This window comes from Nicotiana sylvestris, chromosome 10 (genome assembly GCF_000393655.2).
Source record: "Nicotiana sylvestris chromosome 10, ASM39365v2, whole genome shotgun sequence".
Lineage (NCBI taxonomy): Eukaryota > Viridiplantae > Streptophyta > Magnoliopsida > Solanales > Solanaceae > Nicotiana > Nicotiana sylvestris.
Window position 1 is genome coordinate 73,219,727 of NC_091066.1, and position 72,089 is coordinate 73,291,815.

Here is a 72,089-nt window from a genome sequence, read left to right on the forward strand (position 1 = left end):
CTGAACAAAGTGACTAGAAAATATCATTTCCCATTGCCTTTCCTTGACCAAATGCTTGATCGTCTTGCGGGCCGGGCTTTCTATTGTTTTTTGGTTGGTTACTCGGGGTACAATCAAATTCTCATTGACCCGGAGGACCAAGAGAAGACGACTTTCATATGTCCTTATGGCACATTCGCTTTCTCCAGAATGCCATTTGGATTATTTGATGCTCCGACGACCTTCCAACGTTGCATGATGGCTATTTTTACCGACATGGTGGAGGATATCTTGGATATCTTCATGGATGATTTTAGTGTGGTTGGGGATTATTTTGAGGAGTGCTTGGTAAACTTGGATAGAGTGTTGGCCCGGTGTGAAGATACCAACCTTGTTCTAAACTGGGAAAAGTGCCATTTTATGGTACAAGAGGGTATAGTGTTGGGTCACAAGATCTCGAAGCAAGGAATTGAAGTTCATAAGGCCAAGATCGAGGTTATTTCAAGGCTTCCTCCCCCTACTTTTGTCAAAGGAGTAAGGAGTTTTCTTGGACATGCGGGTTTCTACCGGAGGTTCATCAAAGATTTTTCTTAGGTAGTTAACCCATTCTGTAAATTGCTAGAGAAAGATGCCAAGTTTGTTTTTGATGAGAAATGCATGGAGGCTTTTGAGCTCCTTTAACAAAAGTTGACCACTACCCCCATCATCACCGCACCAAATTGGAGCTTACCATTCGAGCTCATGTGCGACGTGAGTGACGTTACGGTGGGGGCGGTTTTAGGCCAAAAGATGTTCCATCCAGTGTACTACTCAAGCAAGACCATGAATGAGGCTCAAAGGAACTACACAGTCACCGAAAAGGAGTTGTTTTTTGCTATGGAAAAGTTCCGTCCTTACCTTATGGGGGCTAAAGTTATTGTGCACACCGACCATGCCACCCTTAGGTATTTGATGACCAAGAAAGATTCAAAGGCAAGATTGATGAGATGGGTTCTTATCCTTCAAGAGTTTGATTTAGAAATTGTTGACCGAAAGGGTAGCGAGAATCAAGTGGCGGACCACTTGTCCCGTTTGGAGGAGGAGGGGAGGCCTTGTGACGGCCTTGAGATCAATGATACATTTCCTGACGAGCAACTCCTTGCGGTGTCAATGAGTGAAATACCGTGGTTCACCGATATTGCAAACTATCTGGTTACCGGAATCATCCCGTGTGAGCTCTCTTCTAACCAAAGGAAGAAGCTCAAATGGGATAGCTTGGATTATTATTGGGACGAGCCCTATTTGTTCAAGATTTGCACCGATGGTGTGATTCGACGATGTGTCCCGGAAGAGGAGCAATTGGGTATTTTGGAAGCTTGCCATTCCTCACCCTATGGTGGCCATCATGGCGGGGCGAGAACGGCTTCTAAAGTGCTTAGTTGTGGATTTTATTGGCCTACTTTGTTTAAAGATGCCGTGATGTGGTCAAAAGATGTGATGAATGCCAACGAGCTAGTGGAATTTCAAAAAGGGATGAAATGCCCCTCAATACAATTCTCGAGGTATACATTTTTGATGTTTGGGGCATCGACTTCATGGGTCTTTTCGTGAGCTCTTGTGGAAACACTCACATTCTGATGGCGGTAGATTATGTCTCCAAGTGGGTTGAAGCCGTGGCTTTGCCCAACAATGAAGCCCGGAGTGCTGTGGCATTTCTTAAAAAGAGTATCTTCACGAGGTTTGGCACTCCCCGTACTATCATTAGTGACGGGGAATCTCACTTTTGCAACAAAGCTTTTGATTCATTGCTAGCCAAGTATGGAGTTAATCACAAAGTAACCACCCCCTATCATCCTCAAGCTAGCGGTCAAGTGGAAGTCTCCAACCGAGAAATTAAGAGTATCTTGTCTAAAACTGTAAATGCAAATAGGACCGATTGGTCGAAAAAATTGGATGATGCTCTTTGGGCCTATCGGACAACTTACAAGACTCCGATTGGTATGTCCCCATACCGGTTGGTGTTTGGGAAAGCTTGCCATCTTCCGGTGGAATTGGAGCACAAGGCTATGTGGGCCTTGAGGAAGTTGAACTTAGAATGGGATGTTGCTACAAATCTGAGGGTTGAACAACTTAATGAGCTCGATGAGTTTAGATTTCATGCATACTCCAGCTCATCCTTGTATAAGGACAAAATGAAGTACCTTCATGACAAATATGCTCGGGGCAAGGAGTACAAAGTTGGGGATATGGTTCTCTTGTTTAATTCCCGGTTACGTATGTTTCCGGGTAAGCTCAAGTCAAAGTGGAGTGGGCCATTTGAAGTTGTGTTCGTGACCTCGTTTGGTGCTCTTAATCTTAAAAACAAAAATGGTGAAGTCTTCAGAGTTAATGGTCACCGGGTCAAGCATTATCTCGGAAAGTTCGATGGCAGCCACGTAGTGGCACTTCTTCATCTAAAGTGATGTGGTGGTAACATGCGTCATGCCACGACGTTAAATCAGGCGCTTATTGGGAGGTAACACATGTGTAGCTTAGGATTTTTGAGCTAACTGTTTATGAGATGTTGCAGGGATTGTGTTGAAATAGTGCAAAACAAAGTCAGAAAATGGCATAGTCTCTGAAGATTGCCAGCGCGGCCGCGGTGCATTTTGTGCGGTCCACGCTGGCATGAGTCAAAAGGGGGACTCTCTGAAGTTCTTCATCGCGTCCGCGGTCAAGTTAGTGCGGTCCGCGGTGGACTGACGCGGCTGCGGTGCATGTTTGTGCGGTCCGCGTAGGCTTCATCACGAGGGATTACACAAATAAACCAAGCGCGGTCCGCGGTCACTTTTGTGTGGCCGCGCTGGTAGGTGAGTACGGGTCCTACTGGGGCTCTATAAATAGAGACCAAGGGTCTCATTTTACCCTTTTTGCAAATTGGAAACCCAGAACCCTAATTCTACTATTCATCCCCGTCCAAAACTGAGATTCTTGCTTGTGTGGATATATTGCATTCATTCTTCATAATCCTAGTAACATTTCATGCATTTTTTATTATTACTCTTTTATTTTTATTTTTATCTTAATTGCTTGCCAGTAGTGTGTAACTTCTTTGCCTTTACAGTTGTCTTCGAATTGTTAGTCTAGGGTAGCTTCCATGTTAGTTTGAAATAACTAAGGATTGGGTACATGAGTAGGGACAAGTAGGGGTAAAAAGCTGAACAAAAATAGAACAAAAGCATGCAATCCCTAGTTTACTCACTGAACCTAACCCAGTGCGGCCCGCGGTTGCCTTAGCACGGTCCGCGGTGCCCTAACGTGGTCCGCGCTACGCTTCCACGTGGTTCGCGATGCTTGAATAACTGAGGAACAACTTGTGTCCAGCGCGGCCGCGACCCCATTTTGTGTGGACCGCAGTGTGAGATTCAGAGAAGACCCTTCCTGGGGTTTTGATCAGTGTGGCCCGTGGTCGCCTTAGCGCGGTCCGCGGTGCCTCCAACGCGGCCGCATTCCTAATGGCGCGGTCCGCGGTGCCTGGTTTTATAGCAGTGTCTGCAAATTTCATTTTGCTTCTGCAATTTTAATTCAGTCACATGTTTCACTGCTTGTGCTTCAACTAACAATGTTAGACGTGTTTGTTTGCAGACAATGGTAAAACAACGAGGAAGCGGTGCTAAACAACCCGACCGAGGTGACTCCTCCCGGGGAGGAAAAGGGAAACAAGTTAAACTCACTTCTCGACCTCAACTGAAAACAAGGAAGCAAATTGCTTTAGACGACCAATCGAGGAGTGAGTACGTACCATCCTAGGACCTCTCTTCTGATTCAGGGCCAGCTACTACAGTCCCGGCTTCACATACCACCCAAGCCCCACAACGTATACATTCTGAGTCGTCTGATGGCTCAGCAGCAGGCAGTGGTGAATACTCCACCTCCCCCACAACTTCAGTATCTGGGGAGAGTGCAGAAGGCGGGACTAATAGTGATAATGAGGTACCGAGCAGTGGGGTGCCCCAGGTTTGGGGAAATGAGAGAACTAGAAAACCTAAAGTTTGGGAAGATCGGTTTGTCAGCCAAGTGGCATTCCACAAATTTAGAGAATGGTGGCCGACACGAAAATTGATACTTGAGCGGAGCTTTATTGACAAAGACCTTCTACCCCTAAACCCCAATGTGCATAACAGTTCCAGGCTCGCGCGGGTTGGAAGTTCTTTAAAGACAATTGTTTGAAGGCAAATGAGCATATGGTCAAGGAGTTTTACAGCAATGTGGCTCATATCATGAAAGGCACTAAAGTGACGAAGTGAGAAACAAAAATGTGGTTTTCACCCGGAAGGCGTTGAATAAGTATTTGGGGTTCATTAACGAAGATGAGTTCCTGTACAATAAAAAGTTAGCAATAGGCGAGGAGGTTCGTCCGTGGTTAGCTTCGTACCTGGCAATCCCGGGTACGGTTCCAAGAATGGCTACAAGCAGGGACCAAAATACTTCGGAGAACTTTCAACTTCGAGGCTAGAGGGTGGTTGAACTTTGTATGCAGTCGGCTCGACCCAACCACTCATGATCAGACTATTCCACTTGCCCGGGCGGTTCTTATTGCTTCTATTATGGCAGGTTACCCTATCAATATGGGAAATGTGATGTCCCACACCATTTCTGCAGTCGGGGTTGAGCATGACCGAAACTACCCTTTTCCCAGCACCCTTACTATGTATTTCCGGGACTTGGAGGTAGAGAAGAGACTGTTTGACGTCAAGGTAAAACCTGTGGCTCCATTTTCCTGGTATAGTTTGAAGGGGCCAGATAACCCCAAAGACAAAGGTTACAAGCCGCCTTCCTCTACTCCAGCTGGCCAGTCTGAGGAGCCAGTGGCGGTAGTGTCTTCGGTTGAGCCCCCCACAGAGCCTTCCACCATGCCTACGGTCACCACTGATGATGATTTGCCTCCACGACCCTCCTTCTTTGTTGGCCCCAGTACTTCAGTTGACACGGGGGTCCCTTCTTCCCGGACTCATCCTTTCACGGCCCAGCAGTTGAGCCGGACACTAGCCAGTTTGAACAACTGGATGTTAGTTGCGACATCCAAGTTGTCTACATTGTCTGCTACAGTTGAGGCCCATTCAACACCTTCCACTACTCAGTTTCCTCAGTCCATTGAGGACACACTACAGAAGCTCCTAGAAAATCAGGAGAAGATTATGAGGACTCAGGACGCCTTGACTATGGCGGTAGATTCACATGGCAAGGCTTTGAGGGAGCTTGCCAAGGAGCACAAGAAGATGAGGACGTCAAGGGCGTCCAAGAAATCGGTGAGAGTGCTACGGACTGATGTGGACAAGCTATTGGTAGACCAGATGCCTTTAGACTTGTTATTCGGGGATCCAGCCCCAGCAACAACACCAGTGCCACAGCCACGGCAGAAGTAGGAGCAGGCACCCAGGCCCCCAAGGAAGAAAAGGAAGCTCCCCAGTTCAGTTGGTGCAGTTATTGAGCTACCAGACCCACAAGAGACCCCCTCCAGTGATGCACCTATCAGTCAGCTGGTTCAGGAGCAGGCCCCAGTCCCAGCAGCTGAGCAGTAGGAGATCGGGAACCAGTCTGAGTTTCCCATACATACAGAGGACTTGGGGACCACTGATGATCCCATACAGACGGACCAGGCCTAGGGAGATCCTATATCCTTTTTGTTGTTTTGATATTTATTTGATAGTTGGCATTGGGACAATGCCAGCTTTTACTCATGGGGGTGCGCCCTACTTTTTCTGGATGACTGTATATATATAGATTCTTAGTTTATTTTTATTGATTTTGTGTTTTTTTTACTTTGGGATGTATATAACTTTACATTTCTGTATATATTCATCCCCCGTTGTATATTCTACTCCCCTATAGTACATATTCATTCTATTTTCTATTTTTGCTAAATTTTCATTTTTAGCTTTGTAGTTAGGCTCGTAGCCGCTTGTTTTGATTTTGGCGTTTTCAATAAGCCCTTGGTTTTCTTAATGCCATGGTTCTTTCCAAGGGTGGAGTATTGTGCGAACCGGGTGGCTCTTCTCAATGATAGATGGCGTGACAACCTTCTTAAGGGTTTGAGTCTGTTTCTTTGATTTTTCTTTTGTTTTTGATAAGCGTAGTTAAAAGCACCTCAAGCAAGGTTTCACTTGGGCCTAACACATTTGCCTTTGATCCTATGGTCAAAGACATAATGTTGTGTTCAGGATGGTGAAAGTCGTGGCTTTGAGACTCTTGCGTTGACCAAACGATCATCGTGTGGTCTTTTTGGACCATTGTGTGTTTAAATCATAACTAAGGTCGTTGTGGGCCCTCGACTCGATGTCTTTAGCAAATCCCTAGCGTGTGTGGTGAGGAATTGAAATTTGAGTCCAAGTCCCGAGCCAATGGTCTAGAACTTGCCCTGAATGTCTGTTGAGGCGAAATCCTAGGTGAAATTTGACTTGAGAAATGATTATAGGCTCTCCTTGATCCAAATGCTAAGTTGAACAATTTCATAGCCTTCCAATGAAATAATCCCTAGTTAACCCTTTTGAGCCTTAAACCTGTTTCTTTCAAGAACCAATGCTACAAGCCTATACCCGTTCTAAACAATTACCCTCTCTTGGCACCCAAATCTTCCCTTGAGTAATGGCAAAAATCTAAGTTTGGGGGGAGAGACAAGAAAGGAAGCAAAGCAGTAAGGTACAAAAGAAAGAAAAGAAGGCAATGAAAAAGCAAGAAAAGAAAAAGGACAAAAAGAAAGTCCCATGTGAACAAGAATAAAAAGGATTCAAGGAAAACAAAAGTGAAAAAAAATGAAATGAGAGGTGTGGAGAAAGTATAAAAAGGAGAAATGTTTTGAATTGTATAAGAAAAAGTGATAATGTGTCTCTCTAACCCCTTGTGAAGAAGTGAAATCCTCAAAAAGAGCCAAGAAAGTTGTGCCGAAATGAATCAAAAGAAGTGTTTAAGGGAAGATTGAACCCACGTGAATAAAAATATGTCCTACCCTTGCCTAAAAGCCTTCAAAATGACTCCATAAAAGCCCTATTTGATCTCAAGTTGAAGGGAGCCTACATTAGTGGATACTTACATAAGGGTCAAGCATATGGTACTTAGAGCCGGACTTGTGACCTTCCTTTTTGAGAGAGATGAGTGAAATTTCATTTGCTTCGATTTGTGTGTCAATATTTAAAAGGTGAGGTTCGCTTAGGGAGAGTTGAGGATGTGAGAGTTTGGGTTCCACAATGACCAAAGTAAGTGAGAAAAGCTTTTTGATGAAATGTGTCAACTCTTGATGCTCTTGTGTCGCACTTGATCCATAGTTTTCAAAATTTTAAATGTGTTAATGATGCATTTGTATTGAGGGAAATTGTTAGTCCCAATTGATGCTTGCTGAGGTTATTTTAGGATAGCTGGAATCACTGGGATGTTCCTTTAAGGGGCGAGTCTTATTTTGTTTGCTTGAGGACAAGCAAAGGTTTAAGTTTGGGGGAGTTGATAAGTTAGGATTTTAAAGTGTTTATATCCCTACTTGCCTATGCTTTGAGTATAAATTGATACAAAAACAGTCCCAAAATGCTCACAAGTTGTGCTTGATTGCAGGATTGATTGACAAAGTGACGAGATGTCAAAAATCGGCTCAAAAAGGAGTAAAACCTGCTCAAGTATCAAAGACCAAGAGAAGTGAAGAAAAAAGGGGCCTAGTGCGGACCGCGTAATAATGACCGCGGTCGCGGTACGATTAACGCAGCCCGCGGAGAAGCTTCACGGCCGCACTCCTTCTCTGTGTGGTCCACGTTCATAGGGTTCAGCAAATGGGCATTTGTCCTCTTGCGGTCCGCGGTCACGTCTGCGCGGACCGCGCCAGTTGCCTTCGCGGCCGCGGTACACTCCCACGTGGTCCGCATCCCCCAGTTCAAGTCACCAAACAACTGAAACCCAAGAGCCAGTGCGGCCGCGGTCCGTTTTGTGCGGCCCGCACTGACCCCATAGGGGTATTTTTGTCCAGTTTTTCCAGCCTAGTATAAATAGCACATTTTACTATTTTTTTAGCGAGGAGGTCAGATCTGAGAACATGAGAATAGCTACGCTTCGTGTTGTAGCCATTTTTGGCATATTTACTTCCCATTAACAATAGATTATTATAGTTTCTTCTCAGTAATTAATTAATATGTGTAGTTATTCATCTATTTCTTCAGTTTCTTCTTTAATTATGTGTAGCTAAACCCATTAGCTAGGGTTGTGGCTCAACCTTAGTGTGGGTAATTGATGGGTGTTGTCATCTAGGGTTAGATTGACTATGGGTGTTTGTTATTTGGGTTGATTTTATGACTTAATTTAGAATTGGTGGTTGCAAACACTGATTCAAGCTTTGTGGGTTTAACTCTTCTTGAAAAAGAGAGTTTATGACCTCAAAATTGACCCAACAAGGAATTGGGATGGACTCATGAGAAATGATAGACCCAATTAATGGGTTAAAACTCGAGAGAGTAATCACCCTACTTGAACCCTAGTTGATTGGTCTAATTTGCCAACCTAATTGGTTTTGAGAGAGTCAATTGGGTAAAATCATTCTCTCTACTGAGAGGTGTGAGAGTGGGTAAAATTTGTGCAACGGTTATAACATAACTCCCAAACAAGTCAATCGAACCTAAGTAACATCTACCTGTCAATTAGCCACCAAGGTAATGCCACAACCCTAGTGCTCTTCCTTCCCATTAATTACAACTTAGCAATATTCTCCTAGCATAATCTAGCTTTAATCCGTAGTTTTATAATATTAGTTATAAATACAAAAACTCAAAAGATGATTGAAGTGACATTAGAAGCACAACCACAACTCTAGGCTAGACAGAAAATACAACTCCACTACTAGCTCCTTGTGGAAATTCGATCCCGGACCTCTATTCGGGTAAAAGCTATTGCGATCCGCTCTTCCTACTATAGTGTAGTGTCGAGTCGGCAGCGATCACAAGCCTATACCCGTTCTAAAAGATACCCTCTCTTGGCACCCGATCTTTCCTTGAGAACATGACAAAAGTATAAGTTTGGGGGGAGAGACGAGGGTGCAAACAAAATGGTAAAAGGCACAAAAATGAAGAAAAGGAAAGACAATGAAAAAGAAAGAAAAGCAAAAGACAAAAATAATGCTCAATGTGAAAAGAAATAAAAAGGGATTCAAGAAAAGCAAAAGAATGAAAGGTGTGGAAAGTTGAAAAAGGAGAAACGATTTGAATTGCATAAGAAAGAGTGACAACGTGTCCCTCTAACCCCTTAGAAAGAGGTGAGATGATTCAAAGAGTCAATAGAATATATGCCGAATGAATCAAAATAAGTGCTTAAGGGAAGATGGAACCCACTTAGATCAAAACATTCCCTGCCCTGAACCAAAAGCCTTCACAATGACTCCACAAAAGCCCTATATGATCTTGAGTTGAATGATGCTTACATTAGTGGATACTCACATGAGGGGCAAGCATATGGTACTTAGAGCCGGACTTGTGACCTTTTCTTGAGAGAGATGAATGAATTTCCATTAACCTCGATTTGTGTGCCAATATTCTAAAAGGTGAGGTTTGCTTAGGGAGAGTTGACGATATGTGAGTTTGGGTTCCACAATGATCAAAGTAATTGAGAGAGTTCTTTGATGTAATGAGTCAACTCTTGATGCTCCTGTGTTACACTTGATCCATGGTTATTCAAAGGTTAAATATTGTTAATGATTCAATTGTATTGAGGGCAATTGTTAGTCGCAATTGATGCTAGTTGAGGTTACTTTAGGATAGCTAAAAATTCTTGGATTTTCCCTTAAGGGGTGGGTCTTATTTTGTTTGCTTGAGGAAAAGCAAAAGCTTAAGTTTGGGGGAGTTGATAACTAGGGATTTTGACGTGTTTCATGCTCCTTCTTGCTTACATTTTGATTATAAATTCTTACAAAATATCCCAAAAGGCTCATAAGTTGTGCTTGATTACAGGTTTGATCAACAAAGTGACGAGACATCAAAGATCGGCTCAAAAGGAGTGAAACCTGCACAAGTACCAAAGACAAGACAACTCAGGACAAATAGGCCTAGTGCGGCCGCACTACACTTTGTGCGGTCCGCACTAGGGAGATTTAGAGAGCTGGATTTGAAGGCATCAAAGCAGTGCGGCCGCAATACATATTGTGCGGTCCACACTGAACACACCACGGCCGCACTACCATTTTATGCAGTCTGTGGAAGCAAACTTCAGAGAGATGTCAAATGCCAAGGTTCAAGCCTATGCGGTCCGCGGTTGTGTTTGTGCGGACCGTGCTAGACTCCTTCACGACCGCATTCCATTCTGTGTGGTACACAGAGCCTGGGTTCAGAGAGTTGATTTTTCAGAGTTAAGAGCCTAGTATGGCCGCACACCATTTTGTGCGGTCCGCACTAACCCCGCAAGAGCATTTTTGTCTAGTTTTTCTAGCTTAGTATAAATAGAACCTTTTTCCATTTTTAGGGTATCAGCTATTTTATGAACTGAGCTGTGCTCGTGAGAAGACCATCTGTAGCCATTTTGGGCAATTAACTTAGTTTTAACGATAGAATCTCTGTATTTACTTTAGTGTTTAATCAATATGCCTTTATCTTCATCTATTTCTCTGTTCTTCTCTTCAAGTATGAGTAGCTAAACCCATTAGCTAGGGTTGTGGCTCAACTCTAGTGTGGGTAATTGATGGGTATTATAATTTAGGGCTAGATTGACTATGGGTGTTTGTTATTTGTGTCAATTTTATGGCTTAATTTATGAATTGGTAGATGCAAACACTGGTTTGTGCTAAGTTGACTTGGCTCTTCTTGAGAAAGAGAGCCTAAGTCTCCAAAATTGACCCAACAAGGAATTAGGATGGACTCAAGAGAATTGATAGTCCCAATTAAAAGGTTAAACCTCGAGAGAGTAATTACCCGACTTGAACCCTAGCTGCTTGAGCAAATTTGCCTACCCATTTGGTCTTGAGAAAGTCAATTGGGCAAAAGCACTCTCTCTACCGAGAGGTGTGAGAGTGGGTAAAATCGTGCAGCGGTTATAGCATATTTCTCCAATCATGTCAATCGTGCCTTAGAAGCAATTACCCATCAATTAGCCACCTAGGTGAAAGTCACTACCCTAGTGCCTTTTTATCCATTAGATACAACTTTTAGCAATTCTCGTTTAGCATAATTAGTTGCATTTATAATTAGTAGTTGATAATAGTAGTTTGTTAAAGAAAAACCAAAAATGATTGGAAGTGATATTTGGAACAAATACACAATTCCACTCTAAATAGATACTCGACTTCATTCCTTGCTCCCTGTGGAATCGATCCCGACCCACAAATCAGGTAAAAGCTATTGTGACCCTCTCTTCCTACTTTTTAGTAGTGCGGAGTAGGCTGCGATCAATAGGTCATTCACCTCCTCTACCGGCTTATTCTGAGGAGGCCATAAGGGAAGCCCTGGCTCTATAAAAGCCTGACTTAAGCGGAATCCCCAGTGAAGAAGATCCTTTCCGGGATTGCTTTACTGGGGTCGATGATGTCGCCGATCTCAACGGCGCATCTACTCTCTTTGAAGAGACTCAACGTCTTTTCTCTCAAGTAAGTATTAATTCCTATCATTGAAATTTCTTCTTCTTCCCTTACCCTAACTGATATCTCTTTATTCTACGTAGGCCTTTACCAGGTTTAGGGCCGATCTGAGCCAATACGAGGCCGAGCTCCAGAAGACCTCGGATGAAGGGAAGGCCGTGAAGATCCTTTACAATCAAAAGGAGGAGGAGCTCAAGGACCTTCGGGCAGACTTGGCAAGGATCATAAAAATGAGGTCGAGCTAGACAAACAGGTAACTGTCATTTTGAAAGAGTATGGTCTACTCGACCCAACTGTGGAGGATAACACTTCAGTGTCTCAACTGTAGCAAAAGCTAGAGATGATCGGGCTGCTTCGATGGGAGGTCAATCAGGTTAAGGCCGACTACAACCGGTGGAAGGAAAATATGGACTGCCTTGCTACGGAGAAAAAGGCTGCTCTAGCCAAACTGGCATAGGCTGAGACCCAGCTCCGGGTGCTAAAGAGAAAAATTCGGCCCAGGCGAAAATGATTGACGAGCTCGAGGTCAAACTTGCTGAAGCCAGGGCTAAGATTGTGGAATCCAGGGTTGAGGTCAAGAAGACGAAGGTCATGGCCGATAAAACCATTATCGTATACTTGAGAGATACTGAGGCTGCTCAAATGGAGCTAAGGGAAGCCTCCGACCGAGAGCGGCGGAGTAACAATTTGGCCAAGTCCCAATCTCGGAGGGAGACCCTCGAGGAAATCTACACTCTAGGTTTCGACCTCACTTAAGAGATAGCCCAAGCAAAGGCGCTCGAAGCTGATGCCAGATTCTTCGTCTCCTCCTCCGACGATGATAATGATGAAGGTAGCCAAGGTGGGTCCGACAATGAAAAGGGTCCTAGAGAGGAAGCTTCTCCCGAGGGAGAAACTATCCCCGGGAATAACTAGGATTTTTCTTTTTCTTTTTGTAAGACCTCTTGTTGGTCTCTTGTACATATCTTTTTTCAGATATAAAAAAGAAAAATTTCCTTAAATGTGTTCTCAATTTTTGTGACCATGTTTCTTGCCTTGCAGAATTTTGCATAGTTTCATACTTTGAACATCGTGTTCGAGACTTTGTCTCGGACGACTTCCTTGAATTTGTCATGGTCTAGTTCTAATAAGATTTGAATTTTGGGGCATAGACCTTTAAGGGCTTGTGCCGGATAACGGTGAGTCCCCGAGCCATAATCAAGTTATGGTTTTATTTGGGCTCAGGATAATCGAACCCTTAGGTTCGGATCGGGTGAGAACAAGGTCTTGAACCCTAAGTGTATTGGCCCTTAGGATTGTTTATATCGGGTCGCTATGGCCTCTAAAAAATGGCTATCATTTCCCCATTTTCGGCTTAAAAGACTTAGTAAAAATTTCTTTATGCCTTAGCATGTGTTTTTTACCCATTGGGTTTTTTGAGGGTCTGATGCCGATTAAGACCCCTTTGCTTTTTGTGTCTTAGCACGTTTGTGTTAAGGTAATTTGATACATCTTAAGGTTTTTCGAGAGCTGAATTTATCGAAACCCCCATTTTAATCGTTTTGCCGGGGACAGCCTTTTAACCGATTGTTTCAAAGTATTTTTAGGCCTATTGTTTATTGCGGGATTCGAACGTCTCCGAGCCGCATTTTTTCGGTCATAGCCTTTAATATGGCCATAGCATTTGGGATACCTATTGGGCTTATACCCCGATAACATTTTGTACTTGTTCGAAATGTCAGTCCCTGAGTACAATGGAATTGGCCTATGTGTCGAGGGGTGCCTCTTTGAGGTCTTATAGATCCGAGTTTAGATGACTCGAATGTGTTGAATGTCTATGATAGTCCCCAAGAGTTCGAGGTGTATTTGCATTTTGGCCCTTGAGCCATTTCTAGCAAAATCACAAGTGTGGAGTTCGTATAATAGCAAATTTCTTTGAGACGCAAAGCGTTTGTTATAGAAAGAATGTTTCTTTGAGTAATTCATACATGTGTACATGTTTTGCCATTGGGGCTCGACTATTCTATATGAACACGGTTCATCCGACCGTTTGGCCCATTATAAGGTTTTCCTATCGAGACCCTTTGACATGAAGTATTTTCCTTGAAAATATAACCCCCAAGGGTGATGCCCCCAGTATTCGAGGTTGATTGAAAAGAAGCCTTGGATACTGTTGAATTTTTCTCAGGTAGCATATAGTTGTTGCCTCATTAAACACCTCGCCGGAAAACCCCATTTGGGATAAAAATCGGACTAAGGGAAAAAGAGTGCAATGCATGCTTTAAAACCTAAGATCTTCATGTTAAAAAGTTTCCTCGATGCCTCGATCGAACACCTGCAATAAGTTAGTATCAAATACAAATGGAAAAGGGAAAAACTCATACCTCAACAATAATATCATTTGAGTAGTGACTCGTTCCAATTGTTTGGAAACTGTTCGCCTTCCATCGTGCCAAGTTTGTAAGATCCCTTTCCGATGATACCAATGACTCGATATGGTCCTTCCCAATTCGGGCCTAGTTTCCTTTTGTTTGGGTCTTGAGTATTGAGGGTGACTTTCCTTAGAACTAAGTCCCCAATTCTGAAGTGGCGAATGTTGGCCCTTCTATTTTAATATCTTTTGATTCTTTGCTTATGTGCAACCATCCGAACAAGCACAACTTCTCGTTTTTCATCCAATAACTCGAGGATAGTATTCATAGCCTCGTGATTTGATTCATCCGTTGCATGCCAAAATCTGGTGCTAGGTTCCCCAACCTCGACTAGGATTAAGGCCTCAGAGCTATATACTAAGGAGAACGGGGTTTCCCCCATGCTGGACTTTGACGTCGTTCGATATGCCAAAGGAATTCGGGTAGGACTTCTCTCAATTTCCCCTTAGCGTCGCTCAACCTTTTCTTTAAGTTTTGGATAATGGTCTTGTTCGTCGATTCGACCTGTCCGTTTGCGCTTGGATGATATGGCATCGATAAGATACTTTTTATCTTGTGTTCTTCGAGGAACTTCGTTACCTTGCTGCCGATGAATTGTTGTTCGTTATTGCATACGATTTCAGTAGGTATCCTGAATCGACACACGATGTGATCCCAGATGAAGTCTATAACTTCTTTTTCTCTGATCTTCTCGAAGTCCTATGCTTTCACCCATTTAGAAAAGTAGTCAGTCATAAACAAAATGAATTTATCTTTACGTAGGGCCATTGGTAGAGGGTCGATGATATCCATCCCCATTTTATGAATGGCCACGGGGATAGGACTAAATAAAGTTGCTCTCCGGGCTGATGGATCATCGGTGCAAACCTTTGGCATTTATCACATTTTCAAACAAACTCCTTAGTGTCTTTTTCCATGTATCCCAGTAGTACCCTACTTTGATGATTTTGTGAATCAAAGAATCAATGCCGGAGTGGTTCCCACAAGTGCCTTCGTCGACTTCTCATAAAACATAATCGGTGTCCTCCCGCCCTAAACATACCGCCAACGGTCCACCGAAAGTCCTCCTGTATAATGTTCCATCTTCATCCAATGTGAATCGGAAAGCTTTGGTTCGTATGGTTCTTGACTCTTTAGGGTCCGATGGGAGCTTTTGTTCTTCAAATATTCAATATATTTATTCCTCTAATCCTAGGCCAAGCTTGTAGAATTTATCTCGACGTGACCCTCCTCGACCACAAATCTCGATAATTGGACGACGATTGTCGGGATAATATCGTCGTCTTCGGCCGATGACCCCAAATTTGCAAGTGCATCGACCTACAATCATAGCTTCATACTCGGCCTCATTGTTAGTCAACCTATAAGTTTTGATAGATTGTCTGATAGTGCTACCTGTGGGTAGTTTCAAAACAATGCCAAGCCCAGACCCTTTCACATTCGAGGCACCGTTCGTGAAGAGGGTCCATACCCCCGATGATGTACCCAATTTTAATAGAAGTTCCTTTTCCACTTCGGGTACGAGGGTTGGCGCAAAATCGGCCACGAAGTCTGCTAAAATTTGAGACTTTATGGCCATTCGGGGTTGATATTCGATATCATACCCGCCAAGTTCGACGTCCCATTTGGCCAATTGGTCCGATCGGGCTTGTGCAAAATATTTCGGAGTGGACAAGTGGTTATCACACATATGAGGTGAAACTGGAAATATGACTTTAATTTTTTAGACGCGCTTATTAATGCAAGTGCCAATTTCTCTAAGTGTGGATACCTAGTTTCAGCATCTCCTAAGGTTCGATTCATGTAATAAATAGGAAATTGCATACCTTGCTCTTCTTGAATGAGTACACCACTTACCGTTATTTCGGACACTACCAAGTATAAGTACAGCATCTCATCTGCCTTCGGAGTGTAGAGAGCAGAGGTGGGCTCGATAAGTATTGCTTCAATTCCTCTAATGCTTGCTAACATTCCAGGGTCCATGCGAAATCATTTTTCTTTTTGAGTAAGGAAAATAACATGTGGCTTCGATCTGATGACCTCGAAATGAATTGGCCCAAGGCAGCTATCCATCCGGTTAGCCTTTGTACAACTTTCAAACTGTCTACGACGGTGATTTCCTCGATGGCCTTAATCTTATCGGGGTTGATTTCGATTCCCCGATTTGATACCATAAAGCCGAGGAATTTGCCTGAGCCGACCCTGAAGGCACATTTTTCGGGGTTAAGTTTCATGTTTTACTTCCTCAAGATTTCGAATGTTTCTTGCAAATGAGTCAAATGGTCCTCTGTGCGCAGGAACTTAACTAACATATCGTCAATGTAAACTTCCATTGATTTACCTATCTGTTCCTCGAACATTTTGTTAACTAGGCGTTGGTATGTAACTTCTACATTTTTTAGCCCGAAGGGCATTACATTGTAACAATAAGTTCCATACTTGGTGATAAACGAGGTCTTCTCCTGGTCTTCGGGGTTCATATGAATTTGATTGTACCCAGAATAGGCATCGAGAAAGGTAAGGATCTCGTGGCCAGCTGTGGCATCGATCATGCGATCGATGTTAGGCAGTGGAAAAGAGTCTTTAGGGCATGCCTTGTTCAAATCCTTGTAATCTACGCACATTCTAAGTTTGGTCCCTTTTTTAGAGACTACAACTACATTGGCTAACCACTCAGGGTATTTTACTTCCCGAATGAATCCTATTTTAAGAAGCTTGGTTACCTCAACCTTTATGAATGCATGCTTTACCTCGGACTAGGGCCTTCTCTTTTGCTTCACCCGTTTTAACCCGGGGTTGAGGCTTAGCCGGTGTGTTGTTATCTCCGGTAGGATCCATATAATGTCTAAATAGGACCAAGCAAAACAATCCATGTTATCGATAAGAAAATGAATAAGTTTTTTTCCTGAGTTCGGGGGTCAACCCCATTCCCAAGTATACCTTTCGTTCGGGTAGATACTCAATCAGTATCACCTGTTCCAGCTCCTGGACCGTCGACTTGGTTGCATCTGATTCTTCAGGAATGACGAAAGTTCGAGAAGTAAGGAAATCCTCTTATTCTTCTTTGATTACCTGTTTCTCCAATTCGGTCAAGGTTGGAGACAATGATTACTATTGGCCGTCTGCTTATCTTTGGTGCTCGATTTTTCTGAGGTTGAAGGTGTTGATATCAGCATTACCTCATCGACTGTAAACATTTCCTTTGCAGCATGTTATTCCCCGTAAATTGTTTTCACACCATCCATTGTTGGGAATTTCATCATTTGGTAAAGGGTCGATGGTACTACCCTCATATTGTGGATCCAGGGCCTTTCGAGCAGTGCATTACATCTCATGTCGCCTTCGATGACATGGAATTTTGTATCTTGGATGGTCCCGACCACGTTTACTGGTAGGATTACCTCCCCCTTTGTTGTTTCACTTTCCATGTTAAAGCCGTTTAGGACTCGAGATGCAGGCACAATTTGGTCTTGCAGGCCGAGCTGCTCTACGACACTTGATCTGATTATATTTGCTAAGCTACCTGGTTCCACTAGCACACGTTTAATTTGAATTTTATTTAACAAAATAGAAATTACTAGGGCATCGTTGTGTGGCTGAGAAATGTCTTCCACTTCTTCGTCATTGAATGATAGGATGTCTTCGGGCACATAACCCCGAGTCCGCTTTTCTTTGGTGATCGACACATTGGTACGTTTGAATACATGCCCTTGTGGAACATCGACCTCGCCAACGATCATATGAATGACATGCTGTGGTTCTTCTTACTCATTCTTTCTGTTGGTGTCTCTTTCTCTGAAGTGATTCTTAGCTCGATCATTGAGGAACTCTCGAAGGTGGCCCTCGTTGAACAATCGAGCTACCTCCTCCCTCAGTTGTTTGCAGTCTTCGGTCCTATGGCTATGTGTGCCATGATATACACCAAGTTTGGGTTCCTTTGAGAAGGATTGGTATTTATAGGTCTAGGCCACCTTCCGATAGCCGATACAATCCCCGATGCATTAACACTGAAATTATACTCCGATAATCGAGGTACTTCTACGGGATCAACATGTTTATCAAAACCACTCTTACTCATAAGTCCCCAAGAATTTTTCCCTCGATCATTTCTTCGATCATTCTGAGGAGGAATGCTCCCCGAACCATTGTTTCTCCGATCTACGATATATGGCTGATATCGTTCTCTGTTCAACCTTCATTCCCTGTTGGTATCCCTCGGGGCTTTACCCGTCAATCTATTTGGATCGATGGAATTCAGTGGTAAGTTGTGATACCAAATCATTGCTCCCTTTGATAGAGTTTCCCCAAACTTTTTCAGCAAAACTGACTCGATCTCATCGTCTTCTAAGTCATTTCCCTTTATCCCGCGCGTGTACGTAGTGATATGTTCATTAGGATCGGTGGTCCCATTGTATTTAGGTATATCTGACATATAGAACTTCTTTGGAATGGGTTTCGGGGTTGCACTATGAGGAAAAGGCTTCTGCACGAACATTTTTAAATCCAAACCCTTTAAGATCGGGGATGCCCTCGATATCTAATCAACTCAGGAGTTTTATGTTTCCACCTTTTTGTCATTATCTTTGATCTTCTTTTCTCCTGACTCGATTCTTTTGGTGAGCTCATCGAGCATTTTCATAATTGTAGGATCAGTCCCTGATCCGTTATCGCTCGTCCTTTCCGGTACTGGCTCGGTACGACGAATGATTTCTGGCTCGACCACACTCGGAATTCTATGTTGACTCTGAAGCTGAGCAATAGTGGCATGTTGAGCTTGTAGCATCTCGAATATTACTTGGAGACTAACTCCCCCGTCTCCTACACCCTGTGTTCCTTGGCCACCAGATCAGCCTTCCCTGCTTACACTCAATCTCGGGTCTGCATCTAAGTCTGCATTCAAAGCAATGTGCGAACTAACGTCGACTGGATCGGCAACCGGCACTTCCCCAGGGTTAATCAATGGTACCCATCTCCTGGAGCAATTACATTATCATTTTTCCCATGAAATCCAAGACCATCGTTGCCATGTACGGGTGTGTTTTGAGAGCTTGACATGTTTTAACCTGAGAACAAAAATTCTTGACAAGAACAAGTGTGAAAATAAAGTGTGTTATCAAAATCAATACTGAAACAATCACTATTATCCTTAGCCCCACGGTGGGCGCCAAACTGTTTACTCTCAAATCTGAGTAACAATTAATTTTGTATTGTGGTTTTAAAGATACATGATTTAATCCAATGAAATAATCACCATAAACACAAGGTATAAATCCCAAGTAGCTTACCTCTTTGGAAATACTTGATCCTCTCTTGAAATCACAGCTTGGAGCTCCAAAAATCGCACAAAATGGTGAGCAAATGGCTGAAAAATCGCGAAGGGGCATTTTGTTACATTCTACCCAACACTTCCGCACCTGCGATCCCATAAGAGCACATGTGCTTCTGCTTTTACAGAAAAACACTCGCTTCTGCGGATTTCACTTACTCCATCAGATTCCGCATCTGCGACCCGGGTATCGCACCTGCGGCCTCGCAGATGCGGTCAAGATCTCCGCTTTTGTGGTCTCCTTTATGCACTAGCAGCATCACACCTGCGGTCACCAATCCGCAGGTGCGGATACAACAGAAGCAGCAATTTTTCTGCTGCAAAACTCCAAGTTCGACCTCCCGATAACTATCCGAAACCATCCCGAGGCCCCTCGGGACCTCAACCAAAAGCACAATCATGTCCCATAACCTTATTCGAACTTATACCAATCTTCAAAACACTTCCAACAACATCGGTTCAACCAAAACACATCGGATTCAAGTCTAAGATCCCAAAATCTTTCGAATTTCAAATTTGATAAAAAACCCAACCAAACTACGTCCGAATGACCTGAAATTTTGTACACACATCCCAAATGACACAACGGAACTACTACAACTTTCGGGATTCCATTCCGACCTCTACATCAAAATCTCACTATCAACCGGAAGACGCCGAAATCTCAATTTCGCCAATTTAAGCCTAAACCTTCCATGAGCTTCCAAAATGCATTCCGGCTCCTAAGTCCCAAAGCACTCAACGGAACTAACCAAATCATAAAATTTCCGATCTGAAATCATATACAAACAAGTCAACTCTTGGTCAAACCTTTCAAATTTCAAGCTTCAAACTGTGAATTGTTCTTCCAAATTCATTCTGATTACCCTGAAAACCAAAACCAACGATTTACATAAGTCATAATACATCACACGGGGCAAGTCATGCCCGAGAACTGGCGAGCAAAGTGCAAAAACTCAAAACGACCAGTCGGGTCGTTACAATGATTGATGATGTTACAAATGAATGGACTCCCCTTTATATAATATGGGAGTCCTAAATAAGGTACATTTCTATTTTTAGTAGGGAATCTCATTGGACAACTGTCTAACTGCTTAGTACAAATCCGTTCCGAAATTTACGTCGTGATCTTAGGGCCACTGCTGGAATCTCGCTCATTCTATTATAAAACCATAACGATATTATCTAGAGGTTGGTCACACTTGGCCTCAGTGTTCATCGAGCACTTCAATCTTTGTGTTTTGAACTCCGCCGTCGGGCTCGAGCCCGGTCCATTTTGAACTTATTCTCAAGGCGATTCCTCAAGCCTATGAAATCGGGCACACCTAATTTCAATCGTATACAGGTTTTAAAAAATATTCTGAGTCGCATGCCTTCTGGTGGCTGAGCAACAAAATACCCTTTTAATGAAAAATCGTGAAGCTCGTCCCACTGGATCTGTTTCATTCATAGAAGCAAATATGGTAGCAACACGTGATAAGTTTGAAAGAAGACAAAACAATTATCAGGGCCATATGAATGTATGTGGGCTTGGCAAGAGACGATGTAATAATCGTCATCGTGGTGGTCATTCTAAATGGGAGAATAATATGGGTTCTCAAAATAATCCTTCAAGAGAAAAATGCAATAACTATCATCGATGTGGTATGAAATGTCACTGGAAACATGAATGTAGTGCGCCTGAATATTTTGTCAGGCTTTATCAAAACGCCACCAAAAGAAAAATATATAATGTTAGAGCCTCTTCTGCTAGTACCCCGGTGGAGTCGCACTTGACCTTTCGAAATGATGCTGAGGCAGGGCCTTCAAACAAATATGATGATAATGCCGAGGCAAATCATACTTTTAAAGATGATGATTTTGAAGACCTCGATGATATTACTCATTTAGAAGTTGAAGACTTCTTTGAGGATCAAAATTGAAGTTTGTTAACTTTACTGGGGAATATATTGTTCCTTTTGTTTTCGTATTTTAATTGTCTTGTTCTTTCTTAAGTTGTTTTAATTTTCAAGTACCTTAAGTTATCTTATAGTGTTATTTGTTTTTCGTATTTCTTATGATGTACTTTTGTTTTGATGAAAAAAATAAAATTTTCCAATCTTCAGTTGGACCCAAGATGAGTAATAAAGATATATGCCTTCTAGATAGTGCGATAACTCACAAAATTAATTGAGGCTTTATAAAAGCGAGTTTATTACTACATGGTGGAATAATATTGGCTATAAATAATGCCTTATATTCTAGTAAGTCTCAAAAAAACTTATTGAATTTCAAAGCTATTCGCCAAAATAACTACAATGTGGAGATTGCCAATGAAGGAAAGGTTGAATACCTTTATATTACTACAATAAAAGCGAGAAAAAGATATGTACATGAAAAGTTACCTGCATTTTTCTCTGGCTTGTACCACACAAGTATTAGTATGGTTGAATCACATGCTGTAGTAAACAAGAAGTTTACCGGTTTTAATGATTTTATCATTTGACATGACCGGTTGGGCCATACCGATTATAATATGATGCATAAAGTAATTGAGAATTCACATAGGCACACATTAAAGAATCAAAAGATTCTTCAATCTAAAGAACTCTCTTGTGCTGCTTGTTCTCAAGGAATATTGGTTATTAGACCATCAACAGCTAAGGTTGGGATTGAACCCCCTGTATTTCCGAAACGTATACATGATGATATATGTGGGCCCATACACCCTCCACGTGGAACAATCTAACTATACTACTTTACTCGTTTTCTTAATCTCTAGCAATATAGTTAAGTTGTTAGTGAATAATTTATAAAGTATGATTTGTTATGAATAGTTTGTAGATATGGATGCCCATGTGTGTGAATAGCTTATGGATGAATTCTCATACTTTATTTGCATCCCACACATTATTTTACAGCAGTAAGTCTTCACATTTTTAGCATATAAAAGGTTGTGTAAATGGTAATGAAATGACACACCGGAAGAGAGGGAAAACTTCTTCTTTCTATCTCTCTTTCTTATTTCTATTTTACCAAATTGCTTTTATTTCATAACAGGATTATATATACATTCTATTTATAAAACATTCATTTATTTAAAATTTGATTGCATAGTTACACTGTGAGTTTTAGAACTCATAATGTAATCGTAGTCGATTCACCCCTTTCAGCTGAGTTTATCTATATTATACATCTCATTTAAATGAGTTTATCCAAATTTTACATCTCATTTTATCAGTTACACTCATTTCATGGAAACGCTTGTGCAATACTTTTGCATATAAAAAACCTATTTGATTTGTGCACCCTCTAGGGGAGAAGAAAAAAGTATTTTAGTTATCCTTTGTTAATCTTAGAATTTTTTTTTCCTTTGTTAATCTTATTGGTTATTTATATTATCTTCACTGTAAATTGTAATATGTTATACGGAGGCTTAAATATGTGGAGCCATTCAATCTTTTCATTTATTAATTTGGAGGTCTTGTGATTGTTATTAGCCTGCGTTCGATTTTTCAGTGGGAAGAATAAAAAATATCATCAATCTATTTTGGTTTCTCTAATTTTCTCAATAACAAGAACAAAATGACCCTTATTTCTCATACTTCTGAAAAGTGATTTTATCTTTTAAAAATTTGAAAAAAGTAATTTTTATTATTTGAATGACAATTTTTTTTATCTATTACAAAAAGTTGTCACCTGTAATTATCTGAGCAAAAGTGAATTTGACTAATATTTTAAAAGGTAAATTTTTATCATTTAACATTAAACAACTACAACTCATTGTGTTTTTCACGTCATTTTTGGATATCTAGATTTTAATTCAAGCAAATCAATTAATAATCCGATTCAAAATTTGAAAATTTGTCAAATTGATAAGCGAAAAAATCCAAATAGTTTTGCAGTGAGTATATACTTTCACTCCAGTGGATAAGATATTTATTAGATGCTGACATATAAACTTGATATGTCAAACTTCAACTTTCTAACAATTCTTTTCCCCACCCAGAGGTTGAATAATATACTGTTTTTTGGAATTCGACAAAGTAATATCCTCCTCAAAACCTATTTTTTGTTCCACATAATCTCCACGCGCACACACCCAAAAAAAATAAAAATTGAACGAAAGATAGAATCCTCCTGTAGATCCTTCTATTTTTTGGACAACCAGTTCTGCAATTAACTAAAGGAAATACTGATTACCATGTGCCATGAAAGGTACATGACATGAAGCAAGAGAGGCAGGACCCTACACCTCATGTTAGCAGCTGCTGCATATTGAAGGATGAACCCTCACAAAACAAAAGTGACCAAATCCAAATCCTCAAATTTTCTAAATTACTCAATGGTGCATGGTTTATCATGTTGGGACCAGTTTGTCTGTCACATCATTTTTCAGTCAGTTATTAATATATGTGGACAAATGCGGATCTACCTTCTGGCGGGGGTGCATGTGTGTGCAATGTATAGTTAAGAATTTGCTAAAAGTATATAAGATATTTTTTGACGAAAATTCATACCAAATGTCACAAAAGAATAGTGGATGCAGTTTTCTAGTGTATAATTTTAGATCCACTTATGAGGAAAGCAACCCGCGTTATTTTCCTGCCTCTAGTTGAGAGTGCTCACTATGTAATGTAATAATTTAAGAGTGTAACTGCAACAATTAAGAATGTCAATTAGGAAGTTCTGATGCTCTATCCACTCCCTTGGATCTGTAATGAGCTATGGTGTGAGTTTCCTGCTGTAGAGGAACCAGCAAATCATTATCAATGCAATCATACCTGCAAGAAGTCAAATCTAAGAATGAAGCTTCAATTGATACACACATTATCAATACAGATCAGTTTGTTTCTACACAATTCAAGAAGAGATCCTTGCCTTTTCCAACTGCATTTCAGGGTTAACTACCAAGTTCACTTACCCGAAGACTTCTTTCTAATCGCTAGCTGATCCTAAGTAATTGTTGTTGTTTACTGGGTTCCGGAGGACCTACTCATTAGAATTGGGAAATTGTTGCAATTCTTCGGATTCTCCTGTCGAGAGCCACATTTAAAGTACTACTCTTTTTTTTCAAATTTTCGCTCCTTCCACTCTTAAAAGGTTCAAAAAAGAGATTCAATCCAACCTCCGAGGCCAGGTAAAGACATGGCTTGATGGGCTTGCTTCTCATGAGATATGGTGAGGGAATCAAAACCCAGTTGGTCTGTACATTTGTACGGTATATGTTTTCGGGCTATCAATCGATTGAACCAGCTAGGGACCGGGTCTTGTTAAAAGACATAAAAGTGCGATTAAGAATACAGCAGTGCAGTTCTACACCTCAGGGAAACTCAAGAACTAGAGCCATCTACTTTGTCCTTTAGCTTTTAGTTAGTCGAGTAGCTTAATCTCTCTTGTGATTCTAAATAAAAACCTCTCTTTTTCAGTAACAATACCTATTTTTTACTCTGAATACATCCAATCTTTAGATATTTCAAAATATAAATAGTCAAAGGGAAATTTGGTTGACTCGTTTAGCATTAATATACTTGATCCTGACGGTATCTAAACTGCATAGCGGCTTATTAGACATAATGCACACTCACAACTTTTTGCAGAGGTTGTCTGTTACTGAAGAGAGAGTGATGATCTTCATTTTAGTCTCCAAAAGCTTATCTTCAGGATAGTCAGCAAATGGCTCTCCCAAGAACATTGAAAGTCTTTCAACATTTATTTCAAGTTGCTGCTGCAGGTTCTCAAAAAGGTTCTGCTTTATTTCTCTTTCTTTTGGTGTCATTTCGTTCTCAAACAGTGCCTTACCAAATATGTAAAATGCAACTGGATAAGAACAGGAGAGGACCCGTCTTGATTGAAGGAGTCTATTAAATCCATTTTCTGCCCAGCTGAAGTCCTTTGATTGCAATTCTGTCGATTCAAGTTTCAAGACTTTTACATGTAGCTTTTGTTTCATGTCTGCTTCAACCTTCAATGATCCAATATGAGCCACATGGCGCTCATAATAGTGAGTAAAGCGTAAGAGATCGTTGACGGTCTTCTTTTTCTCTTGCCCTTCTTTGTAACTGCCACAAGTGTGACCTCGAATGTTAGTCCATGTGTGTTCCAAACCAGTAGCTCCACCACACAACCAACTACAAAGTATAAAAGAAAATTTGAATATATATATCACAACAAGGACAAGCAACAGAAAGAGAGAAAGTACTGGTATAATTTGGCTTCCAACATTCTTTCAGCAAATTAACTACTACAAGTGAAAAAAAATGTTTGAAAAAGGAGAAATTACTCGGGCAAATTTTTAGCTTGTTGGTTTTTCTTCTGCTCACTTGTCTAAGATATTAAATCCTGGATGGTGATCTTAGTTGTGAACACTTTAATCCACTTATTACCCATTTTTGATATGATGAGCAGGAGTTTTCTCTTCTTTCCCCCCCCATAAATAAGGTTCATCTACCTAGGGAGGGAGGTGAATTTTGTCCAAGAAAGGATGAGTTCTCTTTCTCGGTGTATTATAACTATTACCCTACACTCAAAAGATTAGCTACAACTCTGGATAACCTTAGGATTTTAACTTTTAGAACCTTGAAAAAAATGGTCTCTTTTCTCTGTCTCTTTCTCTTCCCACTCTCCACAATTGAACTTATTCTTCCTCTTCCTTTTTCTGCTTATATTATAGCCAGGACTGTTGCTGCTTCTCTATCTTGGTCAAGTTTTCTTTGTTGGGCTCTGGACAGATTATTCCCATCTTATCTGTTTCGCAACTCTGTTGGCATTTCCCTCTCCTTTTTTTTTTGTGACAGTTTCTTGCTATAAAGTCATCGATTCCTACTCCTTGGATGCCCTTGTATGCATCAGATGCACTTCAAGCACCATTAGACTAAGAACTGAGAACATGGATTACTGAAATATCACTGCTTGATGGATATTATCCAAAATTGGACCTCAATAAGATGCCAGTATACAACTTAAGAAATCAACAGTTAGCCAGGAATATAAGCAGAAAAGAATAAATGAAGGAGACCCGCATCACAGATTGCATTGCACTGATTGCATTGCACTTTTGGGCCATGCATGTTATTCGTTTACTCTTACCCTCATTTATCTTTACAATGAAATGAGTTGTCCAACCTACATAAAACAAGTACAGGGAACTTTTAACTTACACCATAGTTTGTTTGAGTGACAAGAAAAGTGAAAACACTAATGAATGCAATAAATGAATCTAGCTCTTGAACTTTTCAAGATGTGCTAATCACTTTCACACTAAAGAAAATCAACAAAGCCATAGGGCTGCTACAGAAACAAATTCTAAATGTTATTATTGCCATTAAATATGCAGTGAAAACTTGAAATCATCAGTTATTTCAAAGTTAGGTTATTATGAACGGGACCACCAAGCTTTCACACTTATGTGAGGCATACAAACTGAAACTTCAAATGTCGGGACGACAAACTCCAAAGCATGTAACAAGAATGCTGTGTCACTAGTATAATGATTAAATGGGGACAAGAGATAAAAGAAACACAGATACTCCTACAGAGATAGAGGCTCGGGGAAGGGATTGTAGATGCTCACAATCATTGCAAAATCTATGGTTGCAGTCCATTGCAGCAGTCTTCTCAGCAGGGGCATCTTCGAAGCAAATTTGACATGTCATTTCAGTTGTCGACAGAGTGGAACAATGATCATCTTTTCCTTCCAGTGTCACACCCGCTTCAGCATATAACTTATCTCTCCCTCTCTCAACAAGAACCTCAAAGACCTTGTCAGCATCCCATCGATAATGAATAAGCAAGCTCCGTGCATGATGCTCCTTCAGAGATAGCAAGTCCATCACTCTTTGCAAGTCTTCTTTCTGCAAGTTTAATACTAATGCTTCACATGTCTATCATTAATTATTTATCCATATTGCAAAGTGGATTTTCTGGGAAAATTGTGCTGACCTGTGCAGCTAAAAGGGACTCTTTCCTGATTACCTGCAAAAGCCAAAAGCAGGCATAAAGAATTCAAGAAATTCCTAAGTAGGAAAACAGCAGACAACCTCACAATCCAGGGACATTTTGCTTCCTATGTTTTCCCTATAAGTAATTATATATCCCCTATGCCTCGTACACTCACTTTGCAAATAGTATTCACTGCTTCAAAGAACTTCTTTTAGCTTTTTGAGAGTAGAAAATGCTTGCATATGGCCGAAAATTAAAAAGTGGGCTGCTGGCCAGAAGCTAATCTCAGTTACAGGATTTCCAGCATAATAACAAAAAATAATTTTAGGAATCAATAACGCTCTTCCTTTTTTTTTAAAGAAAATACTATTCAGTATGTTTTCTCATCTTTAATCACCCGAAATGCTTAAGAACTAGTACCAATTTTTCATTTGATCCTTTCAACACACACAGCTGCAGGACTTGAGTCCTTGACCCTGTCATAGAGTGAACTGAATGATGCTTACTCTTAGAGGTGGATGCAATATAGGCTCAGCTGAAACCACCAAAAAAGGGCAGCCCGCTGCACAAAGCATCCCGCATTCACGCAGGGTCCGGGGAAGGGCCGCACCCCAAGGGGGTGTAATGTAAGCAGCCTACCCTGATGCAAGCATCAGTGGCTGATTCCACGGCTTAACCCGTGACATATAGGTGACATGGAGACATGTGTGTGAAAAGAGTATTTCTAGTTACAACCAAAACCAGAAGAAAGAAGAAAATCAGACAATATGAATTACTCATAAGAAATGTGAAGGAAATAAAACATAACATAGTAGTAAACGCAGGTCAATGAAGTGGCTTGAGATTTAAGAACCATGAGGTCTCAGTTCACCTGGTAGACACGATACCTATACCAGTGGAATGTACCCCTGGAATTAATTGAGGTATGCACAAGCTAGCGTGGACACTAGTGAGATTCTACTGGGTTATTGTTGTTGTAGTAACGCAGTTCAATAGGCAACGGCATCTTAAGTTAAACCCACACCAATTAGCTTTATGTCCTGGTGTGGAAAATCTAATCAAGAGGGAGACTCATTTAGCACCGTGTTCTTTCGAAAACCAGAAAACGATAAGTTTTGCATGAAGATGGTAAATTGGTAATTAAGGGTGCTAGAGACGGATTCAGGAATTGAACTGTTTCAAATTTTACCCAAACCATTTGATTTATTAGATTCAAATTTTTTATTTGTACAACTTTTTTAACAGTTCGGCCGAATTCACTAACTTTTTGGCTTTTGACAATTTTTATCATAGTATATACCTTGCATGAAGGAGGCTTTTGACAGACTCCATCACTCTCTACTTCAACTAGTGTAAACCCATCAAGCGATTCTTCATCATCGTAACATTCATCATCACTGCTCCCATACACACTGCCGTCCTCCATATTTTTTTTCCACTGCAAGTGAAACCCCAAATTAAAGAGATATATACTAAAACGTGAATCTTTTTAATGAATTCTATGTTTGTTGATTCTTGTTTACTTCGAGGGGAAGGAAAAGGAAAAGGAAGGATTCGTGGAGTTATATCGCCGTTAAAATTCTTGCCTTATATATAGGTTTTCTGTAGTATGGTAACTCTTTGCAGCCATTGGTCAAAAGTAGTAGGACACATTTTCATAAAAAGATTTTATTTATATATACGGCTATTAAATAAAGTCACAAATTATTTTTTATCATGTAAAGATAAGAATAATTTAATTTTTTCTACTACAGTTGTGAAATTACTAAAATTTAGTCACATTAACAACGAAAATCGCAAAATTTGGAATATTTTAAAATACCTCAATCCTTTTGGATTTTATCGTCGGCATTATCAAGCTCATAAATTATTTTGTATATTAGTCTTATCTTGTTTAGAAAAAAAAATCATAGGGAAGGTAGACATTCTGAAGTTGGGTGATGTGAAATCTCTATATATATATATATATATATATATATATATATATATAAAGAGCTGGAAAAACAAAAGTGATGTGGCATATCTCTTAGACTATAGGATTCTTATTTATTTTTTTTCTCAATTTTTTGTCTTTTTCTTTTATTTTTAATTTAGTAAATAAGCCCAATAATGCATTTAGAATTGTGCGTTACCTACTTTATTATGATCTTTAAACTACACTAATTGTAGGAATCTGGATTTGTCACATTAATGAAAAGTTGAAACGGAAAGGATAATTATAATAGAAAAAAGTAATGAAAAGCAGTAAATGTTAATCAATATTAATTAAAAGGGTATAAATGTTAGCCATGGGAACACAAGATGTCAAGATAATTGAATGAACAAATTTTTTGCGATATAATAGTTCCAGATTGATCATTACAAAAGGAGCTTAACAGCCTCAGGTAACAAATTTTTTCATTAGTATAGCTTTTTGAAGATGTATATCACTTCCTAAATGATTTTTATAGTGAGCAAAATTTTGATTATCATAATTAATGAATTTTACAAACTTTTATATCAAGAAAAAAAAAGAATACTACATGTGGACTGAATCTCATTTTTCCAAGGAACTCAATGAATTGAAGATCAGAAGCACTCATGATCACGTTTGAAGATATATGTGAAGTTGCGTAACATCGTGAGGATGGTGCCAAATGCTAAATGTTAGTTGCGTAACAGCGTGAGGATGGTGCCAAATGCTAAATGTTAGTTCTTTCTTCTACTCTTTTATTATCTATAAAGAGTGTAAATATTTAAATTGTATGAGGAATTATTGAGGAATACGAATAAGTTTGAAGAATTTACTTCGGAGTAGAAAATAAATTCAGTGTGATGAGAAAAAGAATTGGTTGTTGGGTGGGGGGACAAGTACACTGAATGGGAAAAAAATAGAAAAAAGAAGAAGAAAAAACCTAAAAAACGAATAATAAACATAGAAAAAGAATGGAATACTACATACGTTTTTTGTTTCTTTTTATTTCACTTTTTGCTTTGGGTAACTTTAGGTTTTCAGGTAGTAAAATTAGTGTCTCTCGTATTCACTGAACATTTTTATGTGAAGGTTATGTTCTTAATTAATTTGTGGTTTTATTTGTTAAGAATTAGAAGAAGTTTCAATGTTGATATACTAGGGCCATGGCGCAGGAGAATCACTAGTCATTATTAAATGTACGACAACGGAAAAGAACATCAAATATCAAAGACTGTTTCGTAGGATCCTATATTGAGAGAGAGATTGCGGAGAACTACAATGCAAAGTCAGTAAATTCTAACAAACAATTTAACACTTACTTGCTAATAAGTCATGACTGAAATGCCCGTATTGAGTTTTCTACAAAAATTACTAATGGGGCAATTCTTCATTAATTTGTTGTAAAATATTGTTTGGCTATGTTATATAATGCCATTGAGATCGAAAATCTAGTTTAGATCTAATTATGAATGCACAAATTTGTTTGAATTTATTAATTTGAATACTTTCTTGAAGTTAAAGAAATCTGCACCAAACACTTGATTGTTTCTGTATTTTAGTACCTTTTTTTTTTTTTTTGTCTATTTCCTTTCTTTCCTCATAAAATTTTATAGCAATGTTATATCAAGGAGAAGAGTCATGAAGAAGAGATGGTATGACACCTTCTGGATATAGAGATATATTATCGCTTTGAATTTTTTTTTTAATTATTTTTTCTCCTCATTAAAGCCCAGTAATCTCTAAATATAATATTTAATTTTTATCTATTTTCCTGTATATAATTTTGGTATTTGAAGAGATCGATTATATGGCACATCTTTAGACTAGAAAACATATGTATCTTTTTTCTCATTTTCATTTTTTCCCCTCATCAATAAAGCTCATACTCCGTAAATTCATCACATATAATTATTCTATTACAACTTCAAAATATTAGTTAGGAACAACATTTAAACGGAACAAAATGCAGGAAAATTATGTTATAATTTTTTTTATATTCAAACGTATCAAAATCCAATTATGAATTAATAAATATTAAATAATTATTACATTAATAAACTATTATTATGAACATGAGAATTTGGCAAGAGAATATAGGTAAGCCCCAAACTCTCTAAATACAATTACTAATAAATATTAATAATGAATAATATTTAAATAGTGAAGGAAGGCTTGGGGATTTCATTACCTTTTTTTCCTCAATATAATATTTTGGAACAAATTCTCTCACCAATGTATCCTTACTGCATAGATCTATACGCTTGGTTAAAATTTCTCAACCTCCAAATTAAACTAGCAATTTGGTTGACATTCCAAAAGTGTGGCTTACCTTTCTTTATAATTTACGTTAAATAAATTTCAAATACTAAAACTTATTTAAGTAGTGTATCAACGACATCATAATAGAGGCAATTGAAGAGATTACAACTGCACCGAATTGATCAAGCTATCTTCAAAGACTTTTTGGAGTTCCCATTTACTAGGAAACACTCTAAGATTTTTTGCCCTTTTAAAACTCAATTTCCACGTCAAAGTACACCCAAACTGCTTCACACCAATTCAATAATCTCTTTAAAATTCTCACCGATTCTCTTTAAAATTCTCACTACTTCTCCATCTATTCAACGATTCTTGTATACTCCCTTTTCCCCTAATTACTCCCCTTCTATATCTTCCAATTTCTCTGTACTACCTTGACCTTCATTGTTGTACAGATTTTATTTATTTGAAAGAAACAATATCTCGGCTAATGTCTCCCTTCTTTACCCACGAGGTACTTACTTTACGAACCATGAACTGTTCAACGGAAAAAATCCCTTTAACTAGTTGGGTTCACGTTCACCCAACATATATTGGTATGTACTCCGTTTCGAAGAATGATTACCGATTATGCTTACCAATTCTCCTGGTTTATTTGACTAATCTAATTAATATGTTTGTGTGTCCAGATGAACTTTTACTACTGGAAAACAGAGAGGTGATAAAATATGGGCTTATTTTCAAGAGGTATTGGCAAGTGGGAAACAATGTTGTCTAGAATATATTCCCGAGTCAAGGCTTCTACCTGTAGGAATATATCACCAAAATATTTACACATCTGAAGGCAAAGACTTAGAATTGAAAAAAGAAAATACTTTTAACTTTGGGAGTTCTATGTTCCGTTAGTCTTGAAGAAGATGCATGCCGCTGACGGCTTCATAACATGGGAAAATCAGGAGATGCAACATTTTGAAGGGACGCCACGCTTTCGTTTTAACATGTGATATTTGACTAATCTAATTGTATTTGAAAAAAATCATGTTTGATGCCCAACTAATATAGGTCTGGACACACAAGGAATATGACGACAAAACAAATCTGCCAGCACAACGAGTATAGGTATTGACAAACAAGGAATACAAAACGACATTGAGGTACACTCCTAATATTCTTCACTAATCAGATTTTCGCACAGTTCAGAACTACTGGTCTAGACATTCTGAAATACTATTACCATATTTTTTTCCTATTACATCACTAAAGGTGTTAAGATTCGACAACAAAGTCTTTCAATTAATGTTATAGTTTAGCTGATATTTTCCAATCTTCTTTACACTATCGTTTTCTGCTTGAAGTAACATATGCTTCTAACTTTGGTTCTACAATGTAGTAATCATGGAAAAAAAAAACCCCACCAAAATGTGATCATGAACTAAAGTTTTTCAATTTCCTCATACTAAAATGTGATCATGAACTAAAGTTTTTCAATTTCCTCATACTATTGCCTTTTAGCCATATATGAAGAACAAGAATGCTGTTTTACTTTTATGTTTAAAATGATAACAAACTTCGACAACAATGTCTTCAAAATTAAAGTTAGTTATAGTTTAGTGATATGTGTTGGAATTTGGACTTATGTTAATTGGTTATAGCCTGAAAGGATAATGATGTGGCCCAAGTGGTACATAAATAAAAGGCCTAATATTAAATATCGTGTGTGTGGATAAGTGAGGCCCAATAACTATTGGCCTGTGATGAGTAGACACTCTTTATAAATAGAGGTCAACTCCCCTTTCCCTAGCTATTAGAAAACTCTAGCGTATTCTACTTCTTGAATACGTGGTAACGATAGACGTCCCATCAGTCAAGTTCTCCGGACTGTGAGAGCGCGTAGCTAGTGGATTGTGGAAGTTGGTCTCAGGCTTAATCGCCGTTTGCTGTCGCTGCCGACAGCTGGATCCATGGAGTTTAACGGTATAGTTTCTTAGACTCTAACTCAAGATTATGATATTATATCTGTATGATTGTGTCTTAATCTCTGCTATGCCTATAGATTAATTATCTTACAGTTGGTATCAGAGCCACCATAATCAGGGATTAAGATGAATGAATTAATCTTGAGTTTCCTAGTACATAGTCTGTTACCGGTTTTCAGACGACGATGGAAAAAGTTATGAATAACTAGTGTGAATTAGACAACTGCTCCACCTCGACTATTAAAAGAAAAAAGATCTTGTACATTGTGGTCTTTTCAACAACGGCAGAAATAATAACTGTGCAAAGCAGGAGTTAATGCACTGGTTCCTTTTATTGAAAATCTGTCTTATAAAAAAGAAGGCTTAAATCGCTGTTTTTTGGTTTGTGGATTACGGCGGCGGCGGGTCGTTTGAGTTTTCCGCTAGCGATTGGCTCGTGTTAGATGTATTTGTTTGAATCAGTTTATGCTTCTTTTCTTTTTACTGATCATGCCTTCTTAGTTAGTTTATTTTAGTAAATAAATATAATCCACACACACAACTTGGAAATTAAGTGGTGTGACATTATTGTGAAACTAGTTTTGCTAGGAAGCAGTGAACCTTTATGTTCAAAGAGCTAATGGACGCTGTTGGTTTGGGGTCAAATTTGTCTAGTTGGTTTAATGCTTAACGTAATTACAATATTGAGCTTCTAGCGATATCATTATTATATTATTATTATTATTATTATTATTATTACTTTAGTCAGAGATAGATTCAAATTAATATAAAAAGTAAACTGAAAGGTTTAAATTATATGGGTGTTTCATCGCATGTATTAACATGTATAACTAAGAAACTGTGATGAAAAAATAGTGTCACCAAAGTGGTCTATTTATTTGGAGTCACTGAAAAGTTCTTAATATTATATACATGTGAGATCATTTAATACATAGATTGAGAGTTATGATTAATAGACAATTTCCACCAAAGTGGTCTGCTTATTTGAGTCATTGAAATATTCTCAATCCATCATGTCTAAATTGTCCTTTACTAGTGACGCTAAATTAATGCTAAGGATAAGTTGTTGTAAGAGGAGGTTTTGTGTCTCTTACCTAAAAGAAGGACATAATGTATGCCTTGTACTCTTGGATAATAAAGGGGAGGTTTTGTATCTCTTGACTAAAGGTGAGGATGCAATGAATGCCTTAAGACTCCTTATTTTTTTTTAAAAGGGGAAACAATTGCATCTTCTACCCAAAGGAGGGGGTGTAAGGAATGTCTTTGACTCTTTTGATTTATATATTCCTGCCCATAATTTTAGCTAATTTTGTGTTGTTTGCTTATACAGCTGTTAACAACATGACTACTCAGTTGAATTCCATTGAAACTCTAACTAGTAGCAACTACAAGAAGTGGAAACAAGATGTTGAAATAGTGTTAGGCCTGATGGACTTGGAATTTGCATTGATTGAATAGAAACCCGCTGAACCCACAACTACTAGCACTGCTGATGAAAAGGCTAAGTATGAGAAATGGATGAAGGAGATTTAAACACCAAGTTTTTCCACAGGGCTGCGGTTGCAAATCGGAGGAGGAATTTCATACAATCTGTAGTGGTGGATGAGGTGAGAATGGAGGGAGAGGAAGAGGTCAAAGGGGCGATAGTGGGGTTTATGAAAAATTGTACAAGGAGGAAGCTAGCTGGAGGCCTACTTTAGAGGGAATAGAGTTCAACCATATATGGGAGGGAGACAGTGAGTGGCTAGAGAGGGCTTTCGAGGAGGAGGAGGTGCACGAGGTTGTATCGAGTTGTACTAGTGATAAGGCCCCTGGGCCTGATGGTTTTTCCTTGGCCTTTTTCCAGGTTTTTGGGACACCATGAAGGGGGAATTAATGCAAGCCATTGAATACTTCCACTTGAATGGTGTTTTCGAGAGAAGCATCAATGCTTCTTTTATTACCATTGTGCCTAAGAAAGAAGGTGCATCTTCTATCATGGACTACAGGCCTATTAGCCTAGTGGGGAGCATTTACAAGATTATTTCTAAAGTGCTATCCAATAGGCTCAAGAGGGTTCTTGACGTGACAGTGTCGTCCTCCTAGAATGCATTTGTGGAAGGAAGGCAGATCCTGGACGCAGCTTTGGTGGCAAATGAATTGGTAGACTCCAGAAGGCAAAATAGAGCACCCGACTTACTATGCAAGTTGGACCTTGAGAAGACTTTCGACCATGTGAATTGGAAGTTCCTGGATTTCATCATGATGCAAATGAGATTTGGGGCTAGATGGAGGGGATGGATAAAGTACTGCATTTCCTCAGTCAGATTTTCTGTTATGGTCAATGGTAGCCCGTGTGGTTTCTTTGGCAGCTCCAGGGGTCTCAGGCAAGGTGACCCACTATCACCCATGCTATTCATTTTAGTGATGGACGCTCTGAGTAAAATGATGGATTGCGCGGCGGGCGGAGGTTTATTGATAGGATTCTCAGCTCCAATCGGGGTACCCAGTGCACGAAGAGTCTCTCATTTGCTTTTTGCGGATGACACACTGGTTTTCTGTGACGCAGATATAGAGCAACTGACCTACCTGAAACATGTCCTGCAGTGGTTCCAGATAGTATCAGGCCTAAATATCAACCTTGGCAAGTGTGAGATTTTTCCAGTGGGTGACGTTGCTAACATTAATGCTTTGTCTCACGTTCTCAAATGTAAGGTGGGCTCTCTCCCCACTAATTATTTGGGCCTCCCTTTGGGCGATTTGCACAAGGATACTTCGGTTTGGAACCCGGTAATCGAAAGGGTGGAAAAAAGATTAGCAGGATGACAGAAACGCTACTTATCAAAAGGCGGTAAGGAAGTGCTTATTAAAAGCACCTTATCGTCTATGCCCACATATTACTTGTCCCTACTGCAAGCTCCTGTGAGCATCGTAGAAAAACTGGAGCGGTTTCAAAGGAATTTTCTTTAGGATGCGGCGGATGGAACTAGAAAGTTTCATCTGGTGAATTGGCAGACAGACACTTCCCCAAAGAAGTGGGGGGGGTCTAGGAGTAAAAGATCTTAGGGTATTCAATACAGCTTTGTTAGGAGAGTGGCTGTGGAGATTCGGGATAGAAGATCATGCTTTATGGATGGAGGTCATAGTAGAAAAGTACGATTCCACGAGAGGGGGCTGGAGGACTAAGGCAATCGCATCACCTTTGGGTGTGGCATGTGGCGAAGCATCATGAAGAATTGGGAAGACTTTAATGAAAACATCACTTATAGGATGGGGGATGGAAGAAGAATCAGCTTTTGGAATCATAGGTGGTGTGGAGAGGATACTCTGAAGGTCTCTTTCCCCAACGTCTACAGAGTTTCAAACCAGAAGGAATTGTTGGTCCAACAGATTCGCAAGGAGCATGGAGGGGGCATAGTATGGGACCTCTCATTTAGAAGGAACATGCAAGATTGGGAGATTGCAGAACTCCAAGATTTGTTGGCACTGCTATATGGCCAACATAGGACACACACTTCTAGCGACTCTTAGAGATGGGGGCTGCGTGTAGATCGTCTGTTCACCGTAAAGTCTTATTACCAGAGCATGCTGGTGAGAGATGAGGCCACTTTTCCATGCTCATCAATCTGGATTCCTAAAATGCCCACGAAGGTGTGTTTCTTTGCATGGCTAGCAGCGAGAGGAGTGATCTTGACTGCTGAAAATTTGCAGAAGAGAGGAATTACAGTTGTTAGTTGGTGCTACATGTGTAAAATTTCAGGGGAAGAAGTTGATCACCTGTTACTGCATTGGCCTGTTGCAGCGGGCCTGTGGAGAGCAATCTTGTGCTTTTTTGGAGTTCAATGGGTCATGCCTAGCACTGTTAAGGAAATGCTATACAGCTGGGCCAGTTCCCGTCGAAGAAGAAAGCAAAAGGCGTGAAAGTTCGCCCCCTTAGCTCTCATGTGGATAGTTTGGGGGGAGAGAAATAGGAGAGCTTTTGAGGGGATTGAGTCTAGTTTTTCTCACCTTAGGAATAGTCTTTTATCTTTAATCGCATTCTGGTGCACCCATATAGCACCTACGTGTATGGAAGATTGGGCTTCTTTTGTAGAGAATCATGTTCTGTTGTAAATTCTCTACTTTTTTGTATACTTCTTGTACACGGGAGTTCTATCCCTTTTGATTAATACAATTTACCTTATCAAAAAAAAGATGAAGGAAGCTTGTGGTGACAAAAGCCGTGAGATCTATTGTCATATGACAGTGCCTGAAAAAGAAGCAATATTGTTTGCAACTACGCTTCAAAAATTAAGAGGTAACACATAATCGTCTTCTTGCAAATACAAGTCATGTCAACTGCACCTCAATTGCAGGGTAGTCTTGCTGTTAGAGCCTCCTGTACTTTTTTTTCTTTTTTTTTTTTTTTAAAAAGTTAGCTCACCCATGGTGGGTGGTCCTCCTGTACTCTTTCAAAAACAGGTTAGAATACCAAATCCGCTATTTCCTTCTTTCCTCATATATCCTATATATACACAATGGTTATGCACGTATGATCTATATGTATATGAATATATTATTTTTTAAATAATGGTGTCTGCCCAACTTACATGCCTTTAAGTTCATTTTAAAAAAATTTCATGTAGTAGTTACTGAGCGTCGAGGTTTATTCCCTCATTGGATTTATTAGACAGGGAAAGATGCGGTTCATAATTTTTTTTTTTTTTTGGAAAAGGTAAGCCCCAAAGCTATAATGCTCATTTACGTTTCTTCATGTGTTATGTTCAGATATCTAATCAAGAATCTTATACCAAGTTTTTAGAAGTTCATAAATGTAACACTTATCGTCAAGAATTAAACCATAAACTGAGAAATCCGTTATTGTTTCTCTCGTGATCTCTCGATAAATCTATCGATGCTTATTTGAATGTGAACAAGGACTTGAAAAGTTAAATAAATTCAGCTCTACTTATCAAGAACTTCAGTATAGAGTGATTGTTGTTATTTAGGTAGTTAACAGTTTAATCCCTCTAAATTCTTCTCAAGTTAACTCAGTATTTGGCTCTGTTAATTATTCACTGCTTATTATTTTTCTTACTTTTATCAGATGATACAGCTATTTGGATTTGATCCTTAAACAACTTGGCCACATCTCTATATGATTTCTTACATTCTAGCAACTAATCTGCATTCAACTTTATAATGACAAATTATGTTAAGAGAGTCATCTGAATTGCATTGAGATAGCGTCCGCCTATTCCCTTCTACAATGGTTTTAAAGCCACCAGCAGATTCCTACAATTTAGCTTAATGTATTAACTGTGAATGGAATTTCAATTATATTTTTACTTAATGGGAGCCAGGATGTATATAAAATTGTATGTGACTTTGATAGAGAATATGGGGGATTACTGTGTTATCCTTAGGAGATGTGCGAGTGAAGATTCAGACTTCCACAAATATAAAAGAATCTTTGCATAGCATTGGTTCCTGTTCTGTATCATAACATACTGGAGCTCTCATGGTAGCTTTCTTGCTGGTTTTCGACTTTTTCCTTAGTTTCGTAGAATATTTTGGTTTATCATCTTAGTATTTTTTCCTAATTTGAATGTCTGTCTCATCATGCTACTTATCCCTATCAAGTCTCATCATGTTATTCAAGTTGTGAGGAAGATATAAATGGAAAAGGTTACTATTCGAGAAAGAATTAGCAGTTCATGACTAATTGCTTTGAGTATTGCAAGAGTAGGGAGGGGTTGATGCACTTTTATTCTACCACGCTTTAGTTGTTTGGTCAGGAATATGCATTTACATTTACATTTACATTTACAATAGAAATGTGAAAGGAGGAGAATTGAGGACGCCCAGCTTTACCTATGCAAATTTTTAATTCAATAGATGATACTGTTGGGTGAGTGCCTGCCCAAATGCACATGCCCTATCAGATACATATACTGTTAGTAGAATTTCTGGTTTTGAGAATTATGAAAACTACCCTGTTTCATGCATGTATGAGAGTTGTCAAGCCATTCCTAGAAAATTAGATTTCATCCTAATTGCCATTTATTCATATGCCCAATTATTATTACTATGTATTGTACACAAAAACATATATATAGGACTTAACAATATTTTTAACGCCACTACTAACTTTTAACCATTTTACAAAGATTTCATTATGAAAAGATATGCCCACTCATTCTGTGATCATCAAGATATGATTGGTGGACTTGGATTGGAGAAAATTCTCAATTTCTCATCTTCAAAGATTCCACAAATAATTCTATTGAAAAGATTTGTATTTGTGATTTATTTAATTATAGAATTTAGTATTATGTTCGTAAAATGAAAAGTTATTTTATCTGATAAATTTATAAAAGTATCATTTATCAGTTTACTTAATTCTTTTAATTTCACTAGTTTAATGCTAAAACAAAGAACTCACTTCTTTATTTTCTCGAGAGTAAAGCTTCTTGTTCCATTCACATATTGGACCGAGCTATAGCATTTTTATACTTCAGAAGTCTGGAAAATTAACATTTTTCATATCATTGTAGAGTGATCTTGATCCAAAAACAAGGAAGAGACCTAAAAAGAAGGCATAGGATATCAAGTTTGGACCATTTTGTCACATTATTCTTCATTCAGTTATTAATATATGAGAAATTTTCATAAAGCACTATCTTTTAGTGGTAATTAGCTATCTATAGATACCATTTGTTATATTACGGATTGTAGATACGTTTTCTGTTGTTATAAGATGTATTAGATGTATTTAAGCTACTGTATTCATGAATACAATAGCAAAAATAGGCGTGAATCAGGGAAGTCCAGTTGTTGTATTCGACTGTATTCATGGCGTGAAACATGAGATTACAACTGGACAGATTATTGTATTCAACTGTATTCACGACGTGAAACAGGGGATTACATTGTTTTTAAATGGAAAGTAAATCAATTAACATAATAGACTCCTAATATAACTCAACAAACTCAATTATAACACACAAATTTTGTATTTCTAGTTATAAAAAAGATTCTCAACCGAAAAACACCCCAAAAACATAGCAATCTTCAGAGAAATTATATAATACATCTGAATACATAAATTATATTAATTAAAAAAATATATGAATACATTCATGGAATACAACGAGACAGTGAATATAGTGAAATACATAGAATACAACGAGATACATTGAAATACAATGAAAAAAAAGACAAATGGATACAATAAAATACAATCCCACACCTGACTCTTTAGACCCCAATTTCCTCAGTCCCACACCAACTTCAGAAACAACAATCAGCCTAGAAAAATTCCCAATAGAGAAACGAAGAAAGTCAGAGATAATTCACGATATAAAATCAAGAACTGGGCTTGTGAAGCACGATCCACCAAACTTTGAGATTGGATGGAAGAGAACAAAGCCTAATTTCTGGCAGCATAGAAAATACAGACCAGGTATTGCATTCTCCTCGCATAATGTAACAACTATCAGATCCAATGGGGAAGCACCTCCGGATACCAGTTCCTTGAAGGAAATATGCTCACCAACAACATTATTATTTCGGGAGTCACAAACGTCGACACCTTCTACATTTGTACCCTTGAGCAGTGCATCGGCATGAACTGGAGAAGGAAAACTTTAATCATTAACCACTCTAAATAGTAATTGGGATCGGAGAGAACGTAGGTGATGTGGGTGATAGGAATTTTGAGATTGAGCATCGTGTTTTTAGGGAATAGAGGAAGAGAATGACATGTATCAAAGTAGAGAGAAAAAGAAAATAGTGTAACTGAATAGCGTATTTAGTGGCTTAGGGTTACGAGGTAACCAAAATTAGATATTTTGCTATAAACATTAAGATGTATCTATAGAATATAATTTTTTTAAATGGTATTTATTTAACATAATTAAGTTGTTAACCTTTGCTATAGGAGATAAAAATTCCTTAATATATCTTCGACTCGAACTAATGAAGGCCCAAGGCAGATCCACCTTCTGGCAGGGGTGCAACTGCATCCAATATTATCTTCGACTCGAACTATATATAGTTGATAAAATTATATACTTAGGACTATATTCACCCAAGTAATTGGGATGTAGCTCAAATGGTAGAGCGCTCGCTTTGCATGCGAGAGGTACAGGGTTCGATCCCCTACATCTCCACTTTGACGTATCTCTGTGAAGGGGAGCCTTGGCGTAACTGGAAAAGTTGCTGTTGTCATGTGACCAGAAGGTCACGGGTTCGAGCCATGGAAACAGCCTCTTGCTGAAATGCAGGGTAAGGCTGCCTACGATAGGCCGTTGTGGTCCGACTTAGTGCACCGGACTGTCCTTTTTATATTCACCCAAGTGTCACAAAAAGAATAAGTGATGCAGTAGTACTTCCAAGTCTCTAGCATAAAAAGTATAAGGCAACCTGCATATTTTTCATGCCTCTAACTGAGAGTGCTTACAATAAGATAAATTGTGTATCTCTACACCAATTGTTGGTAGAATGTTAACTAGGAAGCTCTGATGCTTTTTCCACTCCCTCGGATCTATAGCGAGCGATGGTATGAGTTGCATGTTGTAGAGGAACCAGCAAATCATTGTCAATGCAATCATACCTGCAAAAAAAAAAATATCAAATCTGGTAATGAAGATTCATTTAGTTCATATATTACCAATGCAGTTCAGTTTGTTTTTACACAATGCAAGCAGAGGTCACTGCTCTTCCAACTGCAACTTTAGGGGTAACTACAAGACTTTTCTCTGTAATATTCACCTCCTGGGATTCTAAATTAAACCTCCCTGACTAGTGCTGGGTTGTTTGCAGGAAACGACATAAATTTGTCATGGTTAAGTGATAAATTGAGACAGGAATACATATTAATTAATCATGAATAATTGATAAAAGCGTGTAAAAGCACGTATATATTCAGTGGTCTGGTGCAAACAGTAGGTGTGGTGTAAGTTTTTGTGGGGTTGCAACACCCACAAACTAAGCGTTATGGAGAGGACCTCTTCTGTAATTCCCTGTCATTTATCAAGGAATAAATGTGCTCCCCTAACAAAATTAAGTTTCAACATATCTATAGCCCAAGAAATCAACTTCTTTAGCATAAGATTATGCTTGATTCTGACAGGAATATCTCAACAGCATAACTAATTATTAGGTGTAATGCAGACTTACAACTTTTTTGCAGAGGTTGTCAGTTACTGTAGAGAGAGTGATGATCTCCATTCTAGTCTCCAAAAGCTTATCTTCAGGATAGTCAGCAAATGGCTCTTCCAATAAAATGGAAAGTCTTTTAACATTTTCTTCAAGTTGCTGCTGCAGGTTCTCAAAAAGGTTCTGCTTCATTTGCCTTTCCTTTGGTTTCATTTCATCTGCAAACAACGTCTTACCAAAAATGTAGAATGCAACTGGATAAGAACAGGCGAGAATCCGTCTTGATTGGAAGAGTCTATTAAGTCCATTTGCTGCCCAGCTGAAGTCCTTTGATTGCAATTCCCTTGCTTCAAGATTCAATACTTTCACATGCAACTTACGCTTCATATTTGCTTCAACCTTTAAAGAATCAAAATGAGCCCTATAGCGCTCATAATAGTGAGTATAGAGCAAGAGATCCTTTTTGTCATCAGTGTTTTTCTTTAGCCCTTGCGCGATGCTGCCACAAGTGTGAAATTGAATGTTAGTCCATGTGTGTTCTAAACCAGTAGCTAGACCACACAACCAACTAGAGTATAAAGAAATTGTGCACAAATATCATAACGATAAGCAATAGAAAGAGAGAGAAAGGACTGGTGTAATTTGGCTCGAATAACATTCTTTCAACGGCAAAGGTAGTACAACACAGGATGTATGTGGTAGGCGCCTGTTAGGGAATCAAGTCCGTTTCAGTGGAGAAAGTAGAGGGACATGCCCATTATTCATCGAGTTTTTATAGACAACAAATTTCTCGGGTATCCAAAAAAATGTTGAGAAAAGACAAACTAGGCCACATTTCGAGCTTGTAGATTTTTCTTCTTCTACTCACTTTTCTAACACATTAAATCCTAGAGTGGTGATCTTAGTTGTAAGCACTTGTAATCCACTTAATTTATATGATGTGCTCGAGTGTTTTATCTTTTCTTTTTCCAGAAGTAAGGTTCGTGAAACTAGGCGGGGAGGTGAATTTCGTCAAAGAAGGGGACAAGTTCTCTGTCTTGGTGTACTCTTAACTGTTACCTTCTCTTGTTTTCTTTACAAGTCATCAATTCCTACTCCTTGAAAGTCTTTCTTTTGCATCAAATACCTGAACAGTAGACATCAGATGCAATTCATGCATCATTAGATGAACAATCGAGAACATGGACTACTGGAATATCACTGAGATGGAATTCCCAATAGTGGGAGGACTAGTTACCCCAACTGGAACGACACAAATCAAGATTATTTCCTTTCTGATGTAGAAGATCAGACTAAGCTGCAACCACAGAGCATACTCAGACAGAACCTTGACTCAGTTACCAAGATAAATCTTTTCTGATGTGGAAGATCAGACTATGCTGCAACCACAGAGCATACTTAGACAGTACCTTGGCTCTGATACCAATTGTTGCGGAAGCCAAATGTATATAGTGTGAATAAGTCACAACTACTATACCAAAAATTATGACAACCACCAAATAATAAATAAGACAATAAAGCAACAATAAAGGGAACACCAGAATTTACGAGGTTCGGCTAATTTTGCCTACTCCTCGGACACAACCAATATTTTATTTCACTCCAAAAATACAAGTGAAATAATACTAAAGAGAGAAGATACAAATGCCTTAAACAGATGAGAAGGCAAATGAGAGGTGTGTTTAAATCCTAAACATTAGGCCTTCTTTTATAGGGGGAAAATCCCCCCAAAACTCAAGAGCCCACCGATGTGGGACAAATTTGCCAAACTTCAACAAATCTCCACCTTGGCAAAATTCCACATCTTCAATTTTCTCTCAATAACAAATTTTGATTGTGTCTTCATCTTTAATCTTCAGTTTTCAACAATGTTGATCAAATCCAAACAATGTTGAAACTTGACCGCAGTCACCACCTTTGTCAGCATATCAGCAGGATTCTCTGTAGTATGAATTTTCTTCACTGTGACTCCACCTTCTTCTATGATTTCTCGTACGAAATGATACCGAACATCAATGTGCTTCGTCCTTGCATGATAAACTTGGTTCTTCGCTAATTGAATAGCACTTTGACTATCACAAAAAATTGTGATACCTTTTTGTTCAACACCAAGCTCCTTTAGCAATCCTTGAAGCCAAATTGCCTCTTTCACAGCCTCTGTAATAGCCATGTACTCTGCCTCTGTTGTAGACAAAGCAACTGTTGACTGCAAAGTAGACTTCCAACTAACTGGTGCCTTTGCAAAAGTAAACACATAACCAGTAGTTGATCTTCGTTTGTCCAGATCACCCGCAAAATCTGAGTCACAATATCCAACTACAGACTGATTGTCTTCCTGCTCAAAAACTAACCCGACATCTACAGTATTATGAATATACCGTAGAATCCACTTCACAGCTTGCCAATGCTCCTTCCCTGGATTGTGCATATATCTGCTAATAACTCCAACAGCTTGTGAAATGTCAGGCCTTGTGCAAACCATTGCATACATCAAGCTACCAACAGCATTTGCGTATGGTACCTTTGACATATACTTTCGTTCAACTTCATCCATTGGCGACATAGTAGTACTTAGCTTAAAATGGGAAGCAAGTGGAGTACTAACTGGCTTAGTCTTGTCATCTATGCCAAAACGTTGAAGTACTCTCTTCAAATATTCCTTTTGAGATAAACAGAGTTTCTTTGAACGTCTATCTCTAATTATCTCCATGCCAAGAATTTTCTTTGCCTCACCCAAATCCTTCATCTCGAACTCCTTCTTCAGTTGAATCTTCAACTTATCAATTTCTTCCGAATTCTTGGAAGCTATCAACATATCATCAATATATAGGAGAAGATATACAAAGGAACCATCTTTAAGCTTGTGCAAATACACACAATGATCGTATTTGCTTCTCTTGTACCCTTGCCGCAACATAAACTCGTCAAATCGCTTGTACCATTGTCTAGAAGATTGTTTCAATCCGTACAACGATTTTTCAAGTTTGCACACCATATTTTCTTTTCCAGCAACTTTGAATCCTTCTGGCTGAGTCATGTAGATTTCCTCCTCCAAGTTTCCATGTAAAAACGCAGTTTTTACATCCATCTGAACTAGTTCCAAATCCAATTGTGCTACCAAAGCCAACATAATTCTAATGGAGGAATGTTTTACAACTGGAGAAAACACTTCATTGTAATCAATTCCCTCCTTTTGAGCATATCCTTTGGCCACCAATCTTGCTTTGTAGCGAACATCTAATTGGTTAGGAAATCCTTCTTTCTTTGCAAATACCCATTTGCACCCAATTGCTTTCTTTCCCTTCGGGAGATTGGCCAATCTCCATGTATGATTCTGATGAAGGGACTGTATTTCATCATTCATGGCAATCCTCCACTTATCTTCTTCTGAACTTTGGACAGCGTCTTTATAAGTAGTAGGAACATCATCAGCTACAATTGAGGTTGCACAAGCAACCGTCTCTATGAGACGAACAGGTTTCGTTATTGTTCTTTTTGGCCTGCTGGTTGCTATTGATTCAAGTTATTGTTGAGGTTCCTGAGTTGGAATCTCCTCTACTGGCTCTCCTTCCAGAGGGTAATCTTCATTTGTTTCCTCCTCTGCTTCTTGTGTAGGAAAAATAAATTTTACCTCAAACTCTACCTGCTTAGAAGCACCTTTATTTTGTTTGGTATCTTTTGTTACCTTATTTACCATAGCAGATTCATCAAAGGTAACATCCCTGCTGAATATTACTTTCTTTGTCATAGGACACCATAAGCGATATCCTTTGACTCCAGAAGTAATTCCCATAAAAATAGCCTTCTTTGCCCTTGGATCCAATTTTGACTCTGTCACATGATAATATGCAGTTGAGCCAAACACGTGCAAAGAGTCATAATCTACAGCAGGCTTTCCATACCATTTTTCAAATGGTGTCTTGCCATCAATAGCAGCAGATGGTAAGCGATTAATGAGGTGACATGCATATGTAACTGCCTCAGCCCAAAATTCTTTGCCCAAGCCAGCATTGGACAACATACACCGTACCTTCTCCAGCAAGGTTCGGTTCATACGTTCTGCCAATCCATTCTGTTGTGGTGTATGTCTAACAGTGAAGTGTCGGACGATGCCATCATTTTCACAGACCTTATTGAAATGATCATTTTTGTATTCACCTCCATTGTCTGTGCGAATACACTTGATCCTCTTGCCTGTTTGATTCTCCACCATCGTCTTCCATTTGAGAAAAATTCCCAACACTTCATCTTTGCTCTTCATTGTATACACCCATACTCTTCGGGAAAAATCATCAACAAAGGTTACAAAATAGTGCTTCCCACCCAATGAAGGTGTTTTGGAAGGACCCCAAACATCAGAGTGTACATAATCCAAAATGCCTTTAGTATTATGGATCGATGTACCAAATTTAACCCTTGTCTGTTTCCCTTTAACACAATGCTCACAAAACTCCAAGTTGCAAGCCTTGACTCCTTTTAACAATCCTTGATCTGATAGAGTTTTCAAGGATTTTCCTCTAGCATGTCCCAAGCGCATGTGCCATAGCTTGGTTGCTTCTGCCTCTTTGTCGTCACTGGATGTCACTGTCACTGTCCCAATAACTGTACTGCCACGATAGAGGTACATATTATTATTCTTCCGATTAGCCTTCATTACCACTAGTGCACCGGAGCATACTCTCATCGCTCCATTTTCTGCAATGATTTTGAACCCTTTTGATTCTAGGGCTCCTACAGAGATGAGATTCTTCTTCAAATCCGATACAAATCGAACATCTGTTAATGTTCTGATCATTCTATCATGGTTCCTTAATCGTATTGAACCAATGCCATATGAGGTAAGAGGGCTGTTATCCGCTGTGTGGATGACTCCATATTCTCCTTCTTGAAATTCCACAAACCAGTCCCTGTTGGGACACATATGATAGCTACAAGCCGAGTCCATCAACCATATGTCTGATGATGTTGATGACTCTGTTGTAACTAATGAGAAGTCTGAATCATCACAATCAGCTACATTTGAATCCATAATGGCCTTTCCGTTATTATGTTTGGCCTTATTCTTCAACTTCAGACAGTCTTTCTTCCAGTGCCCTTTTTCTCGACAAAAGGCACATTCATCTTTGCTGGGTCTGGATCTTGACTTGGATCTTCCCTTCTTTGTCCTCGTTTGATTTTGAGGACGACCCCTCACAAATAGTGCTTCTCCTTCTCTGCCCTTCTGTTTTTCTCGCTTTCTTTGTTCATAGCTGTACAAAGCCGAACAAACTTCTCTAAGAGAAACTTCGTCATTTCCATGGAGTAGAGTAGTTTCAAGGTGCTCGTACTCATCAGGAAGTGACGCCAACAACATCAAGGCCAAGTCACCATCATCATAAGTTGTATCCATATTTTGCAAATCTGTGACCAACTTATTGAAACTGGTGATATGTTCATTCATCGTGGTACCAGGAACATAGGTGAAGTGAAACAGTCTCTTCTTCATGTACAATTTATTTTGACTGTTTTTCTTCAAAAATTTATCCTCCAGTGCTTTCCATAATTTACTTGCAGAAGTTTCCTTTGTGTATGGATATTTCTGCTCTCTAGCAAGGTAGGATCGAATGGTACCGCAAGCAACACGGTTGAGAATCTTCCAATCTTCTTCTCCAATAACATCTGGTTTCTTTTCTTCAATGGCCAGATCTAGCCCTTGTTGAAAAAGGACATCTAGAACCTCGCCTTGCCACATCCCAAAATGTCCGGACCCGTCAAATATTTCTACCGCAAATTTCGCATTTGACACAATTCTTGTCATAAGCGAAGATGCCAATGATGACGTGTTGTTGACACTTGATGTAGATTCTTCTTGTTTATTGTCTCCCATATTTGACACAAATATTATTTAATAGCTGACGACACAAATCAAGATTATTTCCTTTCTGATGTAGAAGATCAGACTAAGCTGCAACCATAGAGCATACTCAGACAGAACCTTGACTCAGTTACCAAGATAAATCTTTTCTGGTGTGGAAGATCAGACTATGCTGCAACCACAGAGCATACTTAGACAGTACCTTGGCTCTGATACCAATTGTTGCGGAAGCCAAATGTATATAGTGTGAATAAGTCACAACTACTATACCAAAAATTATGACAGCCACCAAATAATAAATAAGACAATAAAGCAACAATAAAGGGAACACCAGAATTTACGAGGTTCGGCTAATTTTGCCTACTCCTCGGACACAACCAATATTTTATTTCACTCCAAAAATACAAGTGAAATAATACTAAAGAGAGAAGATACAAATGCCTTAAACAGATGAGAAGGCAAATGAGAGGTGTGTTTCAATCCTAAACATTAGGCCTTCTTTTATAGGGGAAAAATCCCCCCCAAACTTAACTCCCAACCAATGTGGGACTTTGGCATTTTGCCAAACTTCAACAAATCTCCACCTTGGCAAAATTCCACATTTTCAATTCTCTCTCAATAACAAATTTTGGTTGTGTCTTCATCTTCAATCTTCAGTGTTCAACAATGTTGATCAAATCCAAACAATGTTGAAACTTGACCGCAGTCACCACCTTTGTCAGCATATCAGCAGGATTCTCTGTAGTATGAATTTTCTTCACCGTGACTCCACCTTCTTCTATGATTTCTCGTACGAAATGATACCGAACATCAATGTGCTTCGTCCTTGCATGATAAACTTGGTTCTTCGCTAATTGAATAGCACTTTGACTATCACAAAAAATTGTGATACCTTTTTGTTCAACACCAAGCTCCTTTAGCAATCCTTGAAGCCAAATTGCCTCTTTCACAGCATCTGTAATAGCCATGTACTCTGCCTCTGTTGTAGACAAAGCAACTGTTGACTGCAAAGTAGACTTCCAACTAACTGGTGCCTTTGCAAAAGTAAACACATAACCAGTAGTTGATCTTCGTTTGTCCATATCACCCGCAAAATCTGAGTCACAATATCCAACTACAGACTGATTGTCTTCCTGCTCAAAAACTAACCCGACATCTACAGTATTATGAATATACCGTAGAATCCACTTCACAGCTTGCCAATGCTCCTTCCCTGGATTGTGCATATATCTGCTAATAACTCCAACAGCTTGTGAAATGTCAGGCCTTGTGCAAACCATTGCATACATCAAGCTACCAACAACATTTGCGTATGGTACCTTTGACATATACTCTCGTTCAGCTTCACAAAGTATTTTTCTTCTCAAGAATAATAATACGGCAAATATTCTCCATCACCCTTTATATAGTATTACCTATAAATCCTTTTCGTATTTGGTTGAGGTAATGATTTACTTAGGGTAAAAGTTTATTCCAAAAATAAACTTCAATCGAATTTTATGGAAAATTGATAAATCACGTCTTCATGAGAAAGTGACTACCGAATCCATTCCTCCAACTTAAATTTGGATTCTCGCCAATCCAACTTAATGTTGGATTCATTCTATACGTCCTTTGTGGACTTTATATTTCCAATTCCAAATTGGTAAATTAATTAAAATTATATATATATACACACACACACACACACACACACACATATATATATATATATATATATATATATATATATATATATATTTCAACCAAGAGATATAAATTAATTTTCTATTCCAAATTGAAAACTTCAATTTGTTCACAATATTAATTATATCCTATGTGCTAGCAAAGAATATAATAATATTTCATTTGGGCTAACTAACTAAATTTATTTGACTAATTAAATTCTTTAATTTAATTATCAAATAATAAGTTAATTAATCTTTTAGCAAAGATCAGAACACTCGTTAGTGTGCGACCCCATAGGTTCAATACTAAACCGGTAGTAAATTGACCACATCAATATACTAATCAAGGGTGGCGTCTAGCAACACTCCTTAACGACCGGATAGAATGAAGTATACAATTTACTCTCACGAACCAGTAGAAGAATAATATAGTAATTCCTCCTGTCCTTATAGCTCTGGATCACCCTAGGATATGGTTCAACTGTCAAATCCTAATAGGCGACCAATTATATGTTCATGTCAGATATAATCGACCATTGAATGACCCAAGAAACTCATTTCTTCTTTCATTCAATTGCTCTGGCCAAGGTCTTAGTTTGGTCATTTATAATTCGTGACAACATGGAGCTTAAACTCATTACCAAGGGTTGACAGATTCCATCTTGATCAATCACTAATTCTACAAGCATTTAATCATACCCAATATCCTTTCAACTATCGCCCTAGGGCCATAGGTGTCTAGTATCAAAGCACAATAAATAACTTGTCAATTACTATGACGATCTCAGGTCAAAGGAAACGGTTACATCACATTCTTCAAGAGAATATCCTATTGACAGTTTATGGTAATTCTAACCATTAGGAATTATCCAATGAGTCGGTTCAATGATCATATCTCTATATGCATCATCTATCTATGTAATTTAGTTAATGAGATCAACTAATCTTTATCCCATAAAGACGATCACATAAATATTGATCTAATCGGATTACTAATGTCCAAATTAATAATCCTACGATCAAGAACAAATTTAGATTAAATTATAAGAAACTTCACTCTCATTATCATGATCTCCATCACAATGTCAAGTCTCAAAATTTAATCAAGGACCTTATCAAATTAATCAAGCAATTAATAACAATGATAAAAGAATATCAAATGCCATATATATTTTATAAAAATATGTTCAAAACATCAAATGTGATATTGGATCTAGGGCATATCTACTATATCCCTAACAATCTCCCACTTGCACTAGAGCCAATCGCTCTTGTACTTCATTCCCAATTTCCACTTGTGCTTGTCAAACTCCTTTGCGCCAAGAGCTTTAGTGAATGGGTCTGCAACATTTTCTTTTCCATCAACCTTTTGAATCTCGACGTCTCCACGTTCAATGATCTCTCTTATCAAGTGATACCTTCGAAGAACGTGTTTGAACTTTTAGTGTGATCTTGGTTCTTTTGCTTGAGCAATGGCTCCAGTATTGTCACACAACAGTGGAACCGCACCTTCTATTGAAGGAACCACACCAAGTTCAGTTAAGAACTTTTTCATTCATACAGCTTCCTTAGCAGCTTCACTAGCTGTTATATATTCTGCTTCAGTCACTGAATCAGCTACTGTAGCTTGTTTGGAACTTTTCCAACTCACTGCACCACCATTTAAGGTGAATACATAACCAGAAATAGATTTGCTATCATCTCTATCTGAAGAGAAACTTGCATCAGTATAACCTTCAAGTTTCAACTCAGAATCTCCATAGATGAGGAATTGGTCTTTAGTCCTTCTTAAGTACTTAAGAATGGTCTTCACCACCTTCCAATGTTCCTCACCAGGATTTGCCTGATAGCGGCTAGTCACTCCAAGTGCATAAGCCACATCAGGACGTGTACATGTCATGGTATACATGATAGCTCCCACTGCACTAGCGTATGGGATCCTACTCATGCGTTCTCTATCTCCAGGTGTTTTAGGACAATCCTCCCTACTGAGAGTAATTCCAGTGCCTATCGGTAGATAGCCTCTTTTGGAATTATCCATATTATACCTCTTTAAGATGGTATCAATGTACAAAGACTGGGAAAGTCCAAGCAGCTTCCTAGATCTATCTCTATAGATCTTTATTCCTAATATATAAGCTGTTTCTCCCAAGTCTTTCATGGAGAACTGTTCAGATAGCCAAATCTTGGTACTTTGCAATGCCGGTATATCATTCCCTATGAGCAATATATCATCAACATACAACACTAAGAATATAATTGTGCTCCCACTAACCTTTTTGTACACACAAGGTTCTTTTTCGCATCTAACAAAATTGAACTTTTCAATTGTCTTGTTAAATCGAATATTCCAACTTCGAGAAGCTTGCTTTAATCCATAAATGGATCTTTGTAGCTTACAAATTTTATTATGATCAGACGGAGATGTGAAACCTTCAGGTTGTGTCATGTACACATCCTTTTCTAGCTCACCATTAAGGAAAGTTGTTTTCACATCCATTTGCCATATTTCATAATCATAGTATGCTGCTATAGCAAGCAAAATCTGAATTGATTTGAGCATTGCCACGGGAGAGAAAGTCTCGTCATAGTCGACTCCTTCTTTCTGACAATATCCCTTGGCAACAAGACGGGCTTTATAGGTCTCCACCTTTCCATCTGCTCCAATCTTTTTCTTAAAAACCCATTTACAACCTATAGGTTTTATATCCTTTGAAGGTTCAACTAAAGTACATACTTTATTTTCCTTCATAGATTCCATTTCGGATTCTATGGCCTTTTGCCACTTCTCATAATCAGAACTTTGTATAGCCTTTTCATAGGTCTTAGGGTCATCATCATTATGATCAACCTCATTTGATACATCATCTTGTACCAATAAATTTAATCTAGTTGGTACATGACGTTCTCGTGTAGACCTTCTAAGAGGTACTTGTACAACCTCTTCACCTTGTGCTGGATTTGGTTGTTGTTCAATTTGGTTTAGAACTGGTTCATTAATCTGTTCTTGAACTTTAGTTAGTTCTTGAACTTCAACCGTTGAAGATGACAACTTCCTTGGCAACTTCAAAACATCCAATAAAGGTTCTTCAACTTGGGTCTCATGATTTTTACATTGTGTTGATTCATTAGTTTCTTGAACTTCATCAAGTTCTATTTATCCATTATAATTTTCTTCTAAAAGAAATTCCCTTTCCAAAAAAGTTGCTCCTCTGGCCACAAACACTTTATGGTCAGAAGGGTGATAGAAATAATATCCCATTGTTTCTTTGGGATACCCAATGAACCTACACTTATCTGATCTTGAGTCAAGTTTATCAGACTGTAGTCTCTTAACATAAGCTGGACAACCCCAAACTTTAATATGTTTAAGGTTAGGCTTACATCCTTTCCATATCTCATATGGTGTTGTAGAGACTGACTTAGTGGGAACTTTATTAAGTAAGTATGTTGCTGCTTCCAAAGCATATCCCTATAAATTTATTGGAAGATCAGTGAACCCCATCATAGATCTCACCATATCTAATAAGGTTCGATTTCTCCTTTCAGACAGACCATTGTGTTGTGGTGTTCCTGGAGGTGTCCACTGTGAGAGAATCCCATTCTCTCTGAGATATCTGGTAAAATCTTCACTAAGATATTCTCCACCTCTATCAGACCTTAGTACTTTGATACTTTTACCAGTCTTCTTCTCAACTTCACTACAGAACCTTTTGAACATTTCAAAAGATTCAGACTTGTGTTTCATAAGATACACAAATCCATATCTTGACATATCATCAGTGAAGGTGATGAAGTAAGAATATCCACCTCTAGCTTGAATTTTCATGGGTCCATAAACATCTGTATGAATTAGTCCCAATAATTCAGAAGCTCTTTCTCCATTTCCAGTAAATGGAGATTTGGTCATTTTTCCTTTGAGACAAGATTCACAAGTTGGATATGATTCAAAATCATATTTGTCAAGGTACCCTTCCTTGTACAACTTGTTAATTCTTTTCTCTCCAATATGACCAAGCCTACAATGCCAAAGGTATGCATGATTTACTTGATCATCTCTTTTCCTCTTAAGACTTGAAACATGCATAATCGAATTAGCATTCACATTAGGTAAGACATAAACGTCATGTTGGAGATAGCCATTCACATATAAATGATCGCTATAATAAATAGAGCAAATACCATTGCTTATATTAATGCGAAAACCACGTTTGTCTAACATAGAAGCTGAAATTATGTTTGAAACAAATTTAGGAACGTAATAACAATCATCCAACATAAGTACTTTGCCCGTAGGCATTATTAAAGAAATTGATCCTACAGCTACGGCCGCAACTTTTGTACCATTTCCAACTTGTAGATTAACTTCTCCTTTCTTTAGCCTCCTACTTACCTTGAACCCTTGCAACATATTACAAATGTTATAACCACTGCCAGTATCTAATACCCACAATGAAGAATTAGTAGTAGCTAAAGAAACCTTGAAAATATTTTTCATTAATGTCTCACCTTGTTTCTTGTCCTTTAGTGTTGCAAGATACTCCTTGCAGTTTCTCTTCCAATGTCATTTCTTCTTACAGTGAAAACATTCAGCATTATATACTGGATGCAAGATCAAATCTTCAGAAAGCTCTTTACCAAGCTTGTACCCAACTTCTCATGTTCTTCAGTAAGAACGGTCATATGATTGACAAGGGGTCCAACTGGAGAGTTTTCAATGTCCAACTATGTATCAATCATCTTCTTAAGATATTCAATGATTGCAGTTGGATCCATATTCTGATGTTTCCTCTAGAGTTTAAAACTCATAGAAGCGAGAATGATGTGTTTAATAGCAAGACATTCTTCCAAGTATTTCTGATAAACCTTGGTGCCTTGAACATCATTCTCTGGTGGGATTATCTTTGTAGGCTTATCGATCACATCAATAAGTTTTTCATGCATGAGAACAATTCTCAAAATTCTATACCAGTCATCAAAGTTTGGTCCTACCAATTTGTTGGTCTCAAGTATTTCACACAGTGATATAACAGACATACTGAGAAATCTAAAATATAGAAAAGAAAAGGCAATAATATAAGAACATATTTGCATATATCATAAAGACATGGATTTTTATCTAAATGATATTTTCACTAATTATTTTAAACTATTTACCCTCATTATAGTTTACGAAATCTTTATTTCTGTTAGTGGAGTAAAGGAATCCTTTAACAATATGTATGAGCCCCTTGGAAGTCAAGTCGTTTCTCACATATATTTTAAAGGTAGGTACTCTTACCAATTGTATCCCTATACAACTTCCTTAAATAACTCTATGTCAAATAGTCCCCTGGTAGTCAGGTCGATCCTATTGGCATAGTTGAGTTCAACCATCATGATAGCAAATAACTTATTAAATTTTATACTCCCCCGGGTAGTCCAGGCGTCTAGTGTAAAATTGAATAATTCTTTCAATCCATACATCTAATGCAAATAAATAATTTTAATATATTCTCGAACTATAAGTCTCCTGGTAGTCAGACCGCTCCTTATAAACAAGAAATAAGTAAAATTATTTACCTTGATGGATAGCTCTTATAATAAAATATCTTATATTTTATTATTTAAGAACTCAAATTTTAGTAAGAGGGAATTGTTACTAAAATAATTTTTAATAACATGAAGATCAAATCTTTTATAGCATGTGAATTTAGTTCAAGTTGTCTACATGCTTAGTCCTAAATTGATTTACATCACATGTAATAAATAATTCAAAATTATGTAATGAACAAGCACGTGACATAAAAATAAAATTCAACATTCTTCTAACATGTTTAATCTATATATCACATATATCACAAAAACGTAATTCATGCCAGAATATCATTATTAATTAACATCTCATGAACTAATAACAATTGAAAATAACAATAGAATCATGTAACCTATTATAGATTCCCATTGTATCTAATACAAAATTTTAAATTCAAGTTATGAACTATCTCAATAGTTCAAACGATTTAACTATTGCACAAGACACATGTATTATGGTTTGAACTCTTCAAATATAATATAAAAATATTTCGTAAATAAATTTTAGACACAATAAACCACTGGTCTGATACCACTGAAGGATTGCGTATAGGTGTTCGTAACACGCAGCGGAAGACAATAACAATCTCAGGCAGATCTTTTCATGTTTAAAATTTATTTACATATCTGGTGAAGAAAGTCTTGTTTCAAATTCTTCGATAGTGCGAAGACTCTATGTGTATCCACACTGAGACTGATCCTTGCTATCAACTCTTTGATCAACGAAACCCGCGAACAAATTGAACGGAAAACTTGTGCTGAAATTTTTCTCAAAAATCTCAACTCAAAGATAGAAGAACAAGAAACACTTTTCTTGTAATTGTATTTTCTCTCTTGGCTTTGTATTGCACTCTCACTTTCACAAAGTATTTTTCTTCTCAAGAATAATAATACTGCAAATATTCTCCATCACCCTTTATATAGTATTACCTATAAATCCGTTTCATATTTGGTTGAGGTAATGATTTACTTAGGGTAAAAGTTTATTCCAAAAATAAACTTCAATCGAATTTTATGAAAAATTGATAAATCATGTCTTCATGAGAAAGTGACTACCGAATCCATTCCTCCAACTTAAAATTGGATTCTCGCCAATCCAACTTAATGTTGGATTCATTCTATACGTCCTTTGTGGACTTTATATTTCCAATTCCAAATTGGTAAATTAATTAATATTATATATATATATAACTTTTATATAAATCAATATTAATTCATATTGTATATATATATATCACACACACACACACATTTATATATATATATATATATATATATATATATATATATATATATATATATATATATATATTTCAACCAAGAGATATAAATTAATTTTCTATTCCAAATAGAAAACATCAATTTGTTCACAATATTAATTATATCCTCTGTGCTAGCAAAGAATATAATAATATTTCATTTGGGCTAACTAACTAAATTTATTTGACTAATTAAATTCTTTAATTTAATTATCAAATAATAAGTTAATTAATCCTTTAGCAAAGATCAGAACACTCGTTAGTGTGCGACCCCATAGGTTCAATACTAAACCGGTAGTAAATTGACCACATCAATATACTAATCAAGGGTGGCGTCTAGCAACACTCCTTAACGACCGGATAAAATGAAGTATACAATTTACTCTCACGAACCAGTAGAAGAATAATATAGTAATTCCTCCTGTCCTTATAGCTCTGGATCACCCTAGGATATGTCAACTGTCAAATCCTAATAGACGACCAATTATGTGTTCATGTCAGATATAATCGACCATTGAATGACCCAAGAAACTCATTTTTTCTTTCATTCAATTGCTCTGGCCAAGGTCTTAGTTTGGTCATTTATAATTCGTGACAACATGGAGCTTAAACTCATTACCAAGAGTTGACAGATTCCATCTTGATCAATCACTAATTCTACAAGCATTTAATCATACCCAATATCCTTTCAACTATCGCTCTAGGGCCATAGGTGTCTAGTATCAAAGCACAATAAATAACTTGTCAATTACTATGACGATCTCAGGTCAAAGGAAACGGTTACATCACATTCTTCAAGAGAATATCCTATTGACAGTTTATGGTAATTCTAACCATTAGGAATTATCCAATGAGTCGGTTCAATGATCATATCTCTATATGCATCATCTATCTATGTAATTTAGTTAATGAGATCAACTAATCTTTATCCCATAAAGACGATCACATAAATATTGATCTAATCGGATTACTAATGTCCAAATTAATAATCCTACGATCAAGAACAAATTTAGATTAAATTATAAGAAACTTCACTCTCATTATCATGATCTCCATCACAATGTCAAGTCTCAAAATTTAATCAAGGACCTTATCAAATTAATCAAGCAATTAATAACAATGATAAAAGAATATCAAATGCCATATATATTTTATAAAAATATGTTCAAAACATCAAATATGATATTGAATATAGGGCATATCTACTATATCCCTAACATAAGCAACTTTTAAACTACATCATCAATTGTTTTGAGTGACAAGACCAAAAAGCTAAAAGCAACAACGAATTCAATAAGTGCATAGCTAGCTCTTTAACTTTTCACGGTGTGCTAATTACTTTCACGGTGAAGAAAACACACAAAGCCATATTAGGCATGCTACAGAAACAAATTCTAAATGTTATTGACACCACGAAAGCTGCATTAAGATCATCAGTTATTTCATAGTTAGGTAGCTTGAAATGACAAGGACTACTGAGCTTTCATACTTATGTGAGGCATATAAACAGAAAATTTAAACGTTTGGACTATGAACTCCAAAACATAATTTGAAAAAAAGTGTTGTGTCAATAGTATAACGATTTAACGGGGACAAGAGATAAAAGAAACGCAGACACTCATACAGATATAGAGGCTTGGGGAAGGATGGAAGATGCTCACAATCATTGCAAAATCTGTGGTTGCAATCCATTACAGTCGTCTTCTCAGCAGGGACATCTTCGAAGCAAATTTGACAAGTCATTTCAGCAGTGGGCAGAGAGGAAGAATGTTCATCTTCATCTTTTCTTTCTAGTGTCAGACCAGCTTCAGCACATAAGTTTTTTCTCCCTCTCTCAACAAGCACAGCAAGGACCTTCTCAACATCCCATCGATAATGAATAAGCAGGGTCCGTGCATGGCGTTCCTTCAGAGATAGCAAGTCCATTACTCTCTGCAAGTCTTCTTTCTGCAAGGTAAACACTAATCTTTCACATATTCATCATTAATACTAGTACTAGTATATATCCCTTTTACAAAGTCAAATTTGGGAAAAAGTTGCTCACTTGTGCAGCTAAAAGGGACTCCTTCCTGATTACCTGCAAAAGCGAAAAGCATGCATAAAGTATATAAGAAATTCAAAAGTATGCAACAAAACAGCCGATACACTACTTTCGGTACATTGAAAACTAGCTTGATCAACACAATTCAACAGTAAACTTGCTTCTTATATTTTCCCTGGTAAGTAGTTATATCCTAGGCCTCGTACTGTCACTTTGCACATAGTATTCACTACTTCAAAAAACTTACCTTTTAGTTTCTGAGAGTAGAAAACGCTTGCATAAGGCTGAAAATAGCTCCAAATCTAGGCTGCTGGCCAGAAGGTAATCTCAAATATAGAATTTCTATCATAATATCATAGATTTTAGAATCATTAACGATCTTTCCATTTCACAGCAACAATAACTATGCATCAATCTAAACAAGTTGGGTCAGCCACATATATTCTCATCAGGGGCGGCTCAATAAGTTTGGTGGCCTAAAGCCAAACTTTAATGTGAGGCCCTTTTTAAAAAATCATATATGTTTTTAGTTGAAGTAGATTTTTTTAGTCTTTTGAGAATAAAATTACTTAAAATTTTTCGCATAAACCATTTAATATCTCATGTGCAGTATGATCTTAAGTAAGAGAACATGATTCAAGAAGTTAATAATTTTGTATTAAAAGAATTTTTTGATGTTTCAATATACTTGTTGCAATGATGAAAACCTGAGGAAAAAATAGAGTTTAAAAGTGTATTACATATTTTCTAATGATTAATGTAATCCTTTTTTATATAAATATTTTACTTTTCTACTTTGAAATACTTAATCTTTTCTTCAAAAGATTTGGGGTCTCACGAGAAGAGTTGTGGTGGGATGGATAGCATATCTCCTTCTTTAATCGGAAGTATTCAGTTTCAGTATTTGGAACGAAAAAATCCCTTTTAAGGAACAATTGTCACTTTAATGGATTTTACACGGTAAAAATTTGAATTAATCAATGTCCCAAATAAAATATCGGACATCAAATAAAAATTGGAAAACAAAAATTGGGCCCCCCAAAATTCCGGGGCCTAAAACCACCGCTATAGTGACTTTACCCTTTGGCCGCCCTTGATTTTCATTGTCCATGCTGCTTCCAATTAAGCTCATTGCAGTCCAATACTATTAAAGTTTCTCTAGCACTACTAGTTCTCTACATTATCTACTAGCATATAAGTTAGTGGCAAGACAAAAAAATCCTATCGAACAATGGACTTGAAGTAAACACACTAACAAGACTAAAAACATGGTCCCAACTAATTGTGTTTGCCTATATAGATATATACTCCCTCTGTTTCAAAATGATTGTCACTATTTCCTTATTGGTCTGTTCCAAAAAAATTGACACCTTTCAATTTTTCCTTAATAGGAAGCATTTTTAGCCACACAAATGCTATAGTAGATTTCAGACCACAAGTTTCAAAAGTTTTACAGCCACATAAATGCTATAGCTATGTTGCCGCACAAAGTGGAAATCTAATTCAATATGTTTAGTCCGTTCGTGAAAGACTGGGTTACGAGCAATATGTATGGCGGCTTGACTGTCGGAGTGAATCGGAACATGAAGAGGTGGCGAAGATGAAAGATCGTCAAGGAGATGAACTAGCCATGTGATTTCAGCTGTAATGCGTCTCATCGAACGGTACTCTGCTTCAGTAGAGGAAAGAGAAACAGAGACTTGCTTTTTAGATTTCCATGAAATTGGTGCTCCCCCAAGTGTGATGAAGAAACCACTGATAGACGTGCGAGATTCCTTGCAAGATACCCAATCCGCATCGCAGAAAGAGGATAAATCAAAAGAGGGTTTTGAAGAAAGAAGAATCCCCTGTCCTAGATCTCGACTTAAATAGCGGAGAACACGCATTGCAGCTGAGAAATGAGATGTACAAGGGCGCTGCATATATTGATTGAGAGAAAGAACAGCAAAACACAAATCCGGTCTTGTGTTGGTTAAAAAATTGAGCTTCTCAACTAGATGCTGATACATAGTAGGATCTGCTAAAGAAGGCCCATCATCTGCCTGCAATTTGCATGATGGATCAAGTGGAGAAGTAACAGCTGCTCCAGAACAATCAAACTCTTGCAAGAGTTCCAAGGTATATTGCCGTTGACTGATGATGAATCCTTGTTTTTCTCGCAAAATTTTCATTCCCAGAAAGTAGTGTATATCCCCTAGATGTTTGACTTTGAACTCTGTATTAAGAAAATCTGTGATAGACTTGATTTCCTTGCAATCATCCCCAGTTAACAAAATATCATCTACATAAACTGCTATAATAGAAACCAAATGCCCACTGCATTTGAAGAATAAAGAATAGTCACTAAGAGAGCTAGAATAACCTTTGTAACTGAGAGCTCCTGCTAATCGAGCATACCATTATCTAGAAGCTTGTTTTAGACCATATAATGATTTTCTCAAAAGACAAACCTGATTTTGGTTAGGGGGAGTTACCCCTGTAGGGAACCTCATATAAACCTCCTCTTGTAAGTCTCCATGTAGAAAGGCATTGTTAACGTCAAGCTGTGAAACAACCCAATCTCGCTTGACTGCCACTGTAAAAAGACACCTTATTGTTGTCATTTTGACAATAGGTGAAAAGGTCTCGGAATAATCAATTCCCTCTATTTGAATGTCCCCTCTTACTACCAATCTTGCTTTCAATCTTTCCACTGAGCCATCTGCCTTGTGTTTCACTTTATAAACCCATTTACAAGGCAATGACTTCTTACCTGGTGGTAGATCTACTACATCCCAGGTATGGTTCTGCTCAAGAGCAGCAATTTCTTCTTGCATAGCTTTCTGCCATCCTGGATGAGTAGAAGCTTGTGCAAAGGTGGTTGGTTCTGATATAGAATCCATTCTTTGTATAAGTTGCTAATTCTGTACTAACAAACCTCCAAAAGAAAATGTAGTGGGTTTAGAGGGTTGTGCAAGACAAGAATTGGTGAAATCTGAAAGATAGATGTTGTTGCATATGCAATCCTTGAGATATGTAGATTTTTGACTAATCCTATTAGACTTCCTTGGAGGTGGTGATAAAACAGGTGTTGGTGTGTTAGGAATGTGTTGTGGTGAAGGAGCGGGACTTTGGTACAGAGCCTGATTTGGACTGCTGTGGGAATTTTGAGTAGGAAAAGGGGAAGAAGATGGACTGGCATGAATATATGAACTAGAGAAAGAAGGGAAAGGTGAATGGGCGGGACTTGGAGGAGGAGAAATAGAACTGGAGGTAGTTTGTGAATCTGAGGTAGGGTGAATATCTGCAGGAGGAACATCTTGAACTCCTGAATCCTGCACAACTGGAGTGTTAGGAAAAGAGTGTTAGGTGAGTTGATGTGCAGTTTGTTGAAAGGAAAGTTGTTTTCATAGAATATAACATCTCTAGAAACAAAAACCTTGTTAGTATTGAGTTCCAGAAACTTGTAACCTTTTTGGTTAGGTGCATAACCCAAAAACACACATTTGTTGGCTCTAGGATCAAATTTCCCTCTATTGTGTGCTAGAGTAGAAGCATAGCACAGACACCCAAAACACCTAAGGGAATCATAAATAGGTTTCTCCCCAAATAACATTTCACAGGGTGTTTTTCCTTTAAGCATACTAAAAGGGAACCTGTTTATCAAATAAGTTGCAGTTAAGATATATTCTCCCCAGTAAAGAATAGGGACTTGTGATTGGAAGAATAGACCTCTGGCAACCTCCAAGAGATGTCTGTGCTTCCTTTCTACAACCCCATTTTGTTGTGGGGTTGCTACACAACTTCTCTCATGAACAATACCTTGGCTTTCAAGAAAAGCTGCTTCTTGACTTTCTCTCCCTAGTTCCAATGCATTGTCTGATCTTATCCTTTTTACCTTTAAATTAAACTATCTTTCCACCATAATTAAAAAGGATCTCAAGACTGAAAATGCATTACTTTTGCAACTTAATAAGAAAGTCCAAGTAGCTCTGCTGAAATCATCCACAATTGTTAAAACATATCTGAAACCATTGTATGTAGGTGTCTTAAATGGTCCCCAAGTGTCAATATTAATCAATTCAAAAGTAGTTTTGGTTTTGATGTGACTAGTAGGAAATGTCAATCTAGTTTGTCTAGCTTGATGGCATACATCACACACATGATCAAAATTTGATGGAAATTGAATGAAACTAAGATTTCTCATTACTGAAAATGGCAAATGTCCCAACCTGACATGCCATTGAAGTACAATAGAAACTAAATTAACTGACACAAGATTTTGAAAAGAACAAACACTAGGAACACAACTGGAATCACTTCCTTTTGGAATAGAAACTACATTTGAGCTAAGAAACTACTAGAGTCTAAATTGGTTGGCTGCAGCAGATATAGACCATCTCTTATATCACCAAAAGCTTGTCCCCTCCTCATTAAAGGGACCTGCAACATACATCCAGTGGAGGTTAGATTTAAGGAACAACTGAATTGTACACAAAGCTTATGAACTGATTACAGATTGTACTTAAAAGAAGGCACATAGAGTATTCTTTGAAGAATCATATCAAGTTGGATGGGAACTCTTCTTATATGTGTGACATTCAATTGAAAAGAATTAGAAAGATTAATATGCAAAGGCATAGGTAATGGAGTTAGCTCTAGGAAAGAATTGGAGTCAAAACACATGTGTTCAGAAGCTCCTGAATCAATAATCCAAGTTTTAGTGTTAAAAAATGCTAGACAGGTTCCTGAGTATTTGAGTATTGTACCAGCCACAGCATTTGCATTAATCTCTGTTCCTCCATTTCCTGTATGTCCAGTCTGCACCTGTTTGATTAGGTTTACTAGTTCTGAGAGTTGTTCCTTGCTGAAATGCTGATTGTAGGTGTCCACTGATCCTTCACTAGGGGGATCATCTTCCTTAGCTCCAACTACTGCATTAGCCTTAGCTCCTCCCTGATACACATTTGATTTGGTGAACTGGAAGTCATCTAGGAACCCTATCAATCTGTAGCAATGGGTGCAACTTAAATTTGGATTATATTTGACCTTTCTAGGCTTGAACTTTTGCTGAGTGTTTCCAGATTTTTGTGGTGCATTCCAAGTCTTTTGAGTTTGATTATTGTACTTCTGTGAACTCCTTGTTTTTCCACCTACCATAAATGATGAAGCATCACTGGGGTATTATAGGTTGATGTATCCTTCCTTTTGACCTTCATCCTGTAATAGCAAAGAATAAGTAACATCCATGATTGAAAGGGGGTTCATCATCAGTATGTTCCCTCTTGCCTGACCATATGTATCATTAAGTCCCATAAGAAATTGGATGATCCTTTGATCTTCCATAAATTTGGCTTGCTTCCTCTTTCCTTCACACACACAATCACAGGTACATCCTAAATGTGAGTTTAGAGAATCCAGCTCATCCCACAATTTTTTAAATTGGGTGAAGTATCCTGCTATGCTGTTGTTTCCTTGTACTAATTTTGCTATTTCTTTCTGTAGGTGATATAATTTGGCCCCATTTGACTGGCCAAATTTGTGTTCAAGGCTACCCCAGAGTTCTTTTGCACTCTTTGAGTAGAGGACACTGTCACCAATGTCCTTAGACAGTGAATTGAGCAGCCATGAAGTCACCATATCATTACACCTGCTCCAAAGTGCATAGTCTTTGGAAGTCAGAGATGGTGCAACACAACTCCCATCTATGAAGCCTAGCTTATTTTTGGCTGAGAGTGCTATAAGCACTGATCTTCTCCATCCGGGAAAACCTCTTCCATCAAATGTTGAGTTGATAATGGTCATACCAGGTGCATCTGAAGAATGTAGAAAATAGGGATGATTTGTGTCATGATTTGGTCCATTGTTAGATGAACCAAAGGCAATGACAGCAGGAGCAGTGTCTGTTCCAGTCATAATTCAGTGATCGGATTGAATATGCAAGATTTGAAAGAGAGATTGAATGGATCGAGCTAGTGCTCTGATACCATGAAAGAAATGTAAATCAGATTTCTGAATTCTCTATGTATTATTTCATCATCTGTATCAAATATTTATACAAGTAGCTAATCTAACAAGAAGAGAAAAGATTCTAATTATCTATACACTTGTACAAATCCTATTGGTAGTTCTGTAACAGAAAATAACCAAAAATATTCCTTTACAATGCATTTACATGTGTTGTATATCCTCTTGTTGCAGCTGTCCAGTTTGTGTAATCAAATGGTTGAGATTTATCTTCAGTTTGGACGGTCAAGATTTGTCCACGTTTATAATCAAGAAAAAGGGCCCAAATAATAGAGACAACATAGGGATGTCCGAACTCTATCTATTTGTTTGAAACCCATCTATCTTTTTCTTCTATTCTGTAATCAAAATAATCAAAATCTCTTCTTTGATATTGAAAGTTCTGCACTATTGACATAGAGCTTCCTCTTCTTCTTCAACAAATTTAAGACCACATATCTTAAAAGTCTTTCCTTCTTATTAAAGTTTGTATCAAGTCAAACTAAGACAATCTTTTTTAAACGGAGGGAGTATGTTTCTTCCATTGTGCCATATTTCCCCCTAGTTCTGCATGGATTCAGAAAAAATTTGTAGGTCTTTAGAGACAACTCACATCCATATGATCTTACGTCTAACTCATTACCCTTTTAACACTTTCAATCACCATGAGAACTGAGAAGGAACTAAAACATGATATAGCAAGTTAGTAACTGGCATCCAAAGGTTTAGCCTACCATAAGGTCTCGAGTTCAAATTTCAGCTAAGGAAAAAAACACTAGGTGGTTTATTCTTATCAGCCTAACCCTAGATGAGCGTAGTTACATGGTACCTATAATGGTGAAATTAGTAAAAGTGCGAGCAAAGCTCGCACCCAAAAAGATAAAACATGGTATAGTAACCCTGTTCTTTTTAAGACCAGAAAACAATAATTTTGCATGAAATTGGTGAAGGGGGAGAAGGGGCCCATGATTTTTGCCATACCTTGCATGAGGGGGATTTTTCCATGACTTCATTATTCTCTGGTTCAACTTCTGGATACCCATCAAGCGATTCAACTTCATAATCATAATTATCATTATCATCATCATTGTATACTTGACTATAGCATTCATCATCGCTGCTCCCATACAGACAAAGGTCCTCCATTGGGTGTTATTTTTTACATACAAGTTAAACCCCGAATATTTTTTTTTTTGCTTTAAATACTTTTTCATGACTCCTACGTTTGTTGATTCTTGTTTCCTTCTAGGAGACGGAAGATTCGTGGATTTTTTTTATCGCCGTGAAATTCTTGCCTTGTAAGGTTCTCTGTACTGGACGTGATGCTATTTTTTACTAGGTTATAAATTAGTACATGTTTGTTACAAAAAGTTACGCGTAAATATGTTGTAAGTGATTTAATTTTGTAAATATATTTTACACTACTAGTTTTTCGTCACGTGCGTTGCACGTGTATGTCAAGTTATGTAATACATGATTTTATAAAATAATGTTAGTATTATTAAAAATTATTTAAATAAATAATTATATATGAAAGAATAAAGTACATGTTTCTATTGAATGATCAATGTGGATCATCGTATGGTGATTTATTTGTCTTGGTTAAGTTAGTTTGATTATCTTCTGTTGCTAAACATTATTTGTAAAAAAAGAAATCAAAATTGAGTATCTCATGAACTTCACGATGGATTTTCCCTAATCTCCCATGAACATCAAATATTGGTGTGTTGGAATTCTGATTTCAAAATTTTTTGTTTTCAATTTAGCACATAAGAATACTTCTTGATTTTCCGTAAGACTTACCCTTGCAATATTAATTGGTGAAGTTGTTCCCAAGTGCAGTAATAACACCCAATTCCCCCCCCCCCTCTCCCCCCGAGCTGGCCAATGTGTTTGTTTTATCAATATAGGCAGGCTATGTTATAATATGGATAGAGTTACCCGTTTTCTAAAGAAGATACAGATGAGTAAATTGAGACTGGGATGAGTCGATCTTCTCATTCGACCATTAATTACATTCCATTATCTTCATGTTCTCTTCTAGATTCTTTTAACCAAGAAGAGAGAAAAGGAAAATGAGAGAAAGAAGAAAGAAATGGGAGAGAAAATTTCAGTTTCTAATTCAACATGCTCCAAAAGATATCATCCAATATATGGGAGCATTTGCTCCTAAAGATTCCTGACAAACTCCTATTCTCACCTCTTTATGAAACAAAATTATATATCTAACTTGTTGGACTAGATTGTGTTTACCCTAAAATCGGATAACAATTAAATTTATACGCGATTTTAAGGATACATGATATAACTTGGTACAAATTAAGAAGAATGAATTAATATTGAAATTGACAATAAAAGAACAAATGCAAACCACACAAATTGAATAGCCTTGGCCCTCGAGTTCAGTCACCCTTGAACCTAAAGATGCTTCAACTGACTTATAAACAGAGTAACAAGATAACAAAAGATAGAAAATAATAGTATATTGCTTTGTATTGTGTGAATATGATGTGTTTTACAAATGATCAGACCCCCTTCATATAGTAGGGGAGTCTTACTCTTGATACAGTTCTATATGAAGTAAGAAATCTCATGATTAACTAATTAATTGGCCTCTTCTTGATACGTACCAGGATTTCCGCCGTGATCCTTGCCTGATTGCGGATATTTCAGCTTTCCAATATTCGGCTCGGTAAGTTTTCCTCGATCTTGCTCGATATCTACCTTGCTCGGTTTCAATCTTGGCCAATCTCGATCTTGATCGGTCTCTGGGTCATGAGCTCGACGATCTATCTTTGCATCATGGTTCGATATAACACGATGTCGAACCTTGACCAACTGTATTTCGATCTCGATTGGTCACACAAAAGGGCAAGCCCAATTTTGACCATATATAGATAGTCCCCTCGTTTCTTGAAGAGAAGATAACAAGAAACGATATGAACTTCCGAGCCCCGTCTCGATAGGCCATGATGTAGGCGACGAACGTCACTGATATGCCCAATTATGACGTAAGCAACGAATAGACATCGGAACATCCGCTAGTCTAGTTACCAAGGTATTTAATGCCTATCAGTTGCTGGTCGGCCACCATGGGTTTTGAATCGTCACCAGCAAGCTATAAGTACCGTAACCTTCCTCTATTCAAACTTTACGTTCAAAAGCTCTTCCTAATCTTGTTTCTTTTCAAAAAATCTCTTTGCTTTGCAATTCTTGCACCCAAATTTCTTGAACTTTTAACAAACCGCATACCATCCTAATTCCTTTTTCTTTGGCTCTACAATGGCAAAAACTTCTAAGACTGTACCAAAAAAGAAAGCCACCTCTTCATTACGGCTCGCCGGCGATAGAGCTACGACGTAATATCACCTTGAGGATTTCGTTCTAGCGGGGTGCCCTACCGTTACTGATTTTAATATTGAAAAAACCTCATCGGTACCGGGTCGATGTGAATCGATCTCGAGATATATATGCATAATTACCGATGATCTCCTTGCCAAGGTTAAAGAGGTTTGCAACTAGGTCGATAAGCATGTGGTGGTACCTTCGCCTGAGGAATCGATCACTACCCACGTGGAGGGTTTTCTAAGTGTTTACACTTACCCCTTCACATTGGGTCCCTTAGACCCTATAATCATCGCCTTCTGCAAGAGGTACGACGTGACCCTTGGCCAGATCCATCCTTCCTTCTGGAGAATAGTAATTCTCCTACAATTCTTCGTAAGCAAAATCGAGGGATATCCCTTCACCCTCGATCACCTTATGCGCCTTTACAATTCCTGACTATATCGAGGAGGGCTAATCAAGCTTGCTCGCCGGGCTAGCAAGGCCCGGTTCTCGAGTATAGATGAGGCTTGGGACAGAGGTTGGATGGGTCGATTTGTCCGAATAAAGACTTCGGGCCTGATCCCTGCAGAAGATATGTCATTTTCCGAGAATAGAACACGAATCGTGAGTAGTACTGCTTGAATGTCAATTTTGTTGTTTTACCTCTTATCTTCTTCATCATCGATGTTTTTGGTATTGCAGTCATGGCCCAGGTGCCCGACGTAGTCCCCGAACTCAAGCAATGGGTCGAGGGCCTGGTATCACAGAGACCATACTTCAAGCGTGCTTGGATGGAGTTATCAAAGGGTTGATGGGAGACCCGTAATCATGGTAAGTTTTCTCCTCTGATTCAATACTATTTGATTTCTTCCTTGTATTGTGGAATTCTTATCGGCTATGTTTTCTTGCGTAGGTCTCCCCAAAGACGCCTCCATCCGGTGATGAGGATGTGAGTCTCAAGTCCACTACTTCGAAGTAGAGTGATGAAAAGAAGAGGAAAAGGGCCCCGAGTTCCCCGAACTAGGAAAAGAAGAAACCGAAGAAGAGGTCGTGCAAGCCCACGAGAAGCACTGACATTCTATCCCCGGACTCAGTCCATCGAAAGCTAGTATAGAGATACTAGCTTTCTTCTGTAGCTTGTGACTTATGATGTTCCAGATTTTGGGAAAACACTGTGTATCCTCAAGTGTTGGTATTGTACATGTCGAGCGGCATTTTTATCAGATAATTTATTACTTGTTGTAGTTAGTTGTTAGCGTTTTGCTTTCATTTTTGGTTATTTCCGCAAATGTTAGACTTACCTATGTCACGACCCAAACTTATGGGCCGCAACGGGCACCTGGTACCTTAATCAACCGAGTACCAACATATATATATTTCTTATCATACTCTCATTGGAAAATGGGCCAAACGGGCCGTCATGGGCTAACCAGAATAAAATATGAGGAAACACTCGATATAAAATGACCCAGCCTGATATATTGACTTATACATATGACGCACGGGCCTATAAGGCCAAAATAATCACTCGTACAGTGAACATAGGCTGACAAGGTCATGCAATCTTTCATTACATGACATATATCTACAATCCTCTAAGAGTACTAAACGTCATAAGGCCGGGACAAGGCCCCGACATACCAATCAATACATGTCTAAATCATACTAACCATATAAGACCTTCCGGAAAAAATGGAGTGCACCAACATCTTCCGCTGAGCTGATAGCCTACTTGGAGGACTCTCAAACTATTTATCCTGCAGGCATGAAATGCAACATCCCCAGGTAAAAGGGACGTCAGTACAAATAATATACCGAGTATGTAAGGAATGAAAATTAGTAAATAATAGACATGCGAGAAACATGGAGTAAAAGACTCAACATGTATATCTGAATAGCTCTGTGAATCACTTAATATTATAATGTCATGCATATGCGTATAAATGTCATACCATGTATGTGTATTTGCGTTATAACATCATCAAGCCTCTAAGGGCATCCCATCATATCATCTCGGCCACTATGGGTAAATCATCATCGTATACTAGCTGATCAGGTGGTGGTGCATATATAACGCCGTACCTTTTCCCATATCCCATATACATACACATACACACACACACACACACACATATATATATATATATATATATATATTTATATATATATACATGCATATATAACGTCATCTGGTCATGGGTCAATGTACATATATAAATGAATGCAATGCATGAGAAGTACGTCAATAAAATCTTTCGGAATGCCATAAGACCATTATGCCTTTGATTAATATCATGAAGTAAACTTTATCAAATTACGTATTCTCTGAGACCCATGAAAAGATGATAAAATAATAGGACACATGGGGAATCAAGAACATAAGCATCTCTAGTATTTCTATGAATAGAGTCATTTATGGACGTTGTGCATTTGCTCGTTTCGTTTGTATCGTATGGATCATGCCAAAAGGAAAGAAGGGATAGCATTAACATACCTGAGCCGATTCTCTTGAAAACCCCTCTAATGCACGTCAATTGCGAAAATACACGTAATGGAAAGATCAGAGTAGGGGGAAAATCCATATGATATTCTTGGGAAAGATTATACCGGGCTTCTTTAGAGTCACATTGCTAAGATGCTTAAGGAATTTCTTTTGCTTGAATTCTTGAATTCTTGTTGGAATATCCATATAATACTTTGATATAATATCTCTGTTTCAATTAGAGAGATTTTAGGCTTTAAATGGTTGGGCCACACATACTAATGACTAAGCCACATAATATATATAAATGTGCCACCTTTCACTCATAATATAGGAGTCACAATGTTGGAATTGGGGGGTTGTCACGTTAAGGCTTATCCAAGCCTTAATTAAGCACCCACTAATCCTTAATTAATTTGTTAATTCCCCCCATTAGCCAACAATTAACCAATTATTCACATAATTAGGAATTATCTCAAATTACTTAAAATACTATTTACTTGACACATTTTATACATCTTTCTATCATGGTCATATGGTATCTTGTATGGCATTTGTCCATAAATACGGGGTATTGTGGCTTAGACCGTATTTTATCCCAAATCGACAAACTTCGACGAAACTTACTTTCTTCGATTTTCTTACCCTCTTACCTTCACGAATTTACTTATCACTTGTTTGAAATAGCATAATACTTACAATCTCCAAATAATCTTGTCCATGAGCTGATGTCAATTATCTTACGACCAATTCAACGTACAATACTACAGGGTGTAACATCATTGTAATATAATACTACAGAGCATGACATCATCGTAATATAATACTGCAGAGCATAACATCATCGTAATATAATACTGTGGAGCGTAATATCGACGTAATACTGCGGGGCGTAACATCATTCCCCTCTTTGGAACATTCGTCCTCGAATGTTGACAGATGCACTTATCATTTTCATAACTTATGTATTCTGAATACTTTAGTACTCTCCTTGCTATTTGGGCAACTGTTCTATGAATAAATCCAAAGGCCAAGGCATTGCCCCCTTTATGCCTCTTTCTCATACCACGACTTATGATCGAAATCCTTCCAATCTCGTAACTGTTACTACCTTCTATCATGCAGCCTGTACAACTTTGACTTTGTAAGTGCACCTATGCAACTCTTCTTTCCTTTTTACTCCGATTTTTAGCCATTACTGAAGTTCTTCACTTGGTACTTTGTCGAACTTACGAATATTGCCATATCTTATTTCATCGGCCCTATTATCTATCCGCATGACCTTACTGCCATAACTCTTACTCGCCTTGCGGTAATCCTTCTGTACCAAGGAAAATAAAATTCCTTACTCACTAGGGTGACACTTAGTGTAACTGGCACACATAGTCCCTTAGGCTTAACTTTTTC

At 38.1% G+C, this 72,089-nt stretch overlaps 2 protein-coding genes across 2 annotated transcripts; both read right to left on the reverse strand.

The window, feature by feature from the left end:
- Positions 1-23,736: 23,736 nt before the first annotated feature.
- LOC104226342 (probable E3 ubiquitin-protein ligase ARI2) lies at positions 23,737-28,689 on the reverse strand. The gene is made up of 6 exons (XM_070159129.1): positions 28,485-28,689; positions 27,185-27,217; positions 26,817-27,096; positions 26,299-26,368; positions 24,832-25,374; positions 23,737-24,027 (listed from the first exon to the last, which is right to left on the reverse strand). The coding sequence occupies exons 1-6, from the start codon at positions 28,608-28,610 to the stop codon at positions 23,919-23,921; spliced, it is 1,161 nt and encodes a 386-aa protein (XP_070015230.1). The 5' UTR covers positions 28,611-28,689; the 3' UTR covers positions 23,737-23,918.
- Positions 28,690-64,051: 35,362 nt separating this feature from the next.
- On the reverse strand, positions 64,052-64,783 carry LOC138879513 (uncharacterized). The gene has a single exon (XM_070159130.1). The coding sequence runs from the start codon at positions 64,781-64,783 to the stop codon at positions 64,052-64,054; it is 732 nt and encodes a 243-aa protein (XP_070015231.1).
- Positions 64,784-72,089: the final 7,306 nt, after the last annotated feature.

Excerpts from the sequence above, each read along its gene's own strand:
- LOC104226342 (XM_070159129.1), bottom strand. The coding sequence starts at position 28,610 with ATGGAGGACGGCAGTGTGTATGGGAGCAGTGATGATGAATGTTACGAT. Across the intron at positions 26,369-26,816 it reads CCATAGATTTTGCAATGATT|GTTGGACAACTCATTTCATT; the intron begins GTGAGCATCTAC and ends TGTTTTATGTAG. Across the intron at positions 25,375-26,298 it reads ATAACATGCATGGCCCAAAA|TTGGTTGTGTGGTGGAGCTA; the intron begins GTGCAATGCAAT and ends TATACTTTGTAG.
- LOC138879513 (XM_070159130.1), bottom strand. The coding sequence starts at position 64,783 with ATGACTGGAACAGACACTGCTCCTGCTGTCATTGCCTTTGGTTCATCT.